This window comes from Procambarus clarkii, chromosome 32 (assembly GCF_040958095.1).
Source record: "Procambarus clarkii isolate CNS0578487 chromosome 32, FALCON_Pclarkii_2.0, whole genome shotgun sequence".
Lineage (NCBI taxonomy): Eukaryota > Metazoa > Arthropoda > Malacostraca > Decapoda > Cambaridae > Procambarus > Procambarus clarkii.
Genome location: NC_091181.1, coordinates 7,248,219 through 7,313,218, shown reverse-complemented (window position 1 = coordinate 7,313,218; position 65,000 = coordinate 7,248,219). Strand labels below are relative to the sequence as shown.

Genomic DNA, 65,000 nt, shown 5'->3' with positions numbered 1-65,000 from the left:
AGGTGGCCGGGTACAGCAGTTGTGAGTAGTGGGGAGAAGGTGGCCGGGTACAGCAGTTGTGACTAGTGGGGAGAAGGTGGCCGGGTACAGCAGTTGTGAGTAGTGGGGAGAAGGTGGCCGGGTACAGCAGTTGAGGGTGGTGGGGAGAAGGTGGCCGGGTACAGCAGTTGTGAGTAGTGGGGAGAAGGTGGCCGGGTACAGCAGTTGTGAGTAGTGGGGAGAAGGTGGCCGGGTACAGCAGTTGAGGGTGATGGGGAGAAGGTGGCCGGGTACAGCAGTTGTGAGTAGTGGGGAGAAGGTGGCCGGGTACAGCAGTTGAGGGTGATGGGGAGAAGGTGGCCGGGTACAGCAGTTGAGGGTGGTGGGGAGAAGGTGGCCGGGTACAGCAGTTGTGAGTAGTGGGAGAAGGTCGCCGGGTACAGCAGTTGAGGGTGATGGGGAGAAGGTTGCCGGGTACAGCAGTTGAGGGTAGCAAGGAGAAGGTTGCCGGGTACAGCAGTTGAGGGTGATGGGGAGAAGGTGGCCGGGTACAGCAGTTGAGGGTGATGGGGAGAAGGTCGCTGGGTACAGCAGTTGAGGGTAGCAAGGAGAAGGTCGCTGGGTACAGCAGTTGAGGGTAGCAAGGAGAAGGTCGCTGGGTACAGCAGTTGAGGGTAGCAAGGAGAAGGTTGCCGGGTACAGCAGTTGAGGGTGATGGGGAGAAGGTCGCTGGGTACAGCAGTTGAGGGTAGCAAGGAGAAGGTTGCCGGGTACAGCAGTTGAGGGTAGCAAGGAGAAGGTCGCTGGGTACAGCAGTTGAGGGTAGCAAGGAGAAGGTCGCTGGGTACAGCAGTTGAGGGTAGCAAAGAGAAGGTTGCCGGGTACAGCAGTTGAGAGTGGTGGGGAGAAGGTGGCCGGGTACAGCAGTTGAGAGTGGTGGGGAGAAGGTGGCCGGGTACAGCAGTTGAGGGTGGTGGGGAGAAGGTCACCGGGTACAGCAGTTGAGGGTAGGAGGGAGAAGGTTGCCGGGTACAGCAGTTGAGGGTAGCAGGGAGAAGGTTGCCAGGTACAGCAGTTGAGGGTGGTGGGGAGAAGGTTGCCGGGTACAGCAGTTGAGGGTGGTGGGGAGATGGTTGCCGGGTACAGCAGTTGAGGGTAGGAGGGAGAAGGTTGCCGGGTACAGCAGTTGAGGGTAGCAGGGAGAAGGTTGCCGGGTACAGCAGTAGTCAGTAGCTCGTTAACAGTGCCTGTAATGGTGTAGAAGACATCAACGTCATCCGGGTAAGAGATGATATCGTTGCCCGCTATTTTGTTGGCGAGGGGGAGAAGTACAGGAATCAGATTATCGTAGCGACCAAAATAGTCTGATAAAATTAGATCTGGTTAGCCAATTTTCAAAGAACATCTACTCCACTCGCCGGGCCGAAAAGGTTATACACAAATCAATTGATATAATTGCAAGCATCTCAAGGGTTGTGGGTGTTATTTATGCTCTCTTCCGACAGAGACTGCGTGATGGAGAATGTGTTTGGAGAGAATGTGGTGGTGGTAGCTGACCGGGCCATGATCGTCTGGCTATGGATGAAGGGTATGCCAGCCAGAGAAATTGCTTTCTCTACTGGAGTCAGTCTGTCGACAGTCTACAGATGGATCCGGCGGTGGGAGGAGAAACGCACTATATACGCAAGACCGTACCGCAGAAGACCCCAGTTCTCCCTGGCAGATCAAGTCACACGACCCAACTACCTCTTCTCCCCGCCTCACTCCACGATAGTAAACTACTTTCACTATCTTCATATTCTCCACAATCTTTATATGAGAACTTCATACAAGACTAGTGACAGCTTATTTTAAAATACGAAACATTAAAAACAAAAACAAAAACTTTATATGATTAATTTAATGCTCTTTTATAATTACACTTGAAGTAAATTATAATAAATGTTTTCTTTACATCCTAACTGATCACGTAAGATAAAGTGGAGATATAACGTTTACCTGACATTAAGTCAACGATCTGTCATCAAAATTCATCTGTAAAACCTGTCTTACAATATTCAAAAAAAGAACAACCATTCCTACCATGATCCATTCTCTTGGAGCAGTTACACAATCACCTTGTGTGATTGTGTAACTTGACTCACAAATAATAACGGTCAATAATTTTCTCGAAAGGTTTGTTATTTAAAATTCAACTAATTGTTAACGGAAATATAAATTAAAAACTGTTATTTTATTAACACATTTAGGTATATCTGCATATATTCTGCGGCCCTACACTATATGAAGGGTAGTACAGTGTCAAAAAACTAGCTACGTGATGCTAAAAATCCCTATCACAACAGGCAGGTTAGTCATACAAAGCCATGTGATAAGCCTGCACTGGCAAACTCTGGGTGCATTATGAGGATATCTTCAAGAAGACGGGAGTGAATTGCAAAGCTAAAGTGAAAGTAATTGCAAAGCTCCAGGTACCTCATGCCAACGGGTCTGAATGGTATGATAATTGGACATTTGGTGATGTAGTGGGGGAGATCATGCCCCAGTTCCAGCTCAAATAGTATGCACCTGGAGTGCTCAGGATTGGGAGACCCGTCACCTGTAGCCACCTGCCACAGGTAACGGTAACCCAACCTGATCCTGGCAACCACTGTGTCGCACAGTCTGTTTGACGTTTTGTGCTGCCCATAAACATAGGTTTCAGATCTGAACAAATCGTAGCTTTTCATACTTGTCCTTCCAGGTCGTTGGGAGTCAGTTATTTCTCTCTAATTAGACATTGAGTGTTTGGAACAATATAGTTTTGACAGCAGAGATGGGGATACCTAGATGTAATTCAACTTCATCTTTGTTACACGCTAATTTGGCTGCATTGTTTGTCTCATTATGATGGGATATATTTATGTTTGATGGTATCCAGACGAAGGAGATTTGAACCCTTTTACACTGTGCAACGATTAGGTCGTTTATAATTGATAGTATAAGGTTAAAACAACTGAGCTTATGGGAAAATTTTACATGAGGAAATATTAATAAGTACAGGTGACCATTATTTTATTAAACGGTTTAAATTATACTTACGTCAGTGATATAATGGAGAAACTTACTACAAGGTCGTAGTGCTTCAGTGAAGGTGAATGACAGACCCAGTTTATGTATAGTGAATAAAAAAACAAATTTTCGGATGTAACCTACTTCCTTTCTCGAAGTGTTGTATACGATGTTCTCAAGGTGCTGTATACAGTGTTCTCAAGGTGCTGTATACAGTGTTCTCAAGGTGCTGTATACAGTGTTCTCAAGGTGCTGTATACAGTGTTCTCAAGGTGCTGTATACAGTGTTCTCAAGGTGCTGTATACAGTGTTCTCAAGGTGCTGTATACAGTGTTCTCAAGGTGCTGTATACAGAGTACTCAAGGTGCTGTATACAGTGTTCTCAAGGTGCTGTATACAGTGTACTCAAGGTGCTGTATACAGTGTTCTCAAGGTGCTGTATACAGTGTTCTCAAGGTGCTGTATACAGTGTTCTCAAGGTGCTGTATACAGTGTTCTCAAGGTGTTGTATACAGTGTTCTCAAGGTGTTGTATACAGTGTTCTCAAGGTGCTGTATACAATGTTCTAAAGGTGCTGTATACAGTGTTCTCAAGGTGCTGTATACAATGTTCTAAAGGTGCTGTATACAATGTTCTAAAGGTGTTGTATACAGTGTTCTCAAGGTGCTGTATACAATGTTCTAAAGGTGCAGTATACGATGTTCGGAACATTGTATACTGTACCTTGAGAAACTTCTTTTAATTACAATTTACACAAACAAGGTCTTTCATTCACTTTCATTGATATAACAGCCTGCCTTCTAGGCTTTGTGAAGTGTTGTAGTCAAGTATTGTTAAAGAACGAGATGCAATAGCTCATCATTGCTGAAGGATTAGGACCTCCTCCCCTATATCTTCCCCTCCCTCTGTCTTCCCCTTACCATTCCCCTCTCTATCTCCCTCCTCTCTCTCTTTATGTCTCTGATCCTTGTAGTCTAATACTAACCTTAGGGAACAAAAAGGGGTCAAGCAGGATGTAGGAAAACAGAAGACAGAGCAGAGGAACAGGGCGAGTGATACTGGGAGATGACTGCTCGTGTGTGGAGAGAAATCAGTGGGGGGAATTGAAAGACATGAGGGAAACCATTAGTAAACTTCAGATGGAACTAAGTGCAGTGCAAGAGGAGATAAAAAAACTAAAACCAAGCCCTCCTCAGTTTCTGGCTCAGGCAACCAACCACCAGGTAGTAGAGGATGTAGCAATGACAAGGACCCCTACAATGGGTGCCACCTTTACTGAAATGCAGAGTAAGTGCCCAGAAGCCATGTCCACAGTCAAAGAAGTTGCAATGAAAGCAGTAACTTCACGGGAGGCAGCTAGATGCACGATCCAACTAATTGGAAAAGAGCTGTAGTAGTGGTAGGTATTAAGGAACGAGAAGGTTTCAAGCAAGAAGAATGGAGGCTAAGGACAAAGCTGCAGTGTCAGGGATACTAAAGGCGATAGGAATGGAAAGGGGTAAGCAAAGCATAGAAAAGTTTTCCGGATTGGCCAGTACAACAAAGACAAAAATCAATTGATCAAGGTAGTATTCAGGAACGAGACCTTCAAAGAGGACATAGTAGTAAAGAAGAGCAAACTGAAAAATGTACGGAAATACAGAGCGGTATACCTTCAGAGGGACATGACCAGGGACAAGATAATACAGGCAGCAGATGTAAGGGAAATGTACAGGTTGAGGGAAGGGAGACAGGGAACCTCAGCCTCCAACCCAGCAATCGCAGAGGGGAATGGGAACTCCAGTTCAGCAATTCAGGAAACCCAGAGGGGACTACAACACCCCCCCCCCCCAACCCAAACACAAATTCTCCCTTGCCCCTACACAATGCCCACCATACCACCCAAATCATCCCTCCTCCTCTTATCCAGAGTATCCCCTGTCTTTCTCATCTCCTGGTCTTCTTCCTGCCCCCAGTCAGGCCCAGGCAGGCCCCAAGCCCTCCATCCCCCACCTCACCTCCCCCAAACCCCTTTTAGCTACACCAAAGGAGGACTAGCCCTCACCCCGAGCACTCACTGCCCCTCCACCCCCAGGACTTCTTCCTGTCCCAAGCAGACCTGGGTAAGATCTAAACCTTCTATCACCCACCCCTCCTCACCCCGAACCCCTGGTAATTACCCAACATGAAAATGAGCCTACTCATGTAGCAATACCCATGGTATTGCTACATGAGGAGAGTGGGTGAAACTCTCCTCCACATGTGAGGAGAGTGGGTGAAAATGGATATAGGAAAGTGAGTTCCAAGGTAATGTGCTCAAACATTGATGGGATTACCAATAAAGCAAGTAAACTGGCAGAAAGGGGTGCAAGAAGAAACCCCAGATGGAATAGGACTCACAGAAACAAAATTGTCAGGTGTCATAACAGATGCTGTGTTTCCAAAGGACTACTATATAGTAAGGAAAGAGAGGGAAGGGATAGAAGGAGGTGGCGGAGTGGTCCTGCTGGTAAGGACGGATTGGAGTTTTGAAGAGATGGTAATTCTGGATTGTGAAGGATTCAGAGACTACATAACGGAAACTATAACAATGGGTGGACCTAAGATAATAGTGGCAGTCATTTACAACCCTCCCCTAAATGACAGAAGACACAGACAGGAGTTTGATAGGAACAACATGGCAACCAATAATATAATAGAGAGAGCAGCTTCAGTTGCCTGCAGGAATGGATATAGACTCTTAATCATGGGCGATTTCAACGATTTAAAGATAGACTGGAAGAATGGAGACCGACTTGGAGGCACAGATACATGGAGAGCTAAACTCTTGGAAGTGGCAACAAGGAACTTTCTGAGCCAGCATGTAAAGGGACCCACAAGAATGAGAGGCAATGACAAACCAGCTAGACTCGACGTAATATTCACCTTGAATGAGTCAGAAATACGGAAAGTCAAATTTGAAGCCCCCATAGGAATGAGTGACCACAGTGTAATGACATTTGAGAATCTGGAAGAGGTAGGGATAACCAATCCAAGGATGGGATTGGAAGGGAAAAGACTAAATTACCGAAGAGGAAAATATGACAAGATGAGGAACTTCCTAATTGGAATACCATGGGAAAAAGAACTCAGAGAAAATACTGAACAGGATATGATGGACTATGTCACCCAAAAGGGCCAGTAAGCTGCAAACAGGTTTATCCCATCCCAAAAGAAGAAACATGAAAAGCAACAGCAGAATCCATGGTTAACACAAACGAGGAGACACAGATGGAAACTTAGCACCCAAATGAGCCACAGAGACATTAGAAAGATTATTTTTCAGTGTCAGAGTAGTTAACAAATGGAATGCAATAAGCAGTGATGTGATGGAGGCAGACTCTATACACAGTTTCAAATGTAAATTTGATAGAGCCCAGTAGGCTAAAGAATCTGTACACCAGATTGATTGACGGTTGAAAGGCATGAACAAAGAGCCAAAGCTCAACCCCCTCAAGCACAAGTAGGTGAGTACAACTAGGTGAGTACACACACACACACACACACACACACAATAGGTGGGTCAGCCGGTGACTTAGCGGACAGCACCCTGTACACGTCATCCTGTGGTCCTGGGATCGATTCCGGGTGCCGGCGAGAAAAAATGGGCAGAGTTTCTTTCACCCTAATGCCCCTGTAACCTAGCAGTAAATAGGTACCTGGGAGTTAGTCAGCTGTCACAGGCTGCTTCCTGGTGTGTGTGTGTGTGTGGTGTGGGGAAAAAAGTAGTTAGTAACAGTTGATTGACAGTTGAGAGGCGGGCCGAAAGAGCAGAGCTCAACCCCCGTAAAAACACAACTAGTAAACACACACACACACACACACACACACACACACACACACACACATCCCGCTCTGCCCTCCTGACAAATCCTATCACTGCACAACTATAGGAACAGGGGCAAGCATGACAGCCAGAGGAACCAGGGGAACAGGGAAAAGTCAAGGTGACGAAATGAAGGAAATGTTCGCCCAGTTTCTGGAGGACATCAAGAGTGAGATGCAAGAAATGATGCATGAAATGAAGAACGAAATAAGCAACCTGAAAAGAGAGCTGACAGCAGCAAAAGGAGGAGATTAGAGCCCTCAAAGAGAAGGGTATCAAGGCTGAGACACAGAAAATCATACAGGGAGAAGGTGGTAATAGTTTTTTTGGATGAGAATGCCACAATAAAAGCAACATTTTCAGAAATGCTAAAGAAAAATAACTCTGAAGTAATGACTGCAGTGATGGAGGTGGCCATGAAAGCAGCCACCTCACAGGAGGCAGCACGCTCCACTAGCCAACTGCTGGAAAGGAACAGATCAGTGGTTGCTGTGGGTATTAAAGAGCAGGATAGGAGTGGACAGTACAGGAATAGGACAGAGTGGAATGACAAGGACAAAGCAGCAGTGAATGAAGTACTGAAAGAACTAGACATGGAAGGGGCTGAGCATAGCATTGAGAAGGTTTTCAGGCTAGGTTGGTACAACAAAGATCGAGACTGAGTGATAAAGATAGTGTTTGCAGACGAGAGCACAAAGGAGAAGATTCTATCAAGGAAGAGCTCCCTGAAAAACGTGGGAAAATTAAAAAATGTATTTCTCCAGAGAGACATGACGAGGGAGGAGAGAGCCGTGGCGGCAGAAGCATGGAAGAGGTGCAGGGCGAGAGGGTGAAAACCAGGAAGTCACAGCTCCCAACACAACACCCCCAGAGGCGAGAAGGGAACCCACAACCAGCTACCCAGTAACACCAGAGGGGGAGGACAACCCCGCCACCCTCCTCTGCATAGAAAGCCCCCTCCCCTAAACCCTTCCTGCCCCCACTCAAATGTTCAGCCAAATCTCCCTCACCCCACACCCAATCCCCACCCTTCTACCCCTCCCCTCCTCCCGCCAAGTCCTCCCTCCCCCCTTTCCTTCCTGTCCTCCCTCCCTTTTCACCCCATACCCTCTCTGCCCCTCCCCCTTCACTGGATACCCCGCCCCTCATCCCAGTATCCTCTGAATCCCTGTTATCCACCTCACAGGTCCTCACTCCCATGGAACAGCTTCCCCCACCAGCAGTGTGGGAACCGACCTGTGAGATTTATAATTATTTATCTTATATGAATTTATATTTACGTTAATTTGTATACTTCGATAGCAATTTGTATGATGTTAAGTAGACTGTATTTCTGCAATAATCTCATAATCTCACAAATCGATCCTCTACACATTAGGGGGGTTTATTAAATTTATATATATGCAGCCAATCAAACTACAGTATTAGACTATATACATTGAAGAGGTTCCTTATCTTATTTGTACAGCAGGCCTTAGTCCACCAGGTATAACTAGGGTGTAGACACCACATTTTCCTCTTGTGAGGTAGCTTCCGTCACCCTGGTAACTGATGCACAAAGCATGCTTCCTCGTCTTGACCTGTCAAAAGGGCGCTAGCTGTAAAGCCAGAATCCTAATATATGACAGCTATATCAGAGAAAACACTGTACATGGAACCATTTAGACCTGGGCTTAATTACCTTGAGTATGAGGCGATCTCATGCTCTAAACGGCTCACCCTATATCCACTGACATTAATGGCCATAAATGAAAGATAAATGGGTTTCGGCAGAACACTTAACTTGAATTTGTTGACAGCATGTTGATGATGGTACACCTTTGGTTTCCATAACACTTCGTCCAAGTAAAATTAACAGGAGCCGAATTGCTCCCATGCCTCTGGTCTAATACAATAACAATGGCTGACCACTCCCCACTACTGACACTACTGGCCTACATTGTCCAGATGACAGCAAGTGATAGAAGGGTCACATTTACTCTATTTTAATTCTGATAATTAAGTTAATTTATATGAGATTTTTTATGATGGTAAAGTCCAAAGACTAATGTATTTAAGAATAATTCCCACCATAATAGATGGTGAATTTATAATAGTATGTGGTAATGATATTCCGTTTTCTGTAGACGGTAATTCCACTACAATTTACATTTTCTATGGGTAACTTGTTTATACAACACAGCACCAATTATTATCTGTCTGTATGATATTATTAAATGGTGTCGGATTTTCCGACATAATTCCCCAGGGGCTGCTCATGGGTCGAAGTCCTATTTAGAACAGACGAACACCGATACTCCTCCTTTGAATTATTAGATTAATTTGATGTTAGTAGTTAGTAATCACACATTTGTGCGTCTGTTCGTACAGGACGGATGTCCCGTACTAGAGTTGCAGGGGTTAGAAGTCTAATGCGATTTCATTTCCCTGTTAACTCTTGAAAGGCTAAAATTCAAGCCTAATTACATATTATTTAACCCAGAAGACTGAATGTGATCAAGTACTACAGTCAAGTATGATTCAGGGACTGCAGTGAGATCAGTGACATTAGATATAACTTGAAGTTTGTTCAGGTAACTGGTCACTGATATATAAACACTGAGGCCCATGGAATACATCTTGATTAAATAATAAATGTATCAAATCAGTCATCAGATTTATTGGGGTTTAATTTAGTTAATTGATTCAGAAGATTGAATAGCTCATCATTAAAGTAAAGTATGGTTCTGAGACTGCAGTGGGTTCAGTGACATTGGTCGCAGTGACTTGTAGCTGTTTAGGCTACTGTTCACCGATTTGCCACTGAGGCCTCATGAACTCATCTTCTGCTTTAAATGATGATACTAACATCAACCTCTGTTGGTATAGTCAGCTGTAGTCTCCTTAGTATAATGCTACTGGAGAAATATAATCAGCTGACAAATTTAGATTTCTATTGGTATTGTTTAACTGCAGTCATAGGTCTCCCCAGGCTTGATACTGGGCCTGAGAGTAATTTACCTCCTGCAGAGTTTAACATGGTTATGCCTTGATATTTAGTAGGGCTAACCGATGAATCGATGGCAATAGTCTGTCCCTACAAGGAGACCGAAGTCGGTGAGGTGATCAGACTAAATATTATCTGCCAATTTTATTCCTCTATTTCTCAGGAATTTGGCTGTTGCTCTCAGACCTTGAACTTGTAGGTCTACTGGTATTTTGTCCACCACAATGGCTTGTACTCGACAGATGTACCTGCCTAAACGTACTGATGGTTGTACCACCTGGTAGACTTGAGGTCCTGCATCTGTTACAAACCCTGAGATATTGAATGACATCTGGGCTACAGGCTTTAATTGTAGTTCATCTGCCAACTTTTTAGTGACATATGTTCTCTGGGACCCTTGGTCAAACAACCCACGGGTATGGACCTTGGCCCTCTTATTCAGGATGGTAATTTGGGCAGTAGGCAAAGTCGTATTACCTTTAGACTTTGCCGATTGGACACTCTTTGTTGGTTGCACCTGCAGTACTGTACTGTGGTGGGAATGCTATCTTCCACCTTGGGGTTTGGAGACGTTGTTTTGGTGTCTCTGCACAATGCTGCATGGTGCTGACCATTTTTACACCTAATACAGGTGTGTAATTGGGTATCACAGTCGTTGATGTTATGTTTCCTGAGGCACCTCGTGCAATGTTGCAAATCTTTGAGTCGCTCAACACGGGCGTCACTATCAGGAAAATTAGGGCACTGGTACATTGAATGTTTCTCATTGCAGAACAAACATGTTCCATAGCTTCCAGTACCCTTTGGTGTCACGTTCTTGGGTGACACAGTAACTATAGGCTTGGAGGGTCCCACTGCATATACGCCCACACTGCTACTGTTCCACTTTGGTGTTGAATTATATTGTCTAGATTGATTTGGAGTACCTTTGGTACTCTGTGGTTTACTATTATTGGTTTCTGAGGGTTTACTTGGTGGTTTTAATTTGTCATGTGTTCGTAATTGATGAACTACTGACTTTAAACCTTAAGATATTTCATTCATAGATAAGATGCTTTTATTGTAATGAGCACTCATTTGTCTCAATATGTCCCTAGGTATTTTCTCCTGGACAATTATTTTCAAGACCCACTCAGCCCCGTTTGTATCTGCTGTCAGGCTGAGGGCATTGATCAATGATTCTACCTCCAGCTTGAAGACTTGGAGTGAATCAGCTGAAGCCTCCGGTGGGGGTAAATGCAACAGCTCATGAACTAAATGTGATGTTCTTACTTCTGGATCAGCATAATTATCCTTGAGGAGTTTTACTGCCAGATCATAGCCGTCATTAGTTAATCTCAGATGGGATACTACTGTTTTAGCCTCACCTGATAATTGGCCTTGCAAATAAGAGAATTTACTACTCTTTGGTAAAGATTGTTTTGAGTCAACAAGGTCAACGAATTTGTTCCAAAATTCATCCCAATCTTCCTCATCTTTTCCTGAGAAAGTGGGTAAATTAATTGGAGGGAGTCGAGCTTCTGCTTGACTCGTATTAGATGCAACTGTTGCTGTTGTTGTTGCCTTGTTCTGGGCAATTAATTTGACGTAAGGCTGTAATGTGGCCTGAGTGTGATCTTCATAATTCGCAAGATCAACCATAATGTCATCTATTTCTGTTTCTGATAAATTGGTGTTGGCAAGTTCAGCCACATATGTTGCTATTTGGCATTTGATTTGCTCAAATTTACCTGCAGCTGCTTGATAATAGCTTTCCAGGTCAGCATAATCAACTTGAGATTATTGTGACAAATCTTCACATTTCTTCATCTGTCTTGTTAAATGGCCTTTAAGACCTGCAAGGGTTCTTTTCATTCTCCCTGCATTATCCATATTAGCTAGTTGGTTAAGCCTTGTGGGACTTGAACTTGGGCTGCTCATAATACTGAACAAGCACTGATGGTAGCCTAGGGTAAAATTCTGCACTCACTAGGCTGTAATCCTACCTCTACTAGAGGTTAGCACTTAAAATTTATACACATTATATATATATACAATCATACACACTAATGATTTGAGTGATAAACCAGTGTCACTGGAAGTACCTTTAGGTTAGCTCTTCTATATCACCCTAGGATGGAATAGACACTAATTAATCACTCAAAGGTGTAATGATCATAAGTAAATTATTATATATACACAACTCAACTCGAGTTGATAAAATTTACACCCAAAATAGGGTCTGCACCATTCATTAATGGTGCTAGGTTGTTCAATATAGTACTAGACTATGGTAATAATGGGACTAGGATGAACAATAAATAGTTCAACTAGTCAATGGTAATATCCTACCCTGTTGTGGGTTGGCAATTAGTAAATATTATATTGTGAACACCAGTGCAATATATATTAAATAATTCTCTATTTTGGAAAAATAATATACACAATTATTGATAATAGCCTCTATGAAACTTCTAATATTATCTAGAAGTATTAAATATTATTAGTGACCTCGCAAAATAAACTCCACAAAATTCGTAGATAATCTCTCGCGAAATTTAACACCACGAAATCCGTGAACGATCTCACGACACAGCCACTAATTTGGCTGGCTTCAATATTAGCGCTGTCATTTCACAGAATAACACGCCACCAAATCTGTGGGTGTGCATGAAACCGCTGATGAGGCTGATCTGAACTGAGCGCGGCTCGTGAACTCGCTCGAGGCTACGCCGCCATCTTTGACTGCTGGCCTTTGTTTAAATCACACTGCACTAGTATATTTAATGAATCCACTGGTTAACTGGTTCATCCGGTACTAAGATGACCAAATGTGGGTTCAAAGGACCAAATAATCCGGTTCCGAAGGTCCAAATAATTCGGTTTCGAAGGACCAAATAATGTGGGAACCGACCTGTAAGATTTATATTTATTTAATTTATATGAATTTATATTTACATTAATTTGTATAGTTCGATAGCAATTTGTATGATGTTAAGTGGACTGTATTTCTGCAATAATCTCATAATCTCACAAATCGATCCCCTACACATTAGGGGGGTTTATTAAATTTATATATATGCAGCCAATCAAACTACAGTATTAGACTACATACATTGAAGAGGTTCCTTATCTTATTTGTACAACAGGCCTTAGTCCACCAGGTATAACTAGGGTGTAGACACCACATTTTCCTCTTGTGAGGTAGCTTTCATCACCCTGGTAACTGATGCACAAAGCATGCTTCCTCGTCTTGACCTGTCAAAAGGGCGCTAGCTGTAAAGCCAGAATCCTAATATATGACAGCTATATCAGAGAAAACACTGTACATGGAACCATTTTGACCTGGGCTTAATTACCTTTAGTATGAGGCGATCTCGTGCTCTAACTGGCTCACCCTATATCCACTGACATTAATGGCCATAAATGAAAGATAAATGGGTTTCGGCAGAACACTTAACTTGAATTTGTTGACAGCATGTTCATGATGGTACACCTTTGGTTTCCATAACACTTCGTCCAAGTAAAATTAACAGGAGCCGAATTGCTCCCATGCCTCTGGTCTAATACAATAACAATGGCTGACCACTCCCCACTACTGACGCTACTGGCCTACATTGTCCAGATGACAGTAAGTGATAGAAGGGTCACATTTACTCTATTTTAATTCTGATAATTAAGTTAATTTATATGAGATGTTTTTATGATGGTAAAGTCCAAAGACTAATGTATTTAAGAATAATTCCCACCATAATAGGTGGTGAATTTATAATAGTATGTGGTAATGATATTCCGTTTTCTATAGATGGTAATTCCACTACAATTTACATTTTCTATGGGTAACTTGTTTATACAACACAGCACCAATTATTATCTGTCTGTATGATATTATTAAATGGTGTCGGATTTTCCGACAAGCAGAACATTCACCAAGGAGGCGATTTGAGAAGGGACAGAAAAAAGTGAGCCTCAAAGCAATGTACACTAACATAGATGAAATTTCAAATAAAGCAAATGAGCTTGGAGAACGGGTACTAGAGGAAAAGCCAGACATAATAGCCCTCACAGAAACAAAGCTAACGAAAACGATAACAAACGCAGTGTTCCCACAGGACTATTATGTTATGAGGAAAGAGAGGGGAAGAAAGAGGTGGTGGTGGTGTAGCTCTGTTGGTAAGAAAAGGCTGGGATTTTGAGGAGATGGTATTCAGGGCTGTGAAGGTTTCAGTGACTACATAGCAGGTACCATAACAAATGGAGGGAAAAAAATTATAGTCGTAGTCATATATAATCCACCACCAAATGACAGAAGACCCAGAGAGGAATATGATAGAAACAACATGGCCACCATTAACATAATAGAAAGAGCAGCTTCTGTTGCTAGCAGGAATGGATCTGGACTACAAATTATGAGACACTTCAACCATGGGAAGGTAGATTGGGAGAACAGAGACCCGCATGGAGGACCAGAAACATGGAGAGCTAAGCTGCTGGACGTGGCAACAAGAAACTTTCTAAGCCAACACATCAAAGAACCAACAAGAATGAGAGGAGAAGATGAACCAGCAATGCTTGATTTGATATTTACCCTAAATGAGTGGAATATAAGGGAAGTTAAGATGGAAGCGCCCTTGGGAATGAGTGACCACAATGTATTGAACCACAGTGTACCTGGTAGAACTAGGTATTATGTCCCCAAAACAAGAACTAGGAATCAAAAGGCTGGCATACCGAAAGGGGAATTATGAACAGATGAGAAGTTTCCTAAGGGAAATACCTTGGGACACAGACCTCAGAGATAAGTCTGTACAGGGTATGATGGACTATGTTACCCAAAAGTGTCAGGAGGCAGTAAACAGGTTCATCACGGCCCAAAGGGAAAAATCCGAGAAGCAACAGAAGAATCCATGGTATAATAGGGCATGTATGGAAGCGAAGAAACTGAACAAAAGGGCGTGGAGGAACTTCCGGAATAACAGAACACCAGAAAGCAGAGAGAGATACCAGAGAACCAGGAATGAGTACGTCAGGGTGAGAAGAGAAGCAGAGAAAAGTTTTGAAAATGATATAGCAAACAAAGCCACGACCGAACCAAAGCTACTCCACAGTCACCTCAGAAGGAAAACAACAGTGAAAGAACAGGTATTGAAACATAGAACAGGCGAGGACAGGTATACAGAGAATGACAATGAGGTGTGTGAAGAACTCAACAAGAGGTTCCAGGTGGTCTTCACAATAGAACAAGGTGAGGTCACTTTGCTAGGAGAAAGGGAGGTAAACCAGGCGGCTTTGGAGAGTTCGAAATTACGAGAGAGGAGGTCAAGAGACACCTGCTGGATCTGGATGTTAGAAAGGCTGTTGGTCCAGAGGGGACCTCACCATGGGTACTGAAAGAGTGTGCAGAGGCACTTTGCTTGCCACTCTCCATAGCGAATAGTAAGTCACTGGAGATGGGAGACCTACCAGAAATATGGAAGACGGCGAATGTGGTCCCAATATACAAAAAGGGTGACAGACAAGAGACACTGAACTACAGGCAAGTGTCCTTGACTTGTATACCATGCAAGGTGATGGAGAAGATCGTGAGAAAAAACCTGGTAACACATCTGGAGAGAAGGGACTTCGTGACAAATCGACAACATGGGTTCAAGGAGGGTAAATCTTGCCTGACTGGCTTAATAGAATTTACGACCAGGTGACAAAGATTAAGCAAGAAAGAGAGGGTTGGGCGGACTGCATTTTCTTGGATTGTCGAAAAGCCTTTGACACAGTACCGCATAAGAGGCTGGTACATAAGCTGGAGAGACAGGCAGGTGTTTACTAGTTGTGTTGTGTTTTTACGGGGGTTGAGCTTTGCTCTTTCGGCCCGCCTCTCAACTGTCAATCAACTGTTTACTAACTATTTTTTTTTTTCCACACCACACACACACACACACCAACCCCAGGAAGCAGCCCGTGACAGCTGACTAACTCCCAGGTACCTATTTACTGCTAGGTAACAGGGGCATTCAGGGTGAAAGAAACTTTGCCCATTTGTTTCTGCCTCGTGCGGGAATCGAACCCGCGCCACAGAATTACGAATCCTGCGCGCTATTCACTAGGCTACGAGGCCCCTGTATGTTAGAGGCTACACCTACAGATAGGTATAGCTGGTAAGGAGCTCCAGTGGATAAGGGAGTACCTAAGCAATAGGAAGCAGGGAGTTACGGTGAGGGGTGCGGCCTCCAATTGGCGTGAAGTCACCAGTTGAGTCCCACAGGGCTCTGTACTCGGTCCTATCTTGTTTCTGATATATGTAAATGATCTCCCGGAGGGTATCGATTCATTTCTCTCGATGTTTGCGGACGATGCCAAAATTATGAGAAGGATTAAAACAGAAGAGGACTGTTTGAGTCTTCAAGAAGACCTGGACAAGCTACAGGAATGGTCGAACAAATGGCTGTTAGAGTTTAACCCAAGCAAATGTAATGTAATGAAGATAGGGGTAGGAAGCAGGAGACCAGATACAAGGTATCATTTGGGAGATGAAATACTTTCATTTTTCAGGAAATTTTTCAGGAGTTAGGAAGAGAGAAAGACCTGGGGGTTGATATCACGCCAGACCTGTCCCATGAAGCTCATATCAAGAGGATAACATCAGCAGCATATGCCAGGTTGGCTAACATAAGAACGGCCTTTAGAAACTTGTGTAAGGAATCTTTCAGAACATTATATACCACATATGTCAGACCAATCCTGGAGTATGCCGCTCCAGCATGGAGTCCATATCTAGTCAAGCATAAGACTAAACTGGAAAAGGTTCAAAGGTTTGCCACCAGACTAGTACCCGAGCTGAGAGGTATGAGCTACGAGGAGAGACTCCGGGAATTAAACCTCAATTCGTTGGAAGACAGAAGAGTTAGGGGGGACATGATCACCACATTCAAGATTCTCAAGGGAATTGCAGGGTTGATAAAGACAGGCTATTTAACACACGGGGCACACATACTAGGGGACACAGGTGGAAACTGAGTGCCCAAATGAGCCACAGAGATATTAGAAAGAACTTTTTTAGTGTCAGAGTGGTTGACAAATGGAATGCATTAGAAAGTGTTGTGGTAAGGCTGACTCCATACATAGTTTCAAGTGTAGATATGATAAAGCCCAATAGGCTCAGGAACCTGGACACCTGTTGATTGACGGTTGAGAGGCGGGACCAAAGAGCCAAGCTCAACCCCCGCAAGCACAACTAGGTGAGTACAACTAGGTGAGTACACACACACACACACAAGGGAGTTAAGTTGGAAGCCCCTCTGGGAATGAGTGATCATATTGTATTGAGCTAAGAGTACCTGGTTGAGCTAGGAATTATCTCCCCCAAAAAAGAACTGGGAAACAAATGGCTGGCGTACCGAAAGGGAAACTATGAGGAGATGAATAAATTCCTAAGGGATATACAATGGCACACAGAACTCAGAACCAAGTCCGTACAAGACATGATGGACTATGTCACCTAAAAGTGTCAAGAGGCTGTAAGCCAGTTTGTCCCAGCCCGACAGGAAAAAACAGAGAAGCAAAAGAAGAATCCATGGTTTACTAGGGAATGTATGAAAGCAAAGGAGCTGAACAAAAGGGCATGGAGGAACTTCCATAATAACAGAACACCTGAAAGTAGAGAGAGATACCAGAGAACCAGGAACGAGTATGTTAGTGTGATAAGAGCAGCTGAGAAAAGGTATGAAAATGATATAGCTAACAAAGCCAAGACCAAACCAAAACTACTTCACAGTCACATCAGGAGGAATACAACAGTATAGCAACAGGTGATGAAACTTAGGGTGGGGGAGGACAGGTACACAGAGAATGACAAAGATGTGTGTGAAGAACTCAACAAGAGGTTCCAGGAGGTCTTCACAATAGAACAAAGTGAGGTCACTGCACTAGGAGAGGGGGCAGTAAACTAGGCGGCCTTGGAAGGGTTCGAAATTATGAGAGATGAGGTCAAGAGACACTTGTTTAATCTGGATATGAGAAAGGCTGTAGGTCCAGATGGGATCTCACCATTGGTATTGAAAGAGTGTGCAGAGGCACTCTGCTTGCCACTCTCCATAGTGTATAGTAGGTCACTGGAGACGGGAGACCTACCAGAAATATGGAAGGCGGCTAATGTGGTCCCAATATACTAAAAGGGTGACAGACAAGAGGCACTGACCTACAGGCCAGTGTCCTTAACTTGTATACCATGCAAAGTGATGGAGAAGATCGTGAGAAAAAATCTAGTAACACATCTGGAGAGAAGGGACTTCGTGACAAATCGACAACATGGGTTCGGGGAGGGTAAATCTTGCCTTACTGGCTTAATAGAATTCTACGATCAGGTGGCAAACATTAAGCAAAAAAGAGTAAGCTGGGCAGACTGTAAATTTTTTTGGACTGTCGGACAGCCTTTGATACAGTCCCCCCCATAAGAGGCTGGTATATAAGCTGGAGAGTAACTGGTAAAGTGCTCCAGTGGATAAGGGAATACCTAAACAATAGGAAGCAAAGAAATACAGTGAGGGGTGAGACCTCAGATTGGCGTGAAGTCACCAGTGGAGTCCTACAGGGCTCTGTACTCGGTCCTATCCCGTTTCTGATATACGTGAACGATCTCCCGGAGGGTATAGACTCATTCTTCTCAATGTTTGCTGACGACGCCAAAATTATGAGAAGGATTAAGACAGAGGAGGACTGCTTGAGGCTTCAAGAAGATTTAGACCAACTAATGGAATGGTCGAACAAATGGTTGTTAGAGTTTAACCCAAGCAAATGTAATGTAATAAAGATAGGTGTAAGGAGCAGGAGGCCAGTTACAAGGTATCATTTGGGAGATGAAATTCTACACGAGTCAGAGAGAGAGAGAAAGATCTGGGGGTTGATATCACGCCAGACCTGTCCCCTGAAGCCCCTATCAAGAGGAAAACATTGTTTATTTTATTTTATTTATGCATATACAAGAAGGTACATTGGGATTGTGAAGATACATAATATTGTAAGTACAATCTTGTAAAGCCTCTAGTACGTGCAGTGTTTCGGGCAGAAATCATCAGCATCATCAGCAGCATATGCCAGGTTGGCTAACATAAGAACGGCATTTAGACACTTGTGCAAGGAATCATTCAGAACTTTGTATATTACCTATGTCAGACCAATCATGGAGTATGCAGCCCCAGCATGGAGTCCATATCTAGTCAAGCATAAGACCAAACTGGAAAAGGTTCTAAGGTTTGCAACCAGACTAGTACCCGAGCTGAGAGGTATGAGCTACGAGGAGAGACTACGGGAATTAAACCTCACTTCATTGGAAGACAGAAAAGTTAGTAGGGACATGATCACCAAATTCAAGATTCTCAAGGGAATCGACAGGGTAGATAAAGACAGGTCATTTAACACAAGGGGCACACGCACTAGGGGACACAGTTGGAAACTGTGTGCCCAAATGAGCCACAGAGATATTAGAAAGAACATTTTTAGTGTCAGAGTAGTTGACAAATGGAATGCATTAGTAAGTGATGTGGTGGAGGCTGACTCCATACACAGTTTCAAGTGTAGATATGATAGAGCCTAGTAGGCTCAGGAATCTATACATCAGTTGATTGACGTTCTCTGGTTTACCTGGTTGATACCTGGTTGATGGGGTTCTGGGAGTTCTTCTACTCCCCAAGCCCGGCCCGAGGCCAGGCTTGACTTGTGAAAGTTTGGTCCACCAGGCTGTTGCTTGGAGCGGCCCGCAGGCCCACATACCCACCACAGCCCGGTTGGTCCGGCACTCCTTGGAGGAATAAATCTAGTTTCCTCTTGAAGACGTCCACGGTTGTTCCGGCAATATTTCTTATGCTTGCTGGGAGGACGTTGAACAACCGCGGACCTCTGATATTTATACAGTGTTCTCTGATTGTGCCTATGGCACCTCTGCTCTTCACTGGTTCTATTCTGCATTTTCTTCCATATCGTTTACTCCAGTACGTTGTTATTTTACTGTGTAGATTTGGTACTTGGCCCTCCAGTATCTTCCAGGTGTATATTATTTGATATATCTCTCGTCTTCTTTCTAGTGAGTACATTTGGAGAGCTTTGAGACGATCCCAATAATTTAGGTGCTTTATCTCGTCTATGCGTGCCGTATATGTTCTCTGTTTTCCCTCTATTTCAGCAATCTCTCCTGCTCTGAAGGGGTAAGTGAGTACTGAGCAGTACTCAAGACGGGACAACACAAGTGACTTGAAGAGTACAACCATTGTGATGGGATCCCTGGATTTGAAAGTTCTCGTAATCCATCCTATCATTTTTCTGGCTGTCGCAATATTTGCTTGGTTGTGCTCCTTAAGGGGGCGATAGTTAGGGTTCATAAAAGTTGTTCTAGTGCAATGAAAATTTATTGACGTGTTACACGTGAAGAGGGCTGCAAGTGGTCCAAGTTTCAGCATCGCAGCCTAAATAGAGAGGGAGAAAAAAAAAAAAAACTTTTTTTAACCATTTTTTTACATGTTTTAAAGTTGATATAACAAATACAAATATCAACTGATATTATTTCTATGATACTCAGCTATCACAATACTATATAATAAAGGTTGTCTAGTGGCATTATTATCCCAAACCTATTTAGTGCAATAATACAAATTTTCAAAGTTCACCCAAAAAATTATGCAACAAAATGATGTTTATAAATATATATAAAATCAATAAATGATCTTAGGGGAAATATATAACTTGAGTTTTTAGAGGCACAGACTCTACATATAATGTGCAAGTTCCATGTAAATTGAATAATAAATAAAAAAGTTATTCAACCATATAGTTGCAAATTAGTTACCTGTAAAAAATGAAGGTCAAAGTTCAGCCACCTTTGGCTGAGGTTGATGAACTACCAATTTCAATCAAAATTACCACCCTTGTAGATTGGCATTCCTTCAGTAAGGTGTGTAAGTTCCATGAAGATTGCCTGATAAAAAAAAAAAAAAAAAAATTATTAAAAAAAAAAAATTAAAAAAAAAAAATAAAAAAAAAGACAGCAGCTTTATATTTACAATTATTTATGATATAGTATCAAGATATAAAACATAATACATACTAACCTAATATAATTGGTCTGAAATATGCAACATCTTGCAACATCAAGAGGGAGAACGTCTTGAGTTGCAGGTCTAAGATCTTGAGTGGCAGGTGCCGCAGGTGGTGTGGCAGGTGCCGCAGGTGGTGTGGCATGTGCAGCAGGAGGTGTGGCAGGTGCCACAGAGGTGTGGCAGGTGCCACAGGAGGTGTGGGTGCCTGGGTGTGAGGCGAGGTAGTGTGTTGTGGGGGCGGGAGGCTGCCCTCTCTCTTCACTCAAGGGAACTCTTGTTTTGCCTCAGTGTGGCTTTACGCTCCTTCTTTACTTGGCTAACGCGTAGAGCTCTTGCCTTTAGAGCTTTCTTCTTGTCCGATACTATATCCATTGTGCAGTATATGCAAGAAAATACGATCTGTGCGAGCGCGTCAGGCATGCGACCGCCGGCACAGACACTGAGAGGGTGACTAAGCCAGTAAATCGGATTATAGCCCCTCCCTCTCACAGAAGACAGTTGCCAGCGAGTGTGTTTATAATTTGTATATGCATAACAAGATATTCTCCACTCTATTGCGAAATACTAGACGCTTACAACGTATGACGCATCACCCTACGGCGCACCCGAGCCGCGAGGACCAGATTTCGGGCAATTGCGGCTGGAAAATTTGCTGTAATTACGTTATTTATTATCATAACATTAAACGGTTTGCACCACGGTGTTGCCAGAACGTTGTAGTATTTTTATAAATTTTTCGTGTTTGGCCGAATTTTTTCGGCCAAACAATGATAACGCCCTCTTAAACGTTAGGTCGTCAGACATTATTATTCCCAAATCCTTTACATGCTGTTTTCCTACTATGGGGATATTTGATTGTGTTTTGTACTCTGTATTATGTTTAAGGTCCTCATTTTTACCGTACCTGAGTACCTGGAATTTATCACTGTTAAACATCTTGTTATTTTCTGATGCCCAGTCGAAAACTTTATTAATTTCAGTTTGAAGTTTTTCAGTGTCTTCAGCCGAGATAATTTTCATACTGATTTTTGTGTCATCTGCAAAGGATGATACGAAGCTGTGACTTGTATTTTTGTCTATATCTGATATGAGAATAAGGAAAAGCAGCGGTGCAAGGACTGTACCCTGAGGTACAGAGCTTTTAACTGCACTTGGACGAGATTTTATATGGTTGACCGTTACTCGCTGAGTCCTGTTTGACAGAAAACTGAGCATCCAGCGTCCTACTTTACCGGTTATTCCCTTTGACTTCATTTTGTGTGCTATCACGCCATGGTCACATTTATCGAAAGCCTTTGCGAAGTCCGTGTATATCACATCAGCATTCTGTTTTTCTTCTAATGCCTCAGTGACTTTGTCGTAGTGCTCAAGTAGCTGTGAGAGGCACGATCTTCCCGCTCGAAATCCATGTTGGCCTGGGTTGTGAAGGTCATTGTTCTCCATGAAATTGGTGACCTGACTCCTAATCACTCTCTCAAATACTTTTATGATGTGCGATGTTAGTGCAACTGGTCTATAATTCTTTGCCAATGCTTTGCTCCCTCCCTTCTGTAGAGGGGCTATGTCTGCTACTTTAAGTGCATCTGGTATCTCCCCTGTGTCCAAGCTCTTCCTCCACACTATACTGAGTGCCTGTGCTACCGGCACTTTGCATTTCTTTATAAATATTGAATTCCATGAGTCTGGACCTGGGGCCAAGTGTATGGGCATGTTTTCAATTTCTCTTTCAAAATTTAGTGCGCTCGTGTTGATATCAGTTATATTTACAGGGGTTTGAATATCCCGCATAAAGAAATTGTCTGGATCTCTCCAGACAGGAGGGATCCTGACGGTTAAGAGGCGGGACCAAAGAGCCAGAGCTCCACCCCTACAAGCACAACTAGGTGAGTACAATTAGGTGAGCATGTGAGGAGGTTTTAGGGCACTTTACACTGACTACGTGAGACTAGTGTTAAAGTGTGCTGCGCCATCATAGAGTCCCCACCTGAACAAACACGAAAGGAAACTGGAAAATGTTCAGAAGTTTGCGACGAGGCTTGTCCCAGAGTTAAGATGGATAGAATATGAAAAGCCCCTGAAGGAACTGAACCTTACGATGCTAGAAAAAGAAGGGAGAGAGGGGATATGATAGGAACATATTAAATACTATGGGGGAATGGACAAAGTGGAAATAGATGACAAGTTCACACGTGAGAGTAACAAAACGAGGGGACATGCGTGGAAACTGGCAACTTAGTTGAGTCACAGAGATGTTAATAAGTATTCTTTTAGTGTGAGAGCAGTGGAAAAATGAAATGCACTTAACGAAGAGGTTGTGGAAGCAACCTCTATTCATAATTTTAAAACTAGATATGATAGGGAAATGGGCCAGGAGTCATTACTGTAAACAACTGATGGCTAGAAACGCGGGATCAAAGAGTCAATACTCGGTCCCGCAAGCACAAATTGGTGAGTACAAATAGATGAGTACACACACACGCACGTATGCACGCACACACGTACACGTACACTACACCCACTCACCCACTACACACACACACACACACACATACACATACCACATGCAGCACGCACACATACACACACACACACACACACACACACACACACACACACACACACACACACACACACACACACACACACACACACAAGGAAATCTGCGAGGTACTGAATGCAAAATTCCATGGAGTGTTCACAACCGAGCCTGAGTAGCTCCCATTGTTAGAAGAGATTACCCAAGATGAAAGACTATCAGATATAGAGGTGACAGCAGAGGATGTAATGAAACAGTTGACAACACTGGATGCCAGTAAAGCAGTTGGACCAGACAAAGTATCACCGTGGATACTTAAAGAGGCAGCGCAGGCTCTCAGCGTGCCTCTGGCAATGATCTTTAATGAGTCACTTATGTCGGGAGAATTGCCCAGTTGCTGGAAGGAGGCAAATGTCATACCGATTTTCAAGAAAGGTGATAGGGAGGAGGCACTTAACTACAGACCCGTATCACTGACAAGCATCCCCTGCAAAATACTTGAAAGAATAATTAGCCTAAGACTTGTTGAGCACCTGGAGAGCATTGGGTTTGTAAACAAGCACCAACATGGGTTCTGGACAGGGAAATCATGCCTAACAAACCTTTTAGAATTCTATGATAAAGTAACAAGGATAAGGCAGGACAGAGAAGGCTGGGCAGACTGCATATTTCTTGACTGCCAAAAGGCCTTTGATACAGTACCGCACATGAGACTGCTATACAAACTTGAGAGGCAGGCAGGAGTAAGCGGAAAGGCCCTAGTATGGTTGAAGAACTACCTAACAGGAAGGAGCCAGAGGGTAATGGTAAGGGGCGAGAAGTCGGACTGGCGAACAGTAACAAGTGGAGTACCTCAAGGATCGGTGCTGGGACCAATCCTCTTTCTAATTTACGTAAATGATATGTTTACAGGAGTGGAATCATACATGTCAATGTTTGCGGATGACGCAAAATTAATGAGAAGAGTTGTGACAGACGAGGATTGTAGGATCCTCCAAGAGGACTTAAATAGGCTGCAGAGATGGTCAGGGAAATGGCTACTGGAGTTTAACACCAGTAAATGTAAAGTTATGGAAATGGGATCAGGTGACAGGAGACCAAAGGGACAGTACACAATGAAGGGGAACAGCCTACCTGTAACGTTTCGAGAAAGAGACCTGGGAGTGGATGTGACACCTAATCTAACTCCTGAGGCACATATAAATAGGATAACGACAGCAGCGTACTCTACACTGGCGAAAATTAGATCTTCATTCAGAAACCTAAATGAGGAGGCTTTTAGGGCGCTTTACACTGCCTACGTGAGACCCGTCTTAGAGTATGCCGCGCCATCATGGAGCCCCACCTGAAGAAACACATAAAGAAACTGGAGAAGGTTCAGAGGTTTGCGACGAGGCTTGTCCCAGAGTTACGAGGGATGGGATATGAAGAGCGGCTGAAGGAACTGAACCTTACGACACTAGAGAAAAGAAGGGAGAGAGGAGATATGATAGGGACATATAAAATACTCAGGGGAATTGACAAAGTGGAAATAGATGAAATGTTCACACGTAATAATAACAGAACGAGGGGACATGGGTGGAAACTGGAAACTCAGATGAGTCACAGAGATGTTAGGAAGTTTTCTTTTAGCGTGAGAGTAGTGGAGAAATGGAATGCACTTGGGGAACAGGTTGTGGAACCAAATACTATTCATACTTTTAAAACTAGGTATGATAGGGAAATGGGACAGGAGTCATTGCTGTAAACAACCGATAGCTGGAAAGGCGGGATCCAAGAGTCAATGCTCGATCCTGCAAGCACAAATAGGTGAGTACAAATAGGTGAGTACACACACACACACACACACACACACACACACACACACACACACACACACACACACACACACACACACACACACACACACACACACACACACACACACACACACACACACACACACACACACACACACACACACACTCACACACACACACACACACACACACACACACACACACACACACACACACACACACACACACACACACACACACACACACACACACACACACACACACACAAAGCAAAGTAAAAGGGCATGGAGAAACTATAGGAATAACAGGACTCTGGAGAGCAGAGAAAGATACCAGAATGCCAGGAATGAATACGTCAGGATGAGAAGAGAGGCAGAAGGACAATACAAAAATGACATCGCAAGCAAGGCAAAGACTCAGCCTAAATTGTTGCATAGCCACATTAGGAGAAAAACAACAGTAAAGGAACAGGTTATGAAATTAAGGATAGGGGCGGAAGGATTCACTACAAATGACAACGATGTGTGTGAGGAATTGAATAAGAAATTCCAGGAGGTCTTCACCTTAGAGCAAGGAGAAATTCCAGAGGTAAGTGAGGGAATAGCTAACCAGGAACCACTGGAAGAGTTTGAGATTACCATTGGGGAAGTAAGGAAGTGTTTACTAGAGTTGGACGTGACAAAGGCTATAGGCCCAGATGGAATCTCGCCTTGGATTCTAAAGGAATGAGCAAGAGAACTGTGCCTACCACTCTCCATAGTGTATAACAAATCACTGGCAACAGGGGAACTGCCAGATATTTGGAAAGCAGCTAACGTAGTCCCGATATACAAGAAAGGGGATAGACAGGAGGCACTGAACTACAGGCCAGTGTCCCTAAACTGCATAACATGCAAGCTGATGGAGAAGATTGTGCGAAAAAAACTAGTGGAGCATCTGGAGCGAAGGAACTTTGTAACACAGCATCAACATGGGTTCAGGGATGGCAGGTCTTGCCTCACAGGGTTACTTGAATTCTACGACCAGGCAAGAAAGAGAAGGGTGGGCAGACTGCATATTTTTGGATTGTCAGAAAGCCTTTGATACAGTGCCACACAAGAGGCTAGTGCGAAAGTTGGAGATGCAGGCTGGAGTGAAAGGGAAGGTACTCTGGTGGATAGAGCAGTACCTAAGCAACAGGAGACAACGAGTCTGTGTGAGGGGTGAGGTCTCAGATTGGCGAGACGTCACAAGTGGAGTCCCGCACGGTTCAGTCCTTGGACCTATACTGTTTCTGGTATATGTAAATGATCTCCCAGAGGGTATAGATTCGTTCCTCTCAATGTTTGCCGACGATGCAAAAATTATGAGGAGGATTGAAACTGAGGATGATAGTAGGAGGCTACAAGATGACCTGGATAGACTGAGTGAATGGTCCAACAAATGGCTGTTGAAGTTCAACCCGAGTAAATGCAAAGTAATGAAACTAGGCAGTGGAAACAAGAGGCAAGGCACAGGATACAGAATAGGAGATGAAGTACTTAATGAAACAGACAGAGAGAAAGATCTAGGAGTTGATATCACACCAAACCTGTCTCCTGAAGCCCATATAAAGAGAATAACGTCTGCGGCATATGCGAGGCTGGCTAACATCAGAACGGCGTTCAGGAACCTGTGTAAGGAATCATTCAGAATCTTGTACACCACATATGTAAGACCAATCCTGGCGTATGCGGCCCCAGCATGGAGCCCGTACCTTCTCAAGCACAAGACGAAGCTGGAAAAAGTCCAAAGGTATGCTACTAGACTAGTCCCAGAACTAAGAGGCATGAGTTATGAGGAAAGGCTGCGGGAAATGCACCTTACGACACTGGAAGACAGAAGAGTAAGGGGGGACATGATCACAACCTACAAAATCCTCAGGGGAATGGACCGGGCAAACAAGGATGAACTATTCAACACTGGTGGGACGCGAACAAGGGGACACAGGTGGAAGCTGAGTACCCAAATGAGCCACAGAGACGTTAGAAAGAACTTTTTCAGTGTCAGAGTAGTTAGTAAATGGAATGCACTAGGAAGTGATGTGGTGGAGGCTGACTCCATACACAGTTTCAAATGTAGATATGATAGAGCCCAGTAGGCTCAGGAATCTGTACACCAGTTGATCGACGGTTGAGAGGCGGGACCAAAGAGCCAGAGCTCAACCCCCGCAAGCACAATTAGGTGAGTACACACACACACACACACACACACACACACACACACACACACACACACACACACACACACACACACACACACACACACACACACACACACACATGACGGGCGACAGGCAAGAGGCACTGAACTACAGGCTAGTGTCCTTGACTTGTATACCATGCAAAATGATGGAGATGATCGTGAGAAAAAACCTGGTAGCACATCTGGAGAGAAGGGACTTCGTGACAAATTGCCAACATGGGTTCAGGGAGGGTAAATCTTGCCTGACTGGCCTGTAATTCATTGCCTCTTGCCTGTCACCCTTATTGTATATTGGGACCACGTTAGCTGTCTTCCAACTTTCTGGTAAGTCTCCTGTTTCCAGTGACCTGTTATATACCATAGAGAGTGGCACACTTAGTGCTTCTGCACGTTCCTTTAGTATCCATGGTGAGATTCTGTCAGGCCCAACAGCCTTTGTCACATCTAGCTCCAGCAGACACCTTTTGACCTCATCACTGGTGAGGTCAAATTCCTCCAAGGTTGCTTGGTTTGCCTCCTCCTCATTTAGTGCAGGGGCTTCTCCTTGAAGCCCCTGTGTGTGTGTGTGTGTGTGTGTGTGTGTGTGTGTGTGTGTGTGTGTGTGTGTGTGTGTGTGTGTGTGTGTGTGAGTGTGTGTGTGTGTGTGTGTGTGTGTGTGTGTGTGTGTGTGTGTGTGTGTGTGTGTGTGTGTGTGTGTGTGTGTGTGTGTGTGTGTGTGTGTGTGTGTGTGTGTACTCACCTATTTGTACTCACCTATTTGTGCTTGCAGGATAGAGCATTGACTCTTGGATCCCGCCTTTCCAGCTATCGGTTGTTTACAGCAATGACTCCTGTCCCATTTCCCTATCATACCTAGTTTTAAAAGTATGAATAGTATTTGGTTCCACAACCTGTTCCCCAAGTGCATTCCATTTCTCCACTACTCTCACGCTAAAAGAAAACTTCCTAACATCTCTGTGACTCATCTGAGTTTCCAGTTTCCACCCATGTCCCCTCGTTCTGTTATTATTACGTGTGAACATTTCATCTATTTCCACTTTGTCAATTCCCCTGAGTTTTTTATATGTCCCTATCATATCTCCTCTCTCCCTTCTTTTCTCTAGTGTCGTAAGGTTCAGTTCCTGCAGACGCTCTTCATATTCCATCCCTCGTAACTCTGGGACAAGCCTCGTCGCAAACCTCTGAACCTTCTCTAGTTTCTTTACGTGTTTCTTCAGGTGGGGGCTCCATGATGGCGCGGCATACTCTAAGACGGGTCTCACATAGGCAGTGTAAAGCGCCCTAAAATCCTTCTCATTTAGGTTTCTGAATGAAGTTCTAATTTTCGCCAGTGTAGAGTACGCTGCTGTCGTTATCTTATTTATATGTGCCTCAGGAGTTAGATTAGGTGTCACATCCACTCCCAGGTCTCTTTCTCGAATCGTTACAGGTAGGCTGTTCCCCTTCATTGTGTACTGTCCCTTTGGTCTCCTATCTCCTAGTCCCATTTCCATAACTTTACATTTGCTCGTGTTGAATTCTAGTAGCCATGTGTGTGTGTGTGTGTGTGTGTGTGTGTGTGTGTGTGTGTGTGTGTGTGTGTGTGTGTGTGTGTGTGTGTGTGTGTGTGTGTGTGTGTGTGTGTGTGTGTGTGTGAGTGTGTGTGTGTGTGTGTTTACTAGTTGTGTTTTTGCGGAGGTTGAGCTTTGCTCTTTCGGCCCGCCTCTCAACTGTCAATCAACTGTTTACTAACTACTTTTTTTTTTCCCACACACCACACACACACACACACACACCCCAGGAAGCAGCCCGTGACAGCTGACTAACTCCCAGGTACCTATTTACTGCTAGGTAACAGGGGCACTTAGGGTGAAAGAAACTTTGCCCATTTGTTTCTGCCTCGTGCGGGAATCGAACCCGCGCCTCAGAATTACGAGTCCTGCGCGCTATGTGTGTGTGTGTGTACTCACCTAGTTGTACTCACCTAGTTGTGCTTGCAGGGGTTGAGCTCTGGCTCTTTGGTCCCGCCTCTCATCCGTCAATCAACAGGTGTACAGATTTATTGTGTGTGTGTGTGTGTGTGTGTGTGTGTGTGTGTGTGTGTGTGTGTGTGCGTGTGTGTGTGTGTGTGTGTGTGTGTGTGTGTGTGTGTGTGTGTGTGTGTGTGTGTGTGTGTGTGTACTCACCTAGTTGTACTCACCTAGTTGTGTTTGCGGGGGTTGAGCTCTGGCTCTTTGGTCCCGCCTCTCAACCGTCAATCAACAGGTGTACAGATTCCTGAGCCTATCGGGCTCTGTCATATCTACACTTGAAACTGTGTATGGAGTGAGCCTCCACCACATCACCCCCTAATGCATTCCATTTGTCAACCACTCTGACACTAAAAAAGTTCTTTCTAATATCTCTGTGGCTCATTTGGGCACTCAGTTTCCACCTGTGTCCCCTTGTGCGTGTTCCCCTTGTGTTAAATAGACTGTCTTTATCTACCCTATCAATCCCCTTCAGAATCTTGAATGTGGTGATCATGTCCCCCCTAACTCTTCTGTCTTCCAGCGAAGTGAGGTTTAATTCCCGTAGTCTCTCCTCGTAGCTCATACCTCTCAGCTCGGGTACTAGTCTGGTGGCAAACCTTTGAACCTTTTCCAGTTTAGTCTTATCCTTGACTAGATATGGACTCCATGCTGGGGCTGCATACTCCAGGATTGGCCTGACATATGTGGTATACAAAGTTCTGAATGATTCTTTACACAAGTTTCTGAATGCCGTTCGTATGTTGGCCAGCCTGGCATATGCCGCTGATGTTATCCGCTTGATATGTGCTGCAGGAGACAGGTCTGGCGTGATATCAACCCCCAAGTCTTTTTCCTTCTCTGACTCCTGAAGAATTTCCTCTCCCAGATGATACCTTGTATCTGGCCTCCTGCTCCCTACACCTATCTTCATTACATTACATTTGGTTGGGTTAAACTCTAACAACCATTTGTTCGACCATTCCTTCAGCTTGTCTAGGTCTTCTTGAAGCCTCAAACAGTCCTCTTCTGCTTTAATCCTTCTCATAATTTTAGCATCGTCCGCAAACATTGAGAGAAATGAATCGATACCCTCCGGGAGATCATTTATATATATCAGAAACAAGATAGGACCGAGTACAGAGCCCTGTGGGACTCCACTGGTGACTTCACGCCAATCGGAGGTCTCACCCCTCACCGTAACTCTCTGCTTCCTATTGCTTAGATACTCCCTTATCCACTGGAGCACCTTACCAGCTACGCCTGCCTGTCTCTCCAGCTTATGTACCAGCCTCTTATGCGGTACTGTGTCAAAGGCTTTCCGACAATCCAAGAAAATGCAGTCCGCCCAGCCCTCTCTTTCTTGCTTAATCTGTGTCACCTGATCGTAGAATTCTATCAAGCCTGTAAGGCAAGATTTACCCTCCCTGAATCCATGTTGGCGATTTGTCACGAAGTCCCTTCTCTCCAGATGTGTTACCAGGTTTTTTCTCACGATCTTCTCCATCACCTTGCATGGTATACAAGTCAAGGACACTGGCCTGTAGTTCAGTGCCTCTTGTCTGTCGCCCTTTTTGTATATTGGGACCACATTCGCCGTCTTCCATATTTCTGGTAGGTCTCCCGTCTCTAGTGATTTACTATACACTATGGAGAGTGGCAAGCAAAGTGCCTCTGCACAAGTGCCTCTGTGTGTGTGTGTGCGTGTGTGTGTGTGTGTGTGTGTGTGTGTGTGTGTGTGTATGTTTGTGTGTGTATGTTTGTGTGTGTGTGTGTGTGTGTGTGTGTGTGTGTGTGTGTGTGTGTGTGTGTGTGTGTGTGTGTGTGTGTGTGTGTGTGTGTGTGTGTGTGTGTGTGTGTGTGTGTGTGTGTGAAAATAAAGTAAAAATTAGTTAGAAACAGTTGATAGGCGGGCCGAAAGAGCAGAGCTCAACCCCTGCAAGCACAACTAGCTGAATACGTAGTAGCGATCCCAAAACCCAAAGATCTAGCTAATCCAAGGCCCGTCACTCTGCAAAGCTGTGCAGCAAAGACGGCTAACAGCATAACACTCAACAGATTTGAGAGGAAAAGGCCTAAACTGCACCAGGACATACATGCCTATAGAAAGAGGTTTGGCAGTGTAGAATGTATTACCACTCTGTTAGCCCACCTGAATGACAGACTAGGACTACTGATATTCCTGGACCTCGAGAAAGCCTTTGAACTGGCTAGTGTCCCAGCTATTCTCTGCTGCCTCGTCAACAAAGAGGTCAAAGACAACCTGCTCTCCTGGACCGAAAACTGCCTCATAAACAGTGAAGCAGGAGTGAAACTTCATGGCACAGTCTCTGAATACAAAAGACATGAAAACGATACTCCACAAGGGGACATTTTCAGCCCCCACTTCTCTTCAACTGTTTAATGGAAAAAATAATGAGGCTTCTTGTGTCCCGGACCTGAAGGGGGTTGGGGCTTATGGAGCTTAAACCTACAAAGAGCTCTGGTTACTGCACCAGACTGTTCCCCATGTACAGGTAGACAACGTTCCCCAACCACTCTCTGCCAGAACAACAGACAACTGACCTCGGCAGCGACACTCTCGCTACCACTGGGCGACCAACATTGAACTTTATAGTGCTTGTAGTTTACTCAGATCATCCTGTACGCCTCTTGATCTTGGAGAGGGGTCCAGCGTCACATATCTGGGGGTGCGGCTCCAACACTGGCCTCGTTGTCTTGTGCACACACCCTACTTGAGCCGCCGTGACTCCCCACTTTGAATGGTATGATATCTTTGATCCCCCTTTTCTGAATTAGTATACCTTATCACTCTGTCCACAGCTGTGACACTCTCTCTCTCTCTCTCTCTCTCTCTCTCTCTCTCTCTCTCTCTCTCTCTCTCTCTCTCTCTCTCTCTCTCTCTCTCTCTCTCTCTCTCTCTCTCTCTCTCTCTCTCTCTCCCTCTCTCCCTCTCTCTCTCTCCCTCTCTCCCTCTCTCTCTCTCTCTCTCTCTCTCTCTCTCTCTCTCTCTCTCTCTCTCTCTCTCTCTCTCTCTCTCTCTCTCTCTCTCTCTCTCTCTCTCTCTCTCTCTCTCTCTCTCTCTCTCTCTCTCTCTCTCTCTCTCTCTCTCTCTCTCTCTCTCTCTCTCTCCCTCTCTCCCTCTCTCCCTCTCTCCCTCTCTCCCTCTCTCTCTCTCTCTCTCTCTCTCTCTCTCTCTCTCTCTCTCTCTCTCTCTCTCTCTCTCTCTCTCTCTCTCTCTCTCTCTCTCTCTCTCTCTCTCTCTCTATTTTCTGCTTTCTGGGAAGACTAACCAGGACAGGGGCAAACACCTGTTAACTTTACACATTTAATAACAAAGAACATGTACAGTACATTACATACAAGAAATAAGGATATTAGCCAAAACTTTTTAAGCTACTATAACCTGGTTGCAATCCAATACCATCTTGGCTTCACCAGCCGTCTATCAAGTGGTTGTCCAACTCCTGGGTTGCCACTTATTACTCTCACCAAGTGGGTTAAATCTCGTCGTAATAATATTACACAGTTTGCCCTAGAATTTTAATTTTTAAATTTTGCCCCGAGGGACGAGTTTATTGGGCAGCGCCATCCACCTTGTGAGTGGACAGACCGCCGTAGCAGCATGTACAACTCTCCCCAATAGGAAAAAATCCCGCTGGGTTGTTCATCCTGTCACTTGTACCCAGACACAGCTGGGACTTGCTTAACTGTCTCAAGTGAACAGCTCCTCAAACAAGAAAATTAACATCTATTCACTCTTAAAAGCTTACGTTATCTTGCGGGTGCAAAATGGGGAAATCTTTTAAGAACAGTACCAATATTTGACAAATAGTGTTTTACTAACTCAAACAATGTGGAGTTCATTATTCTACACATACTTCTGATGTATCTCAGGTGTTCACATTCACGTAGATAGTGGTCAAGGCGGTGTCCATTATTCTCACCACAGATTCTGCAACTTCGCTGATCAACTGTTGTTTCCATTCCATATCTCCATGGATATTTGTATCCAAGACGGACTCTCGCTATTACTGACTCTCCCTCGTCCTCCTCCTCTTAGGCCATAATGATTGGGATTGCCAGCTGCAACCATGTTATACCATCGTACAGATTTACTGGTTTGTGCTTCTATCCTCCTTTCCTCAGTTACCTTGTCACGGTGATGTTGCCTGACAATACCTCTAATTTGTAGTAGAGTCTTGGGTATGAAGTATTCAATATGGTCTCCTTCAGCGCCTTCAGCAGCCAGCACATCTGCTCGTTCATTCCCACATATTCCAACATGGGAGGGGATCCACAGAAACTTGATGACTCTTCCCGGATTGGTAAGTGCTCTCATAGCACTCTTAATTTCAGCGACTATTGCAAGATTTTCTGCCCGATTTTTACTTAGGCATTGCAGTGCTGCTTTTGAATCGGTGTAAATCACTGCACCATTAGTGCTCCGTTCAAGAAACCTTAACGCCATAACAATGGCAGTTAGTTCTGCTTGCGTTGAAGAGGCATAGTTCTCAATACGTGCTTTTTCTTCATTTCTGCGTTGGAAAGTATTATCCTTGATTACCGTGTATACTGCACCAGCCCTTCCATTGAGAGGATTAGATGACCCGTCAGTGTAAATTTGATCTAGTACATCTTCGGCTTCTTTATAAATTTCCTCGAGATACTTGTGCTTCATTTCTTGTAGTAACATGTTGGATTTTTTCATTGCCATTTCATTGATGATGATCTTGCACGAGTCATCCTCCCAGGGAGGTAACCTCTCTACAGGCAGGAGCTCACGGGCTTGCTCAAGCAGGTGAAGCTCTTCAAGGTAGCAGACTGATCTGTGATGCCATTTTTTGCTTCTCCTGTTTCCCCTTGAAAGTAGCACAGAGCTCAGTTTTTTCTTAGCAATATCATTGTAATGGGGATCTCTGGCTATCCTAATTGCAAGCTTAGCATTTAGCTCCTTAATTCTGCTTTTAACACTGGGAAGGGACAACTCCTCTTGTAGATTAGACGTTTTGGCAGTTCTTGGAACTCCAAGAATGATTGTCATGGCTTCATTTTGAATGCTTTCAAGCCTTTTCATATCGTTTTGGGAGTAGGTGCACAGAACTGATGCGGCATAGTCTATGACGGAGCGCACATAGGCTGTGTATATCATTTTAAGCACGGCAATAGAGGCTCCATGTCCATTCCAGGTCATAGCTTTCAGTGCCCTGAGTCGACTTTTGCATGATCCTATGAGTTGATTAAGCTCCTCTTTCTTCCACTTGTTAGAGCCGACAGTGACGCCAAGATACCGATAGTGGTCAACCCATTCAAGTGTTACACCATTAATTTGCAGTTCTTCATTTTCTCTCCGCTTGTGATGGGAGTATGCCTTCGTCTTGTTTGTGGAGAGAGTGAAACCGAGCTCAATACATTTCCTTCCGAGGAGTTCAATGGACTGTTCAATTTTTCCCAAGGTGGGAGCTTGTATTAGGATATCATCTGCATATTCCACTTGTTGTGTTCCTTCCGGAAAATCAATATTTGCAATGGCGTTAATGAGTACATTGAATAGTGTAGGGCTTAAGACTCCGCCTTGGGGGGTCCCGAGTTCCATATTCATTGTTCTGGAGGATAGCCCTAGAATATACATATATAACTCAGCCTATAGCTGGAACACTAGAAACATCAGTATTACACAGTCAGTCCTGTAAGTATATAAAGCTCTGTCTGTGGCTGTGACACTAGAAACATCTGCATCCATATTCCTCAACACAAAAATGGTCAACCTCTCACCTTCCACTGCGTCTTGTACGGTAATGACATTCAAGCTCTCTCCCAATACATTAAAAGTAGTCACCATGAACCTCTGCTCTTCATCTAGAGGCTCACTACCCTGTATATCTCTAGGTTGTCCCAGAACTGTCTACAAGGGTCTTCTGCAGCTCTCCCACATTGCTACACCATGAAGGTTTCCTCGAACACCAGTGATGCTCCACCACTGATTCCACAGACACGTGCAACTCCACTTCCTGTTGCTTCACACAGCTTCAGGTCCAGCTCCTCACTATGGGGGCTCTGCTCTTTCACAGAGTTCAGTTATCCTTCTACAGCCTTGGAGTTCCATCCACAAACTTCTTCCCTGGCCTCGAAGTTCTCCCATCAACTCCTTCCCCAAACCAACCTGCAATTCTCATTGACATGCCAATAAAAATGTTTCCCTACTAACATATAACTAAAATATATTCACACACAATAAGTATCTTCACTCGACATCTTTTTAAATTCCCGCACGCTGCGAGGGGGGACTCCCCCACGTCTTAGGCGAGGCCATACTCGATGTCGCTGGGAGCCGGCGCAGTCAGGAGCTATGCTCCCTCAGTCACCTACTGACCTCTGTCGAGGGAGGACGCACCACTCCTCTCTCCAGGATGTTCCTCAATCTTTACTCTCTTATTTAAGCTCACTGCCTTAACAAAACGTATCTAATGTATCCATAAACACTTGCCATGATCGATGGTCACACGATGAATCACAGGCAACCACTAACAACTGGTGAAATAGACTTACCACAGAATTTGTCTTATTTGAGGGCACTCACTCGCTGACGCTCAGACAGGCCTTCCACGAAAATGCTTCAGGACTGCTTCACAACTCTTCCTGCAGTCCATGACTTGAGCCCACACGTCTCCAGACTGATTACACAATCGAAATGTCTGCTCACTTCCTTCCTTTTGAAGGTATATCAATTAGGGTGTTCTTCTCTATCTAGTGCTTAATGGAGCACGACCTTCCCTCACGATTTCTGCTGATCAAGTGACCAGCGAGCCTCATACCTTGTCGGCAAAAATCGCGACATCTCATGTCAAGTCATTTATTTACATATTTATTCACTGCCTATGCTTTTAAACTATTCGTCAATATTAGCCAAGTGTTTAATATGTATTTACATGTCTATATTTCCTTTGACCTCTCAGTTGGGTCTGGTTTGGTTAATAACTCTCACAAGGGGTAGACTCGTTTCTCAGGCTACCTGGGGTTATAACAGGCTGAAAATCCCATAACACTGCAGGCTGCTAAACTATGCGGATGACTTTGTTATCATCATAAAAGGAAGGGATGCGACGCACCTTGCACCCAAATGCTTAGACTGCATCAGTGAAGAGGCAAAGCAGATTGATACCAAACTCAACCCCCACCAAGACAAAAGTCATGTCCTGGTGGGGTTTAATAATTTTGTATTAATTTTTTTTTTAATATTTTTTTATCAGTCCAAAGAATAGTGAAGCCCAACAACCAACTCACAGTACAGGGTCAACCAACTGAATGGGTGGACACTTATCAGTATCTAGGAATAATCCTGGACACACACATGAATTTTAATGCTGAGGTCACTTACTTGAGAGAGAGGACTGCAGTCAAGACGGCAATCCTCAGGTCGCTAACCTCCAGCTCTGGAGAAGCCAATCTGCAAATCCTTAACACATATTATGTACAGGCAGTCAGATCAGAGAACGACTTTGTAGCACCTTCACTCACAATCATATCACAACAACAGTGGAAAAAGCTTGCAGTAGGACAATCCAATGCTATGAGAGCTGCTCTGGGAGCCCCTAAGTGGACATAACTTGAAACTCTCTAAGACTGGAAACGGGTTTGCCCCCTTTTCAAAAAAGTATATTTCAATGAATAACTATGTTTATCAGAGATATTTTTTCCCCCTGATCCACTCCCAGTACGACAGGCCTTGGTGGCAGGACTTGGCCAAAACAATGGTAACTCTTAGGCTGCCAGAGCGGGAGAAGTTCTAAACAGACTTCAATTAAAAAGCATGATTCTTGACACAGGAGGTGATCATCCACACCCAAACTACACTTGTTCCCAACCGTGGGAAGAGCCTACTTTTAAAATAGTAATAGAAGGTCTTCTGATGAAAAAGGCTGTCTATGACCCAACAATCATAAGGCGCATCATAGAAAAGCAAATGAGCAGCATTGCAGTAGCAGGAGCCACTCGCATCTTCACAGACGGATCGGTGGACAAATAATATAAGAGTGCTGGCGCTGCTCTTTGCACGGCCAGCGTACAGGCATATTGGAGACTGGGAGGACCAGTATTATCGCCCCAAACTGAGATGTTTGCCACACAACAGGCATTCGCATGTCATTGCACAAAACACTCAAAATGCAATAAAACACACAGACTCAAACACTGCATTTCAAATATTGCGAAAAAGGTAATGGAAAGACAACATGGAAATAATTGCCACAATTTTGTATCCAGGAGCAGTAGCTAAAGGCAAAGGACTCAACATCACCCTAAACTGGATCTCATCCCATATTGGAATCCCATAAAATGAGAAAGCCGATGAAACTGCTAAATTGGCAACTCGTCATCCAGTGATATATAAAACAATCCAACCCAGCCTAGAGTACATAAGAAACATCCTCACCAAAACACTCGCACACCTCAACAAAGCCCATCTACAACAAAAAATAACAGAAGGTTCCAACCCAGCAATATGGTATCTTCAGGTTATCTTCAAGTTAGACAGGTTAAATATCCCAAAAGGAATCCACAGGGAGATAGCAGTTCAATTATATAGATTACATCTATGTTACAGCTGCTTCAGGGAAATTCGTGAACCCAGAGAGTGGGAATGCATCTTCTGCCAAACAATCACAGAAAAGTCACTACTTGACTATGTCATACAATGTGAAGCAACCAACAACCTTAGAAGAGCTCTAATAGTCCCTAAATCATGCAGTAACCACCATAAAGCCATCAACACTGCCACTCTTCTGGTATAAAAAGGTGTCCAGCAGCTGGACAGCCTCATAAATACTGTCAAAAAGTATCCTTCCCATGATAGCATCCACATAGTATGGACTCGCGATTTAAATGCGAGCTCAGCACACAGCTCCCACAACCAAAGATCACATTGGCTCCCAAAAATCTATCACTAACAGGCTATTCATGCTCGTGCAACCTTTTGAGTGGCTTAATGTTCATCAAAGATTCAATCAATCTCTCTCCCATCACGGGCTATTCATGCCCGTGCCACCTCTTGGGAGGATTAATCTTCGTCAATCAATCTCTCTCCCTACTAGGCCTTGCATAGTAGGCTGAGAAGTGCGTTCTGGCTACTAGGTACGACATATATATATATATATATATATATATATATATATATATATATATATATATATATATATATATATATATATATATCCAGTCAGGCTTGTTCGCATATATATATATATATATATATATATATATATATATATATATATATATATATATATATATATATATATATATATATATATATATATATATATACACATATATATATATATATATATATATATATATATATATATATATATATATATATATATATATGTCGTACCTAATAGCCAGAACGCACTTCTCAGCCTACTATTCAAGGCCCGATTTGCCTAATAAGCCAAGTTTTCATGAATTAATGTTTTTTCGTCTACCTAACCTACCTAACCTAACCTAACCTAGCTTTTTTTGGCTACCTAACCTAATCTTACCTATAAATATAGGTTAGGTTAGGTTAGGTAGGGTTGGTTAGGTTCGGTCATATATCTACGTTAATTTTAACTCCAATAAAAAAAATTGACCTCATACATAGAGAAAAGGGTTGCTTTATCATTTCATAAGAAAAAAATTATAGTAAATATATTAATTCAGGAAAACTTGGCTTATTAGGCAAATCGGGCCTTGAATAGTAGGCTGAGAAGTGAGTTCTGGCTACTAGGTACGACATATATATATATATATATATATATATATATATATATATATATATATATATATATATATATGTCGTACCTAGTAGCCAGAACTCACTTTTTGGCCTACTATTCAAGGCCCGATTTGCCTAATAAGCCAAGTTTTCCTGAATTAATATATTTTTTCTATTTTTTTTCTTATGAAATGATAAAGCTACCCATTTCATTATGTATGAGGTCATTTTTTTTTATTGGAGTTAAAATTAACGTAGATATATGACCGAACCTAACCAACCCTACCTAACCTAACCTAACCTATCTTTATAGGTTAGGTTTGGTTAGGTAGCCGAAAAAGTTAGGTTAGGTTATGTTAGGTAGGTTAGGTAGTCGAAAAAAAATTAATTCATGAAAACTTGGCTTATTAGGCAAATCGGGCCTTGCACGACATATATATATATATATATATATATATATATATGGGTACGACATATATATATATATATATATATATATATATATATATATATATATATATATATATATATATATATATATATATATATATATATATATATATATGATGCACAACTTGCCTAAACACACAAGTGAAGTTAAACAATTTTAGAACACTTTCCCACCTGGAGACTCGAACCCTTGCCAGCACAGAAGCCTTCCAGCAACTGGCATAACAGGTATACCTTTAACCCACTGCACCACACTCAGACCCTTAAAAAGAGATGGTAATTTCGGGGTATTTAAACCCCCCAAAGATCACCACCTCCCAAGGGCAACTAGAGCACAACTTGATGCAAGTTGTGCATCAAGCATAGACACAGAGTTCTCCCATATTAATATTGGAGAACTCTGTGTCTGTGCTTGATGCACAACTTGCCTAAACACACAAGTGAAGTTATACAATTTTAGAACACTTTCCCACCAGGAGACTTAAAAGAGATGGTAATTTCAGGGTATTTAAACCCTCCAAAGATCACCACCTCCCAAGGGCAACTAGAGCTAGTGAGGGGTCACTCACGTTTTCCATCAAGTCCCTGTTAACAGGGACTTGATGGAAAACGTGAGTGACCCCTCACTAGCTCTAGTTGCCCTTGGGAGGTGGTGATCTTTGGGGGGGTTTAAATACCCCAAAATTACCATCTCTTTTAAGGGTCTGAACATGGTACAGTGGGTTAGAAGCGTACCTGTTATGCCAGTTTCTGTAAGGCTTCTGTGCTGGCAAGGGTTCGAGTCTCCTGGTGGGAAAGTATATATATATATTGTCGGGGTTTCAAGTAAGTAACCGTACTTAATATCCTGGCTTTGTCGCCAATGTCGGGGTTTCTCTAAACCTCACCAGTCACCACCAAGTACTAGTAGTGGTAACTGTTACTTACTGTAGCCCTGCGGGTCTTCACTCCATCCTCAAGGTGCCACTGTTCACCTGGAGAGCCTCCCAGTCTACCTCCGGCCGGCCTCCTAGCCAAAGACGAGTGGGAACACGATATACTCTCTTATTCATATGCCTGCCCCGACAAAGGACTCTACTGCTTACTGAAAGGTCGCCAAATGGTGTTCTCCGTGTCCAGTAACACGACAGTGGTATTGTGGAATTCTGGTAATAGTGGCAGAGAGCACACTAATTAAATCTGGTAACAGGCAGGTATATATATCTCAATCACTCTCTCTCTGTATGGACTCAATAATCTCAATAGCAACAAGTAATGGAGGGCTAATGCAAACACGAAGGTGCTTTTGTATTTTACTTAAAATATTAAAGTATTATCGCTCTGGATCAACAACAAGGCAACGAAGTACATTGCAGCAAATCACTCTCTCTCTTCATAAATCAGGAACACCACACTATGGCAACACTCCCCCTCCACCGTACATCTCCAGCTGTCACGCCCCCTCACTGTATACTCTCTCTCTGTACTTGTTGTCCTAGCCTTAAGCGCCTATTTCTTTAAATTCACAGTGAACACAATACTGGCACTCAGCTCAATAAATGGCTATAATGGCAATAAACGCAATAAATCAATGTACTGGCCTTAAACACAGTAAATCTTTTCAATGGCAATAAGCACAGTAAATCTTTTCAATGGCAATAAACACAGTAACTCACTGTAATGGCATTAAACACAGTAGATCACAATAATGGCCCCAAACACAGTAAATTACTTCAATGGCAATAAACACAGTAAATCACTGTACACATCAATATACTATTCAATACTCCAGCACTATATATATATATATATATATATATATATATATATATATATATATATATATATATATATATATATATATATATATGTATATATATATATATTGTGACGGTAACGCGTTGGTGTTCGGCTGTTTAAGGCTAGGGGTATGGCCTCGTCACATAGTTATAAAAAAAAAATAGAAAAAACTGGAACTTCGTCTGTGGTAAGGTAAGGAGAAGACACACAAAACACAAGTAAACTTTAACAATGAAATTTTAATTACGTTAAATAAATCAAAACATGAATAAAATGGACAAACAAATTCGTATAATAAAATCAATCAATCAAAATAATAAGAATAATTAAATGACACAATGAAAAGTTACGTTAAGACAAAATAACAAGAAGTGCAATACAAAAATAAATGTAAGGTGCTGGAATATTGGCTTTAAGCTATCACCTCTCTCGGTACACGCTTACGTCTAGCCGGGAGAAGTGGTAACTGCGGAAGCACTGAATATTCTGAGGTCTGAGGTCGTGGCGACCCCAGACATCAAGTAGTATGGGGGGGGCGAGTGCAGTTGCAGCCAGACCGGCGACCAATCAGCGGAGCCGGTAGTAAGACAGGTAGTTTGGCGGTTTGAGTCTGAGCAGGTGTCCCTGGCTGCATACGTTTTGCGCTCTGGCAAACCTTGCTGGTGTTGTTGTCGTTGTTGGACATTTCTTCCATAGTAGTTTTATATATTTGTTGCGACGTATTTGTGGAGGGAAGAGCAGGCTCAATCTCTTGAAGGAGATTATCGTCACAACTCTCCCCCGAAGCCTGCGGTTCTGGAAGAAGTACGTCGTTAGGTGGTGGAGTAATGGATGGAGTCGCTTCTACTTCATAAACTCTGGAGAGGGCATCGGCTATGGTGTTGTCAGAACCCTTGATATAGCGGATCTCCAGGTTGAAGTCTTGTAAATCAGAGCCCATCGTAGAAGACGCTGGTTGGTGAATTGGGCTTGATGTAGGAAGCGGAGAGGGTTGTGGTCTGAGAAGATGGTGGTAGACCTGGCGCCTTGTAGGTACGGAGCGAAGTGTTGGAGGTTCAGGACGATGGATAGTAGCTCCTTTTCAATAGTGCTGTAGTTCCTCTGGTGTGGTTTCAGTTTGTAGCTGTAGTAGCTGACAGGTAGAACCTCCTCGCTTCGTTGTTGCATCAGGACACCACCAACGCCGGTACCACTGGCGTCGACATGAAGGACGAAAGGCTTGGTGATATCTGGAGAGGCGAGAATGGGGTTAGAACAGAGGAGGAATTTGAGTTGTTCGAAAGCAACGGTTTGCTGTATGGTCCAATTATACCGTTGCTTGGGACTGGTTAATAGAATTAGAGGTGTGGCGACTGTACTGAAATTCCTCACAAACCTACGGTAGTAAGAGGCAAGACCAAGGAAGCGCAGGAGCTGCTTCCTGGTGGTAGGCTGTGGATACTGGTGGATGGCTTGAGTGTGTGAGTCTAACGGAGCTATGCTGCCACTCCCAATAACATGACCCAGATAACGCACTTTACCTTTCGCGAAAGTGGACTTGCCCAGGTTGATGGTGAGGCCGGCTGTCAGGAGCTTGGAGAACAGACGTCGCAGCTGGAGCAGATGTTCACTCCAGGTGTTGGAGGCTACGACGATATCGTCCAGGTAGGCGTATGTGTTATCCAAGCCCTGGATGACACGGTTGACAGCTCTTTGAAAGGTGGCCGGGGCATTACATAGTCCGAAAGGAAGGCGTTCATATCTGAAAAGTCCAAAAGGAGTGATGAAGGCAGATATCTCTTTAGCGCGCTCCGATAGACACACTTGATAGTACCCCTTAAGCAAGTCCACTTGGGACAAGTACTGGGCACTACCAATGGCATCAAGGATGTCATCTATCCTTGGCAAGGGGTAAGCATCCTTGACAGTGACATTGTTCAGTTTACGATAGTCAGTGCATAACCGCACCTTACCTTGGGGTTTGGGCACCAAGATACAAGGTGAGGCCCAGGGGGACTCACAAGGTGTAGCCAGTCCATGATCCAAGAGGTACTGCACCTCAGCACGCATGACTTCCTTCTTGCTCGGGCTGATTCGGTAGAAGGGTTGACGAATCGGCCGGGTGTCGGGGAGCAGTTGGATGTCGTGCTGGGTAACATTACACTCTTGGGGGTCATCTCGGAACAACTCTTGATGTTCTCTGAAGATCTTGACGAGAGGTGCACTATGATTATCCTGAAAGTATTTGGGAAGATCATTAAGGATTTCGGAATTAGAAAGCGCTGACTCCTTGTCAGTGCTTTCGGGAGGAGAAGCTGGGAAGGTCTCACTGTGGATGTAGGGTTCTGTGAAGGTGGAATAGTTAATTAGGACAGTGGGAGGAGTACCATTATATTGCTTCAGGAGGTTGACGTGGCACAGCTGGGTCTTCCGCCGCCTATCTGGAGTCTCTATTACGTAGTTGTTATTATTCCTGCACTCTTTGACGCGGTAGGGTCCTGAAAACCTGTTTTGTAAAGGTGAACCTGGGATAGGGAAATATGGAAGGATGAAGTCTCCCGGCTTGAATTTTCGTACTTTGCTGGTCTGGTTGTAATGAGTTTTCATCTTCTCCTGGGCTTTCAATAGATTATCATGGGCAAAGCGGTGGACTCTCTCTAGAATGTGTTGAAGGTTTTGAAGAAACTGGGGCACATTCTGATGCTCACTGAAGGTGGCATCTCTGAGAGAGTCTTTGAAAGCCTTAAGGGGAGTACGGCACTTACGGCCGTAGAGCATCTCATAAGGAGATACTCCTAGGGACTCATTGGGGAGACTTCTGAAAATACACATTATAAGGTCAATCTGCTTATCCCAATCCTTCGAGGTTTCACTACAAAACTTTTTCAAGAGTGCTTTGATGGTCTGATGACTACGTTCAAGAGAACCCTGTGAAGCAGGATGATAGGGGCTGGACAATACCTGTTTGATGTTGAACTCCTCCAGTGTCCTTTTGAAGAGATCACTGGTGAAGTTGGTACCACAGTCGCTTTGAATCTCCCTGGGAAATCCGTATTGAGTGAAGATCTTCAATAGATGTTTTATAACCGTAGCAGCCGTGATGTTCTTCACTGGAACTGCTATGGGAAATCTGGTGGTAGGACACAGGATGGTTAGGATGTAGGCGTTACCTGAACTGGTCCGAGGTAAAGGACCAACACAGTCTATTATGAGTCTGTGGAAAGGTTCCACAGGCACCTGTATGGGAATCAGTGGCGCTCTGGGAATGGAGATGTTCGGTTTGCCTGCCATCTGACATGTATGACACTGTTTTACGTACTGTTTGACGTTATTTACCATACCTGGCCAGTAGTAGTCTTGACGAATCCCATGGTAAGTCTTGTTGAAGCCGTAGTGGGAGAATGCTCCGTGGGCCAGGTGTAGAATAGTGGGCCGCAGGCTGGTAGGAATCACAAGTTGTTCGATGTTGGCCCAATCGTCCTCCTCCTTCAGTTTACTGGGTCTATATCTGCGGTAGAGTAAGTCGTTCTCTAGGAAGAACCCAGGAATACTGTCGGGTTGAGTCTCAGCCTGGAAAAACAATGGTGTTAAAGTAAGATCTTCCCTCTGCAACTTACGGAACTCCAACTTGGTCAGATGCGGGGGGAGTTTCTGAGGGTCTTGAGGGACAGCGGTAGCAGTAGAGTCAGCTGGCTGTGGACGTGCGGCTTGTGCACGGGTGGTCACGAGAACCGGAGGAGAAACTTCATCACTCTCTTGAACCTCTGCTGGAACATACTCTAGAATAGGGTTTATTGGCACAGAGTTACACACCTGGGGTTTGTCCATGACGATCAGGTTGGTCGGTTGCAGGTCTTCTGCCAAGTCGTTGCCTAGGAGAAGTTGCACTCCAGGCATGGGAAAAGGCTTTTCCCTGACGGCGACTTGGACTTCCCCGTTCACGTAGGGACAATCCAGGTGGACTCTGGCGAGAGGGTATGGAGTGGTAGCAGTGAGGTCAGTGATGAAGACAGTTTCTCCGGTGTAGGTGATGTTGGGCACAGCCGACTTCAAGATGATCGATTGTAGAGCCGCTGTGTCCCTCAAGATCTTCAATTTGAAACGTCCCTCCGGATTTGAACCGTTGGCAGAGACAGTTCCAGTATACAGGTGGTTACTGAAAAGAGAAAGATCATTAACTTTAACACCAACATTCATCACAGGCTTACCGGACTTAGGAGGAGTTGGTTTGGGTTTTTGTTGGTCAGTGGTTTCCTTGTATTGAGACTTACCACACTTGTCTATGGTATGTCCATAGAGTCTACAATACTTGCAGTACAGTTGTGAACCAGCTTGATCGGGGCTCACCTTCTCGTAACTGTACCACGACTTCTTACTGGAGGATGGTTCGGGTGTCAGCCGGTGGATGAGGCTGTAAGTGTCAGCCGACTTAGCACACTTCAGGTAGTCGGTTTCTTCTTTATCTGCTAAGTAGAGGCGGACAGGAGGCAGCACACGTCTCAAGAATTCTTCAACAAGCATCAGGTTGACGAGTTCTGTAAAAGTAGAGACATGTGCTGCTTCCAGCCATTTCATGAAATACCTCCGTTTCGTGTTAGCAAACTCGAGGAAGGTAGTGGTACTTGCCTTCAGGTGGTCACGGAATTTCCTTCTATAACTTTCAGTAGAGAGGAGGTAGGCGTCCAACACTGCTTGTTTCAGAGTCTGGTAGTCATTCTCAGACGCCAGAGTACTGAGTGTGACTGCCGCTCTACCTGTAAGATGGACTCTGAGAAGTGTGGCCCATTGGTCGACAGGCCAACTGAGTTGATTAGCAAGGGTTTCAAAGGTGGTGAAAAACACATCAACTTCTGCTTCTACAAAGGATGGCATTAACTTACTTGCATGTGATATATTAAAACTGACGGGAAGATTGGCAGTAGCTTGTTGGCGTTGAGCGAAGTGTGAAGTTTCCAACGTGTATTCCCGTTGACGACACTCTAGAGCCAGAGACGCTTGTTGCTTGTCATGTTCACGTTGCATCTCCAACTCGCGTCGTTTTGTTTCAAGCTGTACGCGTTCCCGCTCCTGGAGCATTGCAACCTCACGTTCCTGGAGGGCGAGTTCACGTTCCTTGTGGGCGATTTCTTGTTCGTGTTCTTCTCTCCTCAAGGCAGCATGCGCGTTCTTGTTCTCTTCGTATGGCAGCAGCTCGTTCTTGTTGTTCGAGGGCTTCCCTTTGTTGTTCGCGGGCTTCCCTTTGCTGTTCACGTTCAATCTTGGCCAGCTCTAGTTTGAGTTTCATCGTTGCCAAATCAGTTTTATCTGCAATATAGTAAGTTTCATGAGTTTAAGAGTCTATCTTACCTTGCTCTAAATAGTAATCTAGTAACAGGTTGTGTAGGTCATTTTTGTTGGCTTGGTAGGGAACTTCTAGTTGATACTCATGTGCAAGAGTTTGTAATTCAGTCCTCTTGGCACGACTTAAAGTCCCTATTTCACCTGCTGGATTTGCACGGAAAGCTTGGAGACGAAACATGGTGAAATTAGCAAATAAAGGTACACGAATATTCAATAGTGAATGTCAGAAACAGGACAACGTGGCAACTGGTACCTATCCTGTGAGATCTTTAACAATTAAAGTTAAGTAAAAGATGTTAAATGATTAAATTAAATCAAGGGCGCAGGAAATCTTGTACCCGGTACTCATGTAAGAGAATAAGGGCAAGAAAATCCTACTAACAAATGAAACAGAGTTTCGAAAACAAATGAAACAATTAATTGTCTCAAAAGTAAAATTGGTAGTCCAAGGATGTAGGCATACCTTGCCAAGTCTCTATGGGACATAAAGCAAGTTTTTCCTACTGAATTTAATATGATACTTACAGAATTAGCGAACTTTTGTGCTCTGAAAAAGTAAGCTAATTCCCTACCGTTGTATGTATCATCATCTCTGACTGACGTGTAGGGGTGCGAGGTGTCAACTGGTGACGAGAACTGCTGCTGAGGTCCCAATTCAGCAACTAAAGTTCGAGCTAGAGGAACTATGGCCCTCTTTGTCCTCCTACAGTCAGATTGCAGAAGATTGGGTACTCTTGACCCGGGGCAGACCACAGTACCAGGGTACCAATATGATGATCTGTCAAAATGAGAAATATTCAAGGGACAAAGATGGTAAACACGAGTAATAACACGGAGGGAGAGATGACCAATTAAGAGTAAGACTGAGGCCTACAGTCACCACGTAATCCAAAGTTGTCTCACCTTCACTATATGTTACTCTCGTAATGCACAATACACCGCACCTTATAAAAAATGAAATTGAATATGAAAAATAGTAAAGCTACGTTAACAAAGTTAAATACGCTTACCATAAATTACCACTTGGCACCAGTACCTGAGTGAAGCTCCTAGGACAGGCCCCCATATAACTTGTGACGGTAACGCGTTGGTGTTCGGCTGTTTAAGGCTAGGGGTATGGCCTCGTCACATAGTTATAAAAAAAATAGAAAAAACTGGAACTTCGTCTGTGGTAAGGTAAGGAGAAGACACACAAAACACAAGTAAACTTTAACAATGAAATTTTAATTACGTTAAATAAATCAAAACATGAATAAAATGGACAAACAAATTCGTATAATAAAATCAATCAATCAAAATAATAAGAATAATTAAATGACACAATTGTCGGAAAATCCGACACCATTTAATAATCATACAGATAATAGCTGTATTACCAACAAGTTACCCATAGAAAACGTAACTTGTAGTGGAATTACCGTCTAAAGAAAACGGGATATCATCACCACATACTATTATAATTCACCAGCTATTTTGCTGGGAATTATTCTTAAATACATTAGTCTTTGGACTTTACCATCATAAAAACATCTTATATAAATTAACTTAATTATCAATATTAAAGTAGAGTAAATGTGACCCTTCTATCACTTTCTGAAATCTGGACAAAGTAGGCCAGGCGAGAGGGGGAAGGGGGGCAGCCATTGTTGTGTCACCTCCGAGACGTGTGGAGCAAATTCGGCTCCTATCATTCTGGACAATGTCGGCCAGTAACGTCAATAGTATGGAGTGTTAAACAGTCATTGTTTATACGAGACCAGAGGCACACGGGAGCAAATACGGCTCCTGTTAATTTTACTTGGACGTAGTGTTATGGAAACCAAAGGTACCATCTCCAACACGATGTCTACAATTCAAGTTAAGTCTATCCGAAACCCGTTTATCATTCATTTATGGCCATTAATGTCAGGATATAGGGTGACCCGGTTAGATCACGTGGAAGCCTCAAACTAAAGGTAATTAAGCCAGGTCTTTAATGTTCCATGTACTGTATAGTGTTTTCTCTGATATAACTTGTCATATATAGGATTCTGGCTTCACAGTTAGCGCCCTTTTGACAGGTCAAGACGAGGAAGAGTTTGTGCACCAGTTACTGGGTGATATGGAAGCTACCTCAAAGAGGATAATTTGGTGTCTACACCCTAGTTATACCTGGTGGACTAACCTGCTGTACTATAAGATAAGGAACCTCATCAATGTATGTAGCTATTACTGTAGTTTGATTGGCTGCATATATATTAATTTAATAAACCCCCCCTAATGTGTAGAGGATCGATTTGTGAGATTGAGATTATTGCAGAAATACAGTCCACTTAACATTATACAAATTGCTATCGAAGTATATAAATTAACGTAAATATAAATTCATATAAATTAAATAAATATAAATCTCACAGGTCGGTACCCACATTATTTGGTCCTTCGAAACCGAATTATTTGGACCTTCGGAACCGGAATATTCGGTCCTTTGAACCCACATTTGGTCATCTTAGTACCGGATGAACCTATTAACCAGTGGATTCATTAAATATACTAGTGCAGTGTTATTTAAACAAGGCTAGCCAGTCAAAGACAGCGGCGAAGCCTCGTGGGAGCTCAGGAGCCTCCCTCAGCCCAATTCAGCTTCGTCAGCGGTTTCATGCACACCCACAGATATTTGGTGGCGTGTTATTTCGTGAAATGACAGCGCTAATATTGAAACCAGCCAAATTAGTGGCTGGGGTCTTCGTGAGATTGTTCACGGATTTCGTGGTGTTACATTTCGCGAGAGATTATCTACGAATTTTGTGGAGTTTATTTCGCGAGGTCACTAATAATATTTAATACTTCTTGATAATATTAGAAGTTTCATAGAGGCTATTATCAATAATTGTGTATATTATTTCTCCAAAATAGAGGAATAAAATTGGCAGATAATATTAAGTCTGATCACCTCACCGACTTCGATCTCCTTGTAGGGACAGACTATTGCCATCGATTCATCGGTAGCCCTACTAAATATCAGGGTATAACCATGTTAAACTCTGCAGGAGGTAAATTACTCTCAGGCCCAGTATCAAGCCTGAGGAGACCTATGCCTGCAGATAAACAATACCAGTAGAGATCTAAATTTGTCAGCTGATTATATTTCTCCAGTAGCATTATACTAAGGAGATTACAGCTGACTATACCAACAGAGGTTGATGTTAGTATCATCATTTAAAGCTGGAGATGAGTTCATGAGGCCTCAGTGGCAAATCAGTGAACAGTAGCCTAAAACAGCTACAAGTCACTGCGACCAATGTCACTGAACCCACTGCAGTCTCAGAACCATACTTTACTTTAATGATGAGCTATTCAATCCTCTGAATCAATTAACTAAATTAAACCCCAATAAATCTGATGACTGATTTGATACATTTATTATTTAATCAAGATGTATTCCATGGGCCTCAGTGTTTATATATCAGTGACCAGTTACCTGAAGAAACTTCAAGTTATATCTAATGTCACTGATCTCACTGCAGTCCCTGAATCATACTTGACTGTAGTACTTGATCACATCCAGTCTTCTGGGTTAAATAATATGTAATTAGGCTTGAATATTAGCCTTACAAGAGTTGACAGGGAAATGAAATCGCATTAGACTTCTAACCCCTGCAACTCTAGTACGGGACATCCGTCCTGTACGAACAGACACACAAATGTGTGATTACTAACTACTAACATCAAATTAATCTAATAATTCGAAGGAGGAGTATCGGTGTTCGTCTGTTCTAATTAGGACTTCGACCCGTGAGCAGCCCCCTGGGGAATTATGTCGGAAAATCCGACACCATTTAATAATCATACAGATAATAGCTGTATTACCAACAAGTTACCCATAGAAAACGTAACTTGTAGTGGAATTACCGTCTAAAGAAAACGGGATATCATCACCACATACTATTATAATTCACCAGCTATTTTGCTGGGAATTATTCTTAAATACATTAGTCTTTGGACTTTACCATCATAAAAACATCTTATATAAATTAACTTAATTACCAATATTAAAGTAGAGTAAATGTGACCCTTCTATCACTTTCTGAAATCTGGACAAAGTAGGCCAGGCGAGAGGGGGAAGGGGGGCAGCCATTGTTGTGTCACCTCCGAGACGTGTGGAGCAAATTCGGCTCCTATCATTCTGGACAATGTCGGCCAGTAACGTCAATAGTATGGAGTGTTAAACAGTCATTGTTTATACGAGACCAGAGGCACACGGGAGCAAATACGGCTCCTGTTAATTTTACTTGGACGTAGTGTTATGGAAACCAAAGGTACCATCTCCAACACGATGTCTACAATTCAAGTTAAGTCTATCCGAAACCCGTTTATCATTCATTTATGGCCATTAATGTCAGGATATAGGGTGACCCGGTTAGATCACGTGGAAGCCTCAAACTAAAGGTAATTAAGCCAGGTCTTTAATGTTCCATGTACTGTATAGTGTTTTCTCTGATATAACTTGTCATATATAGGATTCTGGCTTCACAGTTAGCGCCCTTTTGACAGGTCAAGACGAGGAAGAGTTTGTGCACCAGTTACTGGGTGATATGGAAGCTACCTCAAAGAGGATAATTTGGTGTCTACACCCTAGTTATACCTGGTGGACTAACCTGCTGTACTATAAGATAAGGAACCTCATCAATGTATGTAGCTATTACTGTAGTTTGATTGGCTGCATATATATTAATTTAATAAACCCCCCCTAATGTGTAGAGGATCGATTTGTGAGATTGAGATTATTGCAGAAATACAGTCCACTTAACATTATACAAATTGCTATCGAAGTATATAAATTAACGTAAATATAAATTCATATAAATTAAATAAATATAAATCTCACAGGTCGGTTCCCACAACAATGAAAAGTTACGTTAAGACAAAATAACAAGAAGTGCAATACAAAAATAAATGTAAGGTGCTGGAATATTGGCTTTAAGCTATCACCTCTCTCGGTACACGCTTACGTCTAGCCGGGAGAAGTGGTAACTGCGGAAGCACTGAATATTCTGAGGTCTGAGGTCGTGGCGACCCCAGACATCAAGTAGTATGGGGGGGGGGCGAGTGCAGTTGCAGCCAGACCGGCGACCAATCAGCGGAGCCGGTAGTAAGACAGGTAGTTTGGCGGTTTGAGTCTGAGCAGGTGTCCCTGGCTGCATACGTTTTGCGCTCTGGCAAACCTTGCTGGTGTTGTTGTCGTTGTTGGACATTTCTTCCATAGTAGTTTTATATATTTGTTGCGACGTATTTGTGGAGGGAAGAGCAGGCTCAATCTCTTGAAGGAGATTATCGTCACTATATATATATATATATATATATATATATATATATATATATATATATATATATATATATATATATATATATATATATATATATATATATATATATATATATATATATATATATATATATATATGAAAGCGAACAAGCCTGAATGGTCCCCAGGACAATATGCAACTGAAAACTCACACCCCAGAAGTGACTCGAACCCATACTCCCAGAAGCAACGCAACTGGTATGTACAAGACGCCTTAATCCACTTGACCATCACGACCGGACATAATGAGGTGATAGCCTAAGCTATTTGAACCACCCCACCGCCGGCACTCGGATAGTAATCTTGGGCATAGCATTTCACCAAATCACGTGTGCCCCAAAGAATGAGGTGATTTGGTAAAATGCTATGCCCAAGATTACTATCCGAGTGCCGGCGGTGGGGTGGTTCAAATAGCTTAGGCTATCACCTCATTATGTCCGGTCGTGATGGTCAAGTGGATTAAGGCGTCTTGTACATACCAGTTGCGTTGCTTCTGGGAGTATGGGTTCGAGTCACTTCTGGGGTGTGAGTTTTCAGTTATATATATATATATATATATATATATATAGATCATTTCATCACTATAATAATAATGAGTCAATACGGGGCACACAGCCTTATACTAATAAATGGTACATTTGTATATATATTATATTCTCTGACGCAAACTTATAATATTAATGTCACATGAATGTAAATGTCCTCGACACAGCAATCTCTTCGATGAATCACATGTGCACTCACACACCACATATATATTTTGCGAGAGCTCTCTACAGCATCTCTCTGCACAACTGTGCCTTACTATGACATAAACATTGGTGAGCCCTGCTCACGACATAGAAGATACTCTGGCTAAAATAGCTGACTAAAGGGGAATGGGGAGGGAAAACTGAATTACCTACTTCCTCCTCAATGTTGTGGACTCGCCCTCTGTTGAGAGTTGAATTGAAGCTCCTGGTCCCGGCTCTCGACTCGTTGTAGGTAACGCCCCCACACACACACTGATGCTCTCTCCAGGAGCCTCTTCAACACCTCAAAAAACGCGTTTCGCCGTGCTCTATCCTCTGCAGGCCCGTGCTCCTCCACAACTTCTTGAAGGGTTGGAGTCGGTCTCCTGGCCGTCGACTTCTCCTCACAACTACACCTGCAGTCCTTTCTTTCGGCTGCAGTCGTTCTGATTCCCAATTAGCTTCGTTCTTCTCCTGCCTCTCGGTGTATTGGCCGAGCCGCTACATCATCACCTAAACTGGTGAAACTGCACAGTCGTCCTGGACGTCACTGCTCAGACTTCACTTCTTGCAACACACCTGTCACTGGAGCACTTGCTGCTCAATACTCGTCAATTCCTTCTTCGGTCCAACACATGGAATGAAGGAAGACCTCACAGGGTGATTGCAGACTACTGGGTGACGCGTAAATCCACCGGAACGGGGCAAAACTGTCAGACTGACAGGACCCCCTTTCGTACGTCTGACCTCCTCGACGTGTCGTGTCAAACTCCTGGGCGCCACGGCCATCGCCGTCCGGACCCCCCTGCCTTCGTGATGTCATACTTGCCAGGGGCGTTTCTCATTGGCTCCTTGTGCCACGTCACTGTTCTTGACCAATCTGGTGCTACTGACGTCACAACGTCTTGGCGGGAAATCGTAGTGTCCGGCGCCATCTTGGCGTCCTAAAGGGCCTAAGCCACTGGCCAAAACGCTCTTCTTTTGCGAATTTCTCGCCAACGCGAGAACACTTCACGCTCCCACATATGTCAAATTGTTCCCTGGAACGTAGAGAACGTTCGAATTCGAACGAATTCCTCAACTAGCATGAGGTTGATGAGTTCTGCAAATGTAGAGACATGTGCTGCTTCCAGCCATTTCATAAAATATATTTTCTTTGTATTGGCAAATTCTAGAAAGGTGGTGGTACTTGCCTTAAGATGGTCACGGAATTTTCGTCTGTAGCTTTCGGTGGAGAGAAGGTAGGCGTCCAACACTGCTTGCTTCAGGGTCTGGTAGTCATTCTCAGACGCTAAGGTACTGAGAGTAACTGCAGCTCTACCTGTAAGATGCACTCTGAGAAGGGTAGACCATTGGTCAGAAGGCCAACTAAGTTGATTAGCTAGGGTCTCAAAGGTGGTAAAAAAGACATCGATCTCTGTCTCGACGAATGCTGGCATTAACTTACTTGCATGGGAGATATTGAAACTGACGGGAAGACTGGCGGTAGCTTGCTGGCGTTGAGTGAGGTGCGTAGTTTCCAACGCGAGTTCTTGTTGACGACATTCTATAGCCATAGCAGCTTGTTGTTTGTCATGCTCGCGTTGCATCTCCAGGTGACGATGTTTTGCTTCAAGCTGTACTCTCTCACGCTCACGGAGTATTACAGTCTCACGTTCTTGTTCTTCTTTCCTCATTGCAGCTTCCTCCTTCCTCAGTTGTAGAGCTTCTTTTGCCAGGGCAGCCTCTCTTTCTCTTAGGGCCGCCTCTCTTTCTCTTAGGGCCGCCTCTCTTTCTTGCTCTTCTTTCCTCAAGGCGGCCTCTCTTTCTTGTTCCCTCAAGGCGGCCTCTCGTTCTTTCAGTTGTAGGGCTTCTTTTTGTTGTTCGAGGGCTTCCCTTTGTTGCTCTCGCTCGATCTTGGCAAGTTCTAGTTTGAGTTTCATTGTTGCCAAATCAGGTTTATCTGCAATAGAGTAAGTTTCGTGAGTGTCAGAGTCAATTTTCCTTTCATCTAAGAGGTAATCCATGATTAGGTTATGGATTTCATTTTTGTTGGCTCCATGGGGAACATCTAGTTGATACTCGTGTACAAGAGTTTGTAATTCAGTCCTCTTGGCACGACATAATGTCCCTATTTCACCAGCTGGATCGTTACGGAAAGCTTGGAGACGAAACATGGTGAAAGATAGCAAATAAATGTACACGAATATAGTTGTGATATGGTAAATGTCAGAAACAGGATAACGTGGCAACTGGTAACTATCCTGTGGAATTTTAATCTTTAACAATTAAAGTTAATTATGGGATGGTAAATGATTAGTCAATCAAAGTCGCAGGAAATCTTGTACCCGGTACTGAATGTAAGAGAATATGGGCAAGAAAATCCTACTAAATTAGTGAAACTGAGTTTCTAAAACAAATGAAACATTTAATTGCTCCAAAAGTGAATAAGGTAGTCCAAGAATGTAAGCATACCTTGCCGAGTCTCTATAGGACATAAGCAAGGGTTTCCCACTAAATGAATATGATACTTACAGAATTAGCGAACTTTGTGCTCTGTAAAAAGAAAGATAATTCCCTACCTAAGTAAATATCATCATCTCTGACCAACGTGTAGGGGCGCAAGTGTCAACTGGTGATGAGAACTGCTACTGAGGTCCCAACTCAGCAACAAAGTCCGTGCTAGAGGAACTATGGCCCTCTTTTCCTCCTTCGGTCGGATTGCAGAAGATAGGGTGCTTTGACCAAGAGACAAACCAAAGTACCAGGGTACCAAAATGATGATCTGCCGAAAATATGAGAAATATCCTAGGGACAAAAGGTGGTAAACACGAGTAATAACACGGAGGGAGAGATGACCAATTAAGAGAATGACTGAGGCCTCTAGTCACGTAATCAAAAGTTATCTCACACTCACCATATGCTACTCTCGGAATGCACAATACACACAGCACCATATAAATATAAAAATTAATGATTATATTGAAAGGCTACTTTAACAAAGTGAAGTACGCTTACCACAAATTGACGTTCTGGTACTAGTACCTGAGTGAAGCTCCCGGACTGGCCCCCATTAAAATGTGACGGGAAAGTGTTGGAGTGTTGATGTTTGGCAGTCCTCCAATGGCAGGTGTCAAAGCCTGGTCACACTTTAAACAAAAATATAGACTGCTTGCCTGTTGTCTGTGGTAAGTTAGAGGGAACATATGAACAATGAAACTTTAGTATATTTACTTTAAACATAAATGAAAATAAAGACAAATCTCGGGAAGTTAAATTATAGTTAAATAATAAAGAAAAATACAAAGACAATGTGAAATACAAAATTACAATGTTAAAATGGTGCTGAGAATATCGGCTATGGTGAAACCTCCCTTCGTATACGAGCTAATGAGCGAGTATGCCAGAGAGAGGTGTCAACCATAAGAGCACAAGAAATATTCTGAAGTAGGAATATTCTAAAGTGGATAGCTGGTCAGGCTCAGACGTCGATTCGTGTAGAGGGCGCTGAGGTGCTGTGTGCAGGTGCGCAACTGGCGAGTCACCAATCAGAGCAGGCAAGCTAGTGAAGGGTTGTTAGCTGGTTTGATAACGAGCCGGCGCATGGAGGGTGTGTGGAGTGGGGTGAACTTGGATACGTTTTGCCTCCTGGTCAAAACGTTTTGTGCTACTGGTGACGTATCTTGAATGTAGCATCTTATACTTGTGTCTTTGGCGTAACTTGAAGTAGGGAAGAGCAGGCTCAATCTCTCTTGAAAGAGATTATCGTCACAACTGTCCCCCGAAGCCTGCGGTTCCGGGTGAAGTTACGTCTTCAGGTGGTAGAGTTGTAGGTGGAGCAGCCTCTACCTCATAGATTCTGGAGAGGGCGTCTGCGATGATGTTGTCAGAACCCTTGATGTAGAAGATCTCCAGGTTGAAATTCTGCAGATATAAAGCTCATCGTAGAAGCCGTTGGTTGTTGAATTGGGCTTGCTGCAGGAAGCGTAGGGGATTGTGGTCCGAATAGATGGTGATAGACCGAGCACTTTGCAGGTACGGTTCGAAGTGCTGCAGGTTCAGGACGATTGATAGTAGCTCCTTCTCGATCGTGCTGTAGTTCCTTTGGTGTGGCTTTAATTTATGGCTGTAGTAGCTACAAGGCAGAATCTCCTCGCCTCGTTCTTGCATCAGGACACCCCTGATGCCGGTACCACTGGCGTCGGCATGGAGGATGAAAGGCTTCGTTATATCTGGCGAGGCGAGAATAGGATTAGAACAGAGCAGGTATTTAAGTTGTTCAAAAGCAAGCAGATTGAGCAGGCTCAATCTCTCTTGAAAGAGATTATCGTCACAAGTTAGTTTAGGTTAGGTTAAGATAGGTTAGGTTCGGTCATATAGCTACGTTAGTTTTAACTCAAATTTAAACAAATTAACTTAAACATAATGAAATGGACAGATTTATCATTTCATAAGAATTTTGTAAGAAAAATATACAAATTCCGGAAAACTTTGCTTATTAGAGAAATCGGCCCTTGCATAGTAAGCCGAGTTCGACGTTCTGACTACTAGGTACAACATGTATATAATCATTAAGGAAACAATTTTTTAAAATATATATAAGCATAGAAATTTGCTGATATGATTATAAAATAATTTAGTGCAATACAATCATTTAATGTGATGTTGTTTGTATAAATTTTAAGTAAATGTTTTCTACCAATTTATTTGCACTGTATTACTTTCCTTTTAGTTAATTATATGGAAACAGGCTGGAGACACGTTTGATTGAAAAAAAATTCCAAAGTTATCCAAAAGCTTAAGAAAAGACAAACACAAATCTGGTATGAACATACATATCATTGACAGCCAAAACCTACCAGTCATAGTCCCAACCGACTTTAAGGCTGGATTTTTATCATCAGCTCATGCAACACAATATCTATGGTGAATGGAGCTAAATTCAGACATTTCTTAGAAAAATTTCAACTGGAACCTCTGGATTTAGGTACAGCCTGCATAGGGAGTCCAGGAAACAGATCTCATAGTTCATATAACGGTTAGCTAATTAATTTTAAAACCAATTTATTTTATCCCCCAAGTAACCATAATTTAATGCATTCCACTCAGCATAATATAACCTAATATAATAACCTAATATACACTAGGTTAGGATACCTAGCCTAACCTAACTGTATATACATACAATGAGAAAGTGAGCTGTGTGAGAAACGCCTGTGTTTAATTATATACCTTTTTCAATAGCCAGAGTTGTTTTAGTGCTTAGTTATTATTTCATAAAATCTTCCGCGCATTAACCGGTATCATATAAATATTAACAGTCAGGAAACTCCCCCGGAACATACAGGTGGGTCTGAACTGAGAGACTATATAAACCCTCCATTTCCACAGGAATCACAATGATACTTCATCGACACCAGAGTGTGATGGCGGTGGTCACCATGCTGGCTAGTGCTGCTCCTGTATGTGGTCAGCAAGTTGGTGGGCCCAGAGTGCAGGTGGGCGAGATGGTGGATCGGGTGGCAGAGGAGGTGGGCGAGATAGTGGGTCAGGTGCTAAAGCACCGTGTTTCAGACTGTCACCTGGTTCTTATCACAACTGCTCGTCACTCACCTGTCCTTTCTTTACTGTTGAGGTAAATTTCTGTAGCACTGAGCTGCTAATATATACACTGTTATATATTGTGCATTTTATTTGCCTCCAAATGTATTATATAGATATTTGATCTCGTTAGACAATCGATTATTACTGGGACTGCTTATGTGGTCGTGGAGACGGGGTCAGTGGTCTCCCAGGACCAGGTGACCCGGGACCACCTCCTCCAGCAGCTATGGGGAGACGCCACAACCACCTGCCGGGGACTCGTCCTCGACCTCACCTCCACCACCACAAACATCACCAACAACACTTTAAGGTAAAAATTTTGATTTGGATTTGGTCCAGCGCCATCACGGCCTCAGTTTATTCTGTAATCTTTCAGAATGCTTCAAGTTTACTCTAATCCCCAGAGGTGACCTTTGTACAAATATTGGTAACAAGTTTGGAGAGATAAATGTTATTATAATTATTATATTCTTTGTGGGGTTACAATGTTTCGAAAATATTAATATGCTAAATCCGAGTTCTATTTATATTATGTATTAGTTTTAAGTAGCAGCAAAAAATAAACAGTTTGCTTATACATTCAAACATTCATTAATATTTATTTCGACTTACTGCTTAAAAAACATAATACAAAATCATTTCTAGTGTGTAAGCAGTCACTAACAGATGGGAAGCTTCCTCCTCCTCAGGTTACTGGAGGAAAGTGATATGTGGCAGCTGCCGGAAACTGTGGTGGTGGCCGTGGGCGGGAGGGCGGGGGTGAGGGCGGTGCTCCTCCACCACAGTCTCCGCAACACCCTCCACGCCCTCTACCTCGCCCTCCACCACCACACCCTCCACCTCGCTCTCCACCACTACCCCTCTCTCAACATCCTCCTGCCACAGGGTATTTCAAGGCTCGAGAAGGTCCATGGAATAAAAGGCCAGTTGTTTTAATTTTCTTGGGTAATTGGTTGGTTTTCGGCCTTAGGCTTTGCATTGAAACCAGTTAGTTTCTCAGCTCACAATTTATAATATATTTTCGTAAATAAACATTAAATGTTTACAAGACAATTCATAGTGGCAAATTTCCCTAATATTTCTTGTCATATAAAAAAATATGTGCAAAAATAGTGATCAAGATAAAATATATTTAGTTGCTGCTGTTGTAGAAGCAAGTAGCTGCTTGCTGATCTACCGCCGATGTCTCTACTGCAACAACGGGCAGAACGGCGTTCAGGTTATCCTTCACAACTACTTAAACTTCCCTGAACTATATGACACCATCTTAACTATCAATGGTAAAGACTTCTATATTAAACTTAACACAATTTAAATATTTGAACATGTTATTTTCTTTCTATCTAGCATAAGAAGCAAAGAAAGTTTATTCAATAATTTGTAAACAGATTTTATTGAAGATATTTTGCTTATAAGGCTTAAAAATTTGGTGTTACTAAATAGCATTTTCAATGATGTTATTATCATTACACAGAAGACCTCCAGGACATGAGAGGACACAAGTTCCTGCTCACAACTCGACCATACTTCCCGTACTGTGACTATTATGCTGTTAATAATAAACCCGAAGCCTTGGTTATCCTCAAGGACTCCCTCGACACCCGGATCCTCAATATCTTTGCCATGAAGCTGAATTTTAGGTAATCATTTGTGCCTGTTAACTGTATAGTCTTGCTCAGAATGCTAAGGCCGCTGTCCACAATAACTTGTAGGTTATTGTGGATAGTATGTAGATGGGGTACCGGGCAATGGGTAATTGATATGTCCAGTATCCAGGTAACCCCCACACAGCCTTATCCTTACACTTGCCTCAACCATTCTTACCCAAAACACACACTCCCATCCCAGGCACCAGCTGCCCCTGATGCTACCACTTCCCTGCTAACCCCACAACAAGAACAACCCCATAATCAAAGGGATCCACGTCTATCTCGAACATCTACACTATCTTGATCAGCACCTTTCTCTAGAAATGTCTCTCAATCTAAAAATGCAGCAACCATACTCAAAAGTCTCCATATTATAACAACATAACAGGTTATTATGGAAGGCACGAGTATTCTGATGGTACAGTAACCCTGAATGTTAATGACATATTTGCAGTACAGGTAGATTACACTTCCCACAACGTTGAAACACCTTATGACTATTCTTTAAAAATCGTAAAATATAATATTAAGGAGTACTTTAACATTTGATGCCATGTGGCAGAGATTATTGAGAATGAGAGACCTGACGTGCTGCTTATGAACACACATTATGAACTTATATAAAATCAGACATTTTGGCTACACCACACACCAGTCATCTGAGGAAGCACTTGCGGGAGTTGGAATATTAGCAAAATCCACATTTAAACATGAACTTTTACAAACACGTTGGCATCAAAAACATTTCATGGTCATTGAGATACACACACACGAAGGACCACTAATCATTTGCACAACTTATATCCGGTCTTGTATACCAAGACCTAACAAGACTTTTCAATCACACTAACATATCTGTCAATCGGATGTCAGACCAGAGTGTCCAATATCATACATTCCACGATATCAACATAAATCTCTATGGTCAACAACTGTGCCAACCATATGTACAAAAAACATTTTCCTTAGACCTGACTTCCCTACATCTTTTTAACGAACTGTATCTGGTATAGCTGATCTTATTCTTGCTAATAGACCAGGCAGATATCTTCAACGCTGCATAACACGTAGATCTCTCTCAGGGTCACATCACATTCATATGACACTACGTCTTTTCCCCACAAAAATGGAGAACATTACACTACTCCCAACTTTTCCCACAAAAATGGCCAACTGAAATGCATTGAAACAAATAATAGATGACAATGATTTAGCATATGCATAAAAGAAACCCTCCACTGACACAAACAACCTGGTCCACAAAATAGAAAACATAATTACACTACCAACAGTAACATTAATACCCAAAGTAACACACAATGCACAATTCACTTTCACCCCATCCATTAGGTCACAACATCTTATCGTCAGTAAAAAGGGCTTTATCAAAAGTGGGCACCAAGCCGAGAAGACTCTGTAGCACGAAAAAATGTGCGGGATATTAAAAAAGCACAAAATATAAGTAAAGATGCCAGTACAAGAACAAAAATGCATAAATCAAACGATGTCAAAGGTATCTGATTCACCAACTATTCTATTGCAGGACAAGTAACTGCAAGGGGCAGTTGGAAAGCAAGACACACGTACATCCTGGAAGTCAGGTTGTTGTTGCTTTAGTTTCAGCTACACGGAAGAAAAGTTCCGTGTAGAACTTTCTCTTCTACGTTCTCTCTCTTAGACATCTGGTCTGCCCGAGGTCGCCATCAGCTGGATGTTTATAATTGTGTCCCAGCAACACGTCAGTGGTCTCATTAATTACCTTAAATCAAGGATGCAATCTCATGTGCAGTGAAGGTGACAAATGGTTTCACTCAAAATAGCCCTAGAGAATGGAGGCTCACTCAGACACATTGGTAAGATTAAAAGTTTACTGAAGAAAATATATATACTTGTATAAGGAAATAATATAGGTGGAATTGTCCGTTGGCAGCAACACTCCTCTCATTCCATATCTAGCAACATGGTCAGCTGACTGGGTCCACTCATCCGTTGGCGGGTACACACCTCGCACCTCTGGCAACATGGTCAGCTGACTGGGTCCAATGGTCAGATGGCAGGACACACCTCGCACCTCTGGCAACATGGTCAGCTGACTGGGACCAACTGTCAGACGGCGGGACACACTTCGCACCTCTGGCAACACGATCAGCTGGGCGATTCAAAGTTCGTTTCTGGCTTCTTGAAAACCAGCTGCTACTTCCAGATACACTAACGTCACCGCATCTATATATTTATGTTCCACCACCAACTCATGCCTACATGAGCTCCTTGGTTCCTAGCCTAACACTATCACATAGTTAACTAAGTAACTAGTAAACTGTTAGTAGATAGAGGTATGGGAATTGATTTGGAGGAAGGAGGTAATAAAAGTATGTGTTCGTGGGAGAAAAGAATATGCAAAATGATCAGGTAAAGAAAAGGGCCTCAAAATAACAATTCACTTTGGGTATATTACACTAACTGTAGAAGTCTAAGAAATAAAATAAATGAATTAAATGCTCTTGTCTGCACAGAAAAAATAGATATTATCGCGCTTACCAAAACGTGGATGAAAGTAGAAAATAGAGAACTATTAGCTGAATATAAAATAAATGGATTTAAACTATTTCACACAGATAGATATATTAGACGAGGAGGAGGATTAGGCATATATGTTTGGGACAATTTGAAATGAAGTCTCAAAGAGGGAATCAAAACTGAGCCACACACAGAAACTATTTGGATAGAATTAAACGAAAAAACAAATAATATTATAATAGGAGTTATATATAGGCCACCAAATTTAGACAGAATAGAAGCAAAGCATCTATGGGATGAAATATCTAGAGCATCTAGATCTAACAGCATTTATGTCATGGGTGACTTTAATTTTAGTGGAATAAACTGGGTGAACAAAACAGGGAATAGTGAAGCAGAAGATTTTCTAGAATTAATTGACGATTGCTTTCTTACGCAACACATTAAGGAACCAATGCGGGAAAATAATATCTTAGATTTAGTGTTAACTAACAGGGAAACACAAATTAATAACATCGAAATAGGGAGTGAGCTAGGGAACAGTGATCACAAGGTAATCAGATTTAGCATAGAATGGAATAGACCTGTAGGAGAAAATTCTGTTAAAGTGCCAGATTTTCGAAAAGCTGATTTTAATAGCCTAAGAAATTTTTTGGGTCAAATAGATTGGAAAGTCTTGGGTATGGGGTGTGGGCCGGTCTTGGAGCGAGACATGAACCCAGCGATAGGTGACGTAAATGGGGATTTCGATGTGGATTTAATGTATAACTTATTTAAGAATATTCTAAACAAAGCACAGGAACGTAGTATACCATACAAATTGAATAGGTCGAATACTAATGACCCAAAGTGGATAACAAATAATTTAAAGAACCTTATAGGTAAAAAGAGAGCTTGGTACAAAAGGATTAAGAATGGGGAAGTCAGTTTAGAACAGGAATTCATACAACTGGTTAGAAATGTTAAAAAAGAGATTAGGAAAGCAAAAAGAAACTATGAAGTTCGCATAGCAGAGCAAGCAAAGTCAAATCCTAAAGGGTTTTTTCAGTTATATCGAACTAAGACTAGGGAAAGGATAGGTCCATTAAAATCTGAGACAGGTCAAATAACGGATAATGACAAGGAGATGAGTAGTATTTTTAACAAATATTTTATATCTGTATTTACTAAAGAAGAACTTAACAATATGCCTTCAGCCGAACAAGTCTATGTGGGTGGGGATGAGGACAGGTTGACTAGTTTAGCAGTTACCAGGGAGGATGTAATTAAACAATTAGAAAAACTAAAACCAAACAAATCCCCAGGGCCGGATGAAGTGTTTGCCAGGGTGCTTAAAGAATGCAAAGAGGAGCTTTCCGAGCCTCTGTCTACCATATTTAATAAATCAATAGAGTCAGGCAGAGTGCCAGAGTCATGGAAGGTAGCTAATGTGGTACCAATTTTTAAGAAAGGAGATAGATCACTTGCGTCAAATTATCGGCCAATTAGCCTAACGTCTATTGTGGGAAAGTTACTTGAATCAATAATTGCAAATACAATTCGTCTCCATCTTGAAAAACATAAATTAATAAATGAGTCGCAACATGGTTTTACAAATGGCTGTTCATGTTTAACAAATTTGCTAACTTTTTATTCCAGCATAGTTGAGGCAGTTGATAGTGGTAAGGATTGTGATGTTGTGTACCTTGACTTTAGCAAAGCTTTTGATACAGTGCCACATGAAAGACTAATTAAAAAAATAGAAGCTCATGGTATTGGAGGTGCTATATTAACTTGGATTAGGGCATGGCTATTCCAAAGGAAACAGAGAGTTAGTGTAAATGGGGTTAAGTCAGAGTGGGATAATGTTGGTAGTGGAGTACCTCAGGGCTCTGTCCTGGGACCTCTGTTGTTTATAATATATATAAATGATTTAGATTCAGGTTTGAGTAGCAACATTTGCAAATTTGCCGATGATACGAAAATCGGTAGGGAAATTAATTCGAAGGAGGACTCACTATCACTTCAAGTTGATCTAGATAGGGTTTTGAAATGGTCAAAGGACTGGCAAATGCAGTTTAATGCTGATAAATGTAAAGTCCTGAGGCTAGATAATGATGATAGAGTTACAAGATACGAGCTAGATGGTGTTGAGATTGCGAAAGGGATCTGGGAGTTATGATTAGTAAGAATTTAAAACAAAAGGATCAATGCATGAATGTTCGTAATAAGGCGAATAGGACACTGGGATTTATTAATCGAAGCGTTAGTAACAAGACACCTGGTGTGGTTCTTAAGCTATATCTTGCTCTGGTTAGGCCCCATTTAGAGTATGCAGTTCAGTTTTGGTCGCCGTATTATAGAATGGATATAAATTCACTTGAACGTGTCCAACATAGGATGACTAAGTTAATTCCCCAAATTAGAAA

The 65,000-nt window shown here is 42.9% G+C and overlaps 1 protein-coding gene and 1 long non-coding RNA gene across 2 annotated transcripts in view; one reads left to right on the top strand and one right to left on the bottom strand.

Annotated features, from left to right (window-relative positions):
- Window positions 1-20,211: 20,211 nt before the first annotated feature.
- Window positions 20,212-21,680, bottom strand: LOC138370399 (uncharacterized). The gene is made up of 3 exons (XR_011230126.1): window positions 20,933-21,680; window positions 20,671-20,799; window positions 20,212-20,290 (listed from the first exon to the last, which is right to left on the bottom strand). It is a non-coding gene; the product is annotated as an uncharacterized lncRNA (long non-coding RNA).
- Window positions 21,681-59,525: 37,845 nt separating this feature from the next.
- The window catches only part of LOC123759253 (glutamate receptor ionotropic, delta-1-like), a 177,829-nt gene continuing 172,354 nt past the window's right edge, over window positions 59,526-65,000 (top strand). The window contains exons 1-2 of the mRNA XM_069334749.1: window positions 59,526-59,706; window positions 59,901-60,066. Of these exons, the coding sequence (XP_069190850.1) occupies window positions 59,526-59,706; window positions 59,901-60,066 (347 nt within the window). The remainder of the gene's footprint in view (window positions 59,707-59,900; window positions 60,067-65,000) is intronic.